Source organism: Ovis canadensis, chromosome 3 (genome assembly GCF_042477335.2).
Source record: "Ovis canadensis isolate MfBH-ARS-UI-01 breed Bighorn chromosome 3, ARS-UI_OviCan_v2, whole genome shotgun sequence".
Taxonomy (NCBI): Eukaryota; Metazoa; Chordata; class Mammalia; order Artiodactyla; family Bovidae; genus Ovis; species Ovis canadensis.
This window is the reverse complement of record NC_091247.1, coordinates 213,228,590-213,300,225: the sequence shown is the minus strand read 5'-3', so window position 1 is coordinate 213,300,225 and position 71,636 is coordinate 213,228,590. Positions and strand designations below refer to the sequence as shown.

The window sequence follows — 71,636 nt, the reverse complement described above, 5'->3', positions numbered from 1 at the left end:
TAGGAGTGGGCGGTGAAGCCCTGAGAAAGCAGACAATGCCTGAGGCCTTTACTCCATATAAGGTCAAGGAGGTCAGAGCTCTCCTCCCTCTTCCTCCACACCCAGGGTTTGGCAGCCCTTTTTGGCTGCTTTTCAGTTTTGCACCTTTTTTGAGACTGTGATAAGAGCTGGTGGCCCCCTTCCCCTCAGAAAAGTGTACCAAAATACAATATTTTTATTCACTTTTAGGGGGCTTATGTATCTGCCTGGTCTGCCTTAGAACTCCCTGTGAATACATACCACCCAAGAGCTTCAATCCTGTTCATAGAGTTCTCAAGGGACGAATGCTGAAGTGGTTTGCCACTTCAACATTCTTGAAAGTCAGTGGATGGCATCACGGACTCGATGGACACTGAGCTTGAGCAAACTCTGGGAGATGGTGAAGGAGAGGGAAGCCCGGCGCGCTGCAGTCCATGGGGTCATAAAGAGTTGAACACAACTGAACTACTGAAAACCAACAACAAAGAGCTTCAATAGCCTTTTTCTTCGTCTGGGACTTAATGGAATTTATTTGAGAAAGTAGGCTTACCAGAGTTAGGGAAGAGTTCTGCTCAAAGAACACAGACCTTTAATTATGAAATATTGTACTGAAAGTGACTTCCGCCCTCATCAATAGGTTGCCATTTGCGTATGGTTCTTTGAAAGGGTGGATGTGAGTCAGCGCGAGCACGTTAGTTATCTGTGTTTAGTGGCTGCCTTCCTGTAAGTGAGCCAGGCAGGGGTATCCTGATGATATAGTGTCAGACTAATAGTCATACAGAAAAGGAAGGATGTTTATAGTTTTAGAGCATTGCTAGAATAACTTAAGGAACTCAAAAAAAGCTCTTTGCTTCCTACAAGTGATAGTCTGGGTTCCCTGTTGGCACTTGTATAGAAATTGACATTTAAAGTACTTGTTTATAATCCAACAATCACATTCCTTGGTATTTATCCAAATGAGTTGAAAAGCTGCATCTATACAAAAACTTGCACACAAGTATTTGTAACAGCTTTGTTCTTAACTGCTAAAACTTGGAAGCCACCAAGATGTCCTTCAGTGTTCAGTTCAGTTCAGTCTCTCAGTCATATCCAACTCTTTGTGATCCCATGGACTGCAGCATGCCAGGCTTCCCTGTCCATTACCAATTCCCAGAGCTTGCTCAAACTCATGTCCTTCGAGTTGGTGATGCCATTCAACTATCTCATTCTCTGTCATCCCCTTCTCCTACCTTCAGTCTTTCCCAGCATCAGGGTCTTTTCCAATGAATCAGTTCTTCACATCAGGTGGCCAAAGTATTGGAGTTTCAGCTTCAGCATCAGTCCTTCCAATGAATATTGAAGACTGATTTCCTTTAGGATTGACTTGTTTAATCTCCTTGCAGTACAAGGGACTCTCAAGAGTCTTCTCCAGCACCACAGTTCAAAAACGTCAATTCTTCGGTGCTCAGCTTTCTTTATGGTCCAATTCTCACATCTATACATGATTACTGGAAAAACCATAGCTTTGACTAGAAGCACCTTTGTTGGCAAAGTAATGTCTCAGCTTTTTAATACGCTGTCTAGGTTGGTCATAGCTTTTCTTTCAAGGAGCAGGTGTCTTAATTTCATGGCTGCAATCACCATTTACAGTGATTTTGGAGCCCAAGAAGATAAAGTCACTTTTTCCATTGTTTCCACATCTATGTGCCATGAAGTGATGGGACCAGATGCCATGATCTTAGTTTTTTGAATGTTGAGTTTTAAGCCAGCTTTTTCACTCTCCTCTTTCACCCTCATCAAGAGGCACTTTCCAGTTCAGTTCAGTCACTTAGTTGTGTCCAACTCTTTTCGACCCCATGAATCGCATCACGCCAGGCCTCCCTGTCCATCACCAACTCCCGAAGTTTACCCAAACTCATGTCCATCGAGTCAGTGATGGCATCCAGCCATCCTATCCTCTGTGGTCCCCTTCTCCTTCTGCCCCCAATCCCTCCCAGCATCAGGGTCATTTCCAGTGAGTCAGCTCTTCTCATGAGGTGGCCAAAGGATTGGAGTTTCAGCTTTAGCATCAGTCCTTCCAATGAACACTCAGGACTGATCTCCTTTAGAATGGACTGGTTGGATCTACTTGCAGTCCAAGGGACTCTCAAGAGTCTTCTCCAACACCATAGTTCAAAATCATCAATTCTTCAGCGCTCAGCTTTCTTCACAGTCCAACTCTCGCATCCATACATGACCGCTGGTAAAACCATAACCTTGACTAGATGGGCCTTTGTTGGCAAAGTAATATCTCTGCTTTTTAATATGCTGTCTAGGTTGGTCATAACTTTCCTTCCAAGGAGTAAGCGTCTTTTAATTTTATGGCTGCAATCACCATCTGCAGTGATTTTGGAGCCCAGAAAAATAAAGTCTGACACTGTTTCCACTGTTTCCCCATCTATTTCCCATGAAGTGATGGGACCAGATGCCATGGTCTTAGTTTTCTGAATGTTGAGCTTTAAGCCAACTTTTTCACTCTTCTCTTTCACATGCATCAAGAGGCTTTTTAGTTCCTCTTCACTTTCTGCCATAAGGGTGGTGTCATCTGCATATCGGAGGTTATTGATATTTCTTCCGGCAATCTTGATTCCAGCTTGTGCTTTTTCCAGCCCAGCATTTCTCGTGATGTACTCTGCATAGAAGTTATATAAGCAGGATGACAATATACAGCCTTGACATACTCCTTTTCCTATTTGGAACCAGTCTGTTGTTCCATGTCCAGTTCTAACTGTTGCTTCCTGACCTGCATATAGGTTTCTCAAGAGGCAGGTCAGGTGGTCTGGTATTCCCATCTCGTTCAGAATTTTCCACAGTTTATTGTAATCCACACAGTCAAAGGCTTTGGCATAGTCAATAAAGCAGAAATAGATGTTTTTCTGGAACTCTCTTGCTTTTTCGATGATCCAGCGGATGTTGGCAATTTGATCTCTGGTTCCTCTGCCTTTTCTAAAACCAGCTTGAATATCTGGAAGTTCACAGTTCATGTATTGCTGAAGCCTGGCTTGGAGAATTTTGAGTATTACTTTACTAGCATGTGAGATGAGTGCATCTGTGCAGTAGTTGGAGCATTCTTTGGCATTGCCTTTCTTTGGCATTGGAATGAAAACTGACCTTTTGCAGTCCTGTGGCCACTGCTGAGTTTTCCAAATTTATTGGCATATTGAGTGCAGCACTTTCACAGCATCATCCTTCAGGATTTAAAAGAGCTCAACTGGAATTCCATCACCTCCACTAGCTTTGTCGTAGTGATGCTTTCTAAGGCTCACTTGACTTCACATTCCAGGATGTCTGGCTCTAGGTGAGTGATCACAGCATCATGATTATCTGGGTCGCAAAGATCTTTTTTGTAGTTCTTCTGTGTATTCTTGCCACCTCTTCTTAATATCTTCTGCTTCTGTTAGGTCCATACCATTTCTATCCTTTATTGTATCCGTCTTTGCATGAAATGTTCCCTTGGTATCTCTAATTTTCTTGAAGAGATCTGTAGTCTTTCCCATTCTGTTGTTTTCCTCTATTTCTTTGCATTCATCGTTCAGGAAGGTTTTCTTACCTCTTCTTGCTATTCTTTGGAACTCTGCATTCAGATGCTTACATCTTTCTTTTTCTCCTTTGCTTGTCACTTCTCTTCTTTTCACAGGTAATTGTAAGGCCTCCTCAGACAGCCATTTTGCTTTTTCAGGAGCTATGGCAACACCAGCGCTAGAGGCTTGAGGAGAAAGACTTGAAGAGAAAAACTTAATGAGGTGTAGTTTTCCTTACAGAAGAATATCCAGTTATTTCATGGCATTTGCACCTCCAAAAGACACAGATGGTCCCAAAATGCAGACAAAGATGGGTACCTGGACACCCTTAAACCATCAGCTTTTGAATGACCTGGTATTTGAAGAAAGAAGACCTCTGCTTGGAAAATGGGTAACTATTTAAAGTATACTTGATTCTAAGTCAGAAAGAGAAAGACGAACACCATATGAATATCACTTATATGTGGAATCTAAACTGTAGCACCGATGAACCTACCCTCAAAACAGAATCAGACTCACAGACGTAGAGATCAGACTTGTGGTTGCCAAGTGGGAGGAGAGGAGGAAGCATGACGGACTGGCTGCAACGGACTGCGCAGAAGTGTGGCCGAGAGAATCTACCGTCAACCAAGGTCAGGGGCCCCAGCCGAGAGGAGCAACCCCACGTCCAAGAGGCACTTTAGTTCTGCCATAAAGGTGGTGCAATCTGCGTATCTGAGGTTATTGATATTTCTCCTGATAGTGTTGATTCAAGCGTATTCTTCATTCAGCCTAACATTTCACATGATATGTGTTGCACATAAGTTAAATAAGGGTGACAATATACAGCCTTGATGGACTCCTCTCCCAGTTTGGAACCAGTCTGTTGTCCCGTGTCCAGTTAGAACTGTTGCTTCTTGACCTGCATATAGATTTCTCAAGAAATTATGGGTACATTTGTCCAAATTTGTAAAATATACAAAAGCAAGAGTGAACCCTAGTGTAAACTATGGACTTAGGGTGACTAAGGTGTGTCAGTGTAGTTTATCTGTTGTAGCAAATGTACACAGTAACACAAGAGGCTAATAAGAGAAAGTTGAGAAAATATATGATCCTTTCTAACCAATTTTTCTATAAACATTACTCTGCTCCCCCCCAAATAAAGCCTATTAAGTTAAAAATTTGTTTTTTATGTCTCTTCACTTAGCACCCCTCCCTCCTCCCCCCCCCCCCCCCCAGCCCATGAGACCATAAAGGCAGGAAGTGTATCTTTTAATTTTTATGTTGCCAAAATCTGGGAAAGGCAAGGAGAGTGTTTTATTGTTAGAGCACTGCTGTTAATGCCATATCTCAGACTTCACATGTTTAAAACAAAGCTCTTAAGTTGACCTCTGCTCTCCCTGTTTCCCTGACTGGAAGAAATGGCAGCTCCAGTTCTCCAGTAATCCTGGCCAAAACCCATTCTTGACTCTTTGTTTTTTTTCCTCATGCCCAACAACTAGGCTGTTAGTTAATCCTGCTGGTTGTACCTTGAAAATATACTTCAAATGCAATGACTCAGTGCCTTCACTATGACCGCCGTCATCCAAACTCTCATCATTTCTCAGCTGGACCAGTAGCCTCCTCGTTGGTCTTTGTTTCCATGCTTGCCTGCCTCTCTCATCTTCTCCATTCCATAGCAAATACATTTTTTAAAAACACTAATCAACTGTTGTTATGGCTTCACCCAGAAACCTAAAATGGCTTTGTAGATTCCTGGCTCTTGTCACTTTGTGATACAATCCAGGATCCTCACCATCGCTCACAGCACCCTTTGTCTTCAGACCCCTGCTTATCTCTCCAGCAGCATTTTTCTGTCCGCCCTGGCCCTGGTTCACACCACTCACTGCTGCAGGTCCGTGTTTAGCACCATGCCAAGCAAACATCCTTCACTTGGTATCTCTGTATTTGAAATTCCTTCCTTTTGGAACACTGTTCTCACAAATGCTCCCAAGGATGAATCCCTCTTGTCATACAGGTTTCTGTTCAAATGTCATCTCTCCTGACGTTTTTCCTCCCCATCCTGTCTTAAATAGCCCTCCTCTTCTTTATTACCTCACCTTGACTATGTACTCTTCTAAGGGCTCCCTTATCATGACCTGACATCATGTGTTAGTTTGTTGTAGTGGTCTGCTAGGGCTGCCTAACAAAATACCACAGTCTATGTCGGCAGCATGCGTGAGGGATCTTGATTCCCCACTTCAGGATTGAACCTCTGCCCCGCCCCCCACTTTGGGAGCATGGAGTCTTAACCACTGCACCACCAGGGAAGTCCCTGGCTTGCTTAAATAACAGAAATCTCTTATCTCACAGTTCTGGAACCTGCAATTCCAAGATTAGGACTGGCTTCTCCTGAGACCTCCCTCCCCACAGGTGGCTGCCTCCTTGCTGTGTCCTCCCAAGGCCTGTGCTCTGTATCACATCCCTGGTGTCTCTTTCTCTTCTTATAAGGAGGTTGGTCATATTGGATTACATCACCTTTTTAATTAATGTTTATTTATTTGATGGCGCTGGGTCTTAATTGAAGAATGAGGGATCTTTAGTTGTGGCTTGCAGGATGTATTTCCCTGATCGGGAATCTAATCCAGGCCCCTCACTTTGGGAGTACTAAGTCTCATCCACTGGACCAGCAGGGAAGTCCCTACATCCCTTCTTATGACTTCACTTAAATAACCTCAATAAAGCCCTATCTCCAAAGACAGACATGTTCTAAGGTCCTGGAGGTTAGGGGTTCAACATATGAATTTTAGGAGGACACAGTTCAGTCTGTACAATGCTACCCTGTGGCCCACCAAAATTCATGTCCTTCTCATATGTAAAATACAGGTACCTCCAACCCAGTAGCCCCCTCAAAGTCTTAACCCATTCCAGCATCAATTCCAAGTATTGGGTTGGCCAAAAAGTTCACATGGCTTTTTCAAGTGAACATCTTGTGAATAAACCCACACAACATTTTTGACCAACCCAATCCAAAGTCCCATCTGAAATCATCCAAGTCAGGTGTGAGTGAGACTCGAGGTGTGATTCAACCTGAAGTGGATTCCTCTTCAGCTGTGAACCTATGAAACCAGACACGGTACGTGCTTCCAAAATACACAAGATAGGCGTGAGGGAGAAATTGGGAAGAAAGACTAGGTGAAGAGTCCCAAACAAGTACAAAACCTGGCGAGGTAAATTCCATTAGATGTTTTTTCTCTTTGTTTCTTATTGTAGTAACAAACACCTAACATAAAAGTCACCATCCCAACCACTTTTAGGTGTACATATGAGTAGTGTGAAGTGTATTCATGTTGTTGGGAAAGATGTCTCCAAACATTCTCATGTTGCAAAACTGAAAGTCCACGCCTGAAACTAACACAACATTGTCAACTGAAAATTGAAAGTGAAAGTTGCTCAGTCGTGTCCGACTCTTTCCAAACCCATGGACTATTCAGTCTGTGGAATTCTCCAGGCCAGAATACTGGAGTGGGTAGCCTTTCCCTTCTCCAGGGGATCTTCCCAACCCAGGGATCAAACCCAAGTCGCTCGCATTGCAGGTGGATTCTTTACCAGCTGAACCACCGGGGAAGCCCAAGAATACTAGAGTGGGTAGCCTATTCCCTTCTCCAGTGGATCTTCCCAACTAGGGAATCAAACCAGGGTCTCCTGCGTTGCTGGTGGATTCTTTACCAGCTGATCTACTGAGGAAGTTCAAGTCCAATAAAATTTAAAAACAAAACCCTGAAACTCTGTACCCATTAAACCACAGGTCCCCTTTCTTCCCCCTCACCAACTATAGGTGACCATGCAACTTTCTGTTTCTGTGAGCTTGGAACTTTAGAAAATTCATTAAAGTGCAGTCATAGAGTATTTGTCTTTTTTGACTGATCTATTTCACTTAGCATAGTGTCCTCAAGGTTCATCCTTGTTTAGGATGTGCCAGCATTTCCTTCTTTTTTAAGACTGTCTACTATTCCATTGTGGGCTTCCCTGGTAGCTCAGACAGTAAAGAATTCACCTGCAATGTGGGAGATCTGGGTTCGATCCCTGCATTGGGAAGATCCCCTGAAGGAGGACGTGGCAACCCACTCCAGTATTCTTGCCTAGGGAATCCCCATGGACAGAGGAGCCTGGCGGGCTGTAGTCCATGGGGTCTCAAAGAGTCGGACATGACTGAGCAGCTAAGCACAGCACAGCACTAATCCACTGTATGCCTACACCACAGTTCATTTATCCATGCATCCATCGATGGACACTTGGGTTGCCTCACCTTTGGCTCCTGTGAATAATACTGCTGTGAACATGGGTATGAATATACTTCTTGGAGCTTTTGCTTTCAGTACTTTCAGTACCTAGAAGTGAGATTACTAGATCGTATGGTAGTTCTGTTTTTAATTTTTTGAGGAATTGCCATACTATTTTCCATAGCAGTTGCAGTGTTTTTTAATTCCCACCAACAGTGCAGAACAGTTCCACATCCTCACCACCACTTGTTATTTATTTTTTTATGTAGCCATCTTAGTGATTGTGAAGAGACACCTCATTATGTTTTCAATTTGCATTTCTCTGATAATTAATAGTGTTTAGCATCTTTTCATACATTTGTTGGCCATTTTAATATCATCTTTGAAGATATGTCTGTTCATGTCCTTTGCCCATATTCTATGTTAGTATTTTGATAGTAATCTATTCTGGATATTAATCCCTTATCAGATACATGATTTGCAAATATTTCCTCCCGTTCCAGAGGTTGCCTTTTCATTCGGTTACTGTGTCCTTTGATAAGCAAGACTTTTTAAGTTTGATGTGGTCCCATTTGTTTATTTTTGGTTTTGTTGTCTGTACTTTTGGTATCATAGCCACGAAATCAATACTCCAGTCAATTTTAAGTCTCAGGAATAAATAATTCTCACTGGCTCAGTGCTCTGACCTCCAGGCCCACCGAGGTGGCCCTGTTGCCCCCTTGGCCCCAGACACAGGCTCGACCCACTGACACTGAAGAGGAGTTAGCCTTGCCTTGACGGCACATGTGCTCTGGGTCTGTGGGGCAGTGGCAGTTCTCTGGTGTCTTTCCCACAGTATCATCACGCATCGGGCTCATTCTTCCCTGCAAGGATAACACGTGTTGCTAGAGCTACTGGTAGAATCTATCAGAATCTGGTAGAATCTTACCTGGTAGAATCTTGGAAGTCTCAAACCCTTCCTTCAGTTTGTGTTAACCTCTTTACCTTTTAGCCTCGTCTGGCAGTGTTTCTGCCGGCTGTCTCTCTGTAACACCATCTCTCTTGCTAGGTTCTGCCGAGATGGATGATGAAACCCAGGAATTTCAGCCCTAGTCTCTTTATCAAATGATGTTCCAGCCATCGCTTTGGTATTCCCTCCAGAGCAAGCTGATGGGGGTGGGGGTGGGGAGTTTGTTTGTTTTTTGCAATTTGGATAGGCTAAGAATTTTTACAAATCTTCAATTTCTGTTTCCCTTTTGCCTAATAATTCCTCCTTCATTGTATCTCCCTCCTCTCACATCACTATAAGCAACAAGGGAAAATCATATCTTTAACAGTTTGCTTAGAAATCCCCTCAGCGGGACTTCCCTGGTGATCTAGTAGTTAAGACTCCCCCTTCCAATGCATGGGATGGGGATTCAATCCCTGGTCAGGTGCTAAGATCCCCCCCAAACCCAAAACATAACACAGAAACAATATTGTAACAAATTCAATAAAGACTTTAAAAACAAAAGAGCAAGCAAAATCTCCTTAGCTAAATAACTTATTTTGTCACAAATTCTACTTTTCAAAAAACAGTAAAACACAATCACACCAAGTTCCTTGATACTTTGTAACAAGGACCAGCTTTCCTCCAATTTCCGATGGCATGTTCCTCATTTCTGTCTGAGACTTCATCAGAATCCCTTTCACCATTCATATTCCTGCCAACAGTTTCTTCCAGGTGATCTAGGCTTTCTCTCGTGTGTATCTCAAAACTCCTCCAGCCTCTACCTACATTTTTAGGTATTTGTTATAGCAGCACCCCACCTCTTGGTACCACAATGTGTATTAGTCAGGATTCTGCAAAGAAACAGAACCAATAAAATGTGTAAATACAGGTTTTTCCCAGTCATCCAGGACTAGAGCCTTCCTATGAAACCTTTCATAAGCGGAAATGGCTTAAAACAAAGAGGTAATTACCTTAGGATGCATCTTGCTAACAGGCGCACAGAATAAATCAAGATAAAGTGGGGATGCTCAGAGACATAGTTCAAAGCTGTGGCAGCTTGATGCTGAAATACTGAGTGTAGGTCCTGGGGAACTGGCTTGGCTGTGGCGCTGTCAAAGCTGGGGCTGTGCGCTGTCTCTTTAACGACTGGTTGCAAAACAAATGCTTGCTTAACACCACTTTCACTTTTCACCTTTTCCCCTAAAAGTGAAAAGCCGCTTCTGACTTCTGTTGGTTAGTGAAAACAGGTACTAATGTAGATCTTTCGTGCAAGTGAAGTGGCGTAAAGTAGACCTTCGAAAAGCAGGGGATAGTTGTATATACAAAAAAAATTACTTTTGAGAGATTTATTCACGTGATTATAGAAGCTGGAAAGTCCAGAATTTGTAGGGTGGGCTGGCAGGCTGGAGACCAAGGAGAAGCCAGTGCTGTGGTTGAAGTACAAAGACCACCAAGCTGAAACCCCAAGAAAGCTGGTGTTGCAGTTGAAGTCAGAGGCTGTCTCCTCGCTGGGGGCAGGGTTGAGATGGGGAGAAAGGGGTCAGTTTTTGGTTCTTTCTTCAAGTCTTCAACTGATTAGACAAGGCCCACCCATTATGGAGGACAAGTTTTACTCAAAATCTGTCACTTAAATGTAAACCTTGTCCAAAAACACCCTCACTGAAACATCCATTATGTTTGGCCAGATATCTTGATATAGTCGGCCAAGCCAGGCCAACACATGAAATTAACCTTTCAAATACCTTCTATATTACATTTGAAGCTCTTATGAGGACTGGGACTTTGTCTTAATGACATGTGTACTGCTTATGCCTGGAACTGCAGCTAGCATACAGTAGGTATTCAATGTACAGTTGATGAAAACTGCATAAATGACTGACTAGATGAATATCTGCTAGGGCTTTAGAGTTTATCAGATTTGTTTTTTTTTTTCCTCTCTTGCATTATCCAATTTAACTATCCCAACAGTCCTTTGATCTGGGTCTCATGGCCTCCAGTTAAATACTGAAACTGGGAAATAGAGAAAGTTAAGTGACCAGTTGAGGTGTCTAACCTCTAGCTCGTGTTTCAGACCTGGACTCAGATTTCACTCTTTTGATTCCTAATCCTCTACTTAATCAGCTACATGCCACTGTAATTATTCTCTTGCCTTACCTATTCGTCCACTTATTATTAGGTAACAAGTGGAAATTGGTAACTTAATAGTGCCAAGTCTCCGCTGGCTATTAAAAGGGCACACGGTGGGTGAGAGGATATTTGCATTCCTGCTCAAGGCCATACAGTATGGAGAGGTGTCAGAGAAGGACCTTCTGCTTCAGTGATGAGTGGTCATTTCAGGGGAGCGCTGAGATGCTCAGCCAGGAGAGAGAGCCTCTTTTGTCTCTAATCCTGGAAGAAGACCAGCTATGAAAACACTAGAGAGGGTCTCTGTAGATATAACACAAACCCGGAGGCTTTTCTCTGTGCTGCTTCTCTTGCAGAATTAATCTGGCATGTCACTCCTCGGCTGGGATGGAGTGGCTTGACATGAGATTCCATCCTGCTACTCAGAACTGCATGCAGTTTTAAGCTTATGAATGGTTTATTTCTGGAATTTTCCATTTAATATCTTTGGTGGGATGCTGGTGGCATTGGGGAGAGTTTGGGGCTGAATTATATGCCGGTGTTGTATAAGGTGGTGTGGTTTGTTTGTTTGTTTGTTTGTTGGTTTGAATTGTAATATAGACACTCACTTTCCCCTCTTAGTGACCTGGTTCTTCCTTTTTCTTAAGCTCTGCCTTTGTCAACCATAATGATGTTTTAACTTCCCAGCTATTGTTTAGAACATATTCTGACATATCATTATTATTATCAATAAGTATAATAAACATGATGCTATGCTATGCTAGAGCCAATTTAATTTCTGCCACTTATTAAAAAGTACTTTATCCATAGAGTTCCTTGGTGGTTCAGTGGTTAGGACTCATGCTTTCACGGCGGAGGGCGTAAATTCAATCCTTCATGGGGAAACTAGGATCCTGTAAGCTTTGTGGTGCAGCCAAAAAAGGGGGAAAAAGGATACTTGATACAAAATAAAAATGACTTGACGTTGGCAACAGACTTAAAAACATGACATTTCTGAAAAGACAGTATTAAATAAAGGCAATTTGTTCAAAGAAACTTGGGGTATGGTATTAAACAGCAAAGTTCACTGTTCTCTTCATAAGACATTCTTGCAAATTAATTATTCAATAGATATTAATAATTGGATTTCATTAAAAAATTGACAAGGAGCAAGTCTTGCTGAATGATTAGGTAAGACTAAAAAGGTGAGCTGTGTTGGTAAAGTTGACAGGAGACAAATTAAAAAGTTTTAGTTGGCATGGTGGTTTACCAGTAAGAATAAAGAGTTTATACCCAATGAGTACATTTGCTTTCATATAGAACTTCCTGCCTCTAAAATGAAATTATTTAATTCCTCCAAAAAACTGTAAATACTGAACTGTGCCAAATACTGAGAGGGTGATGGAAATGGTATTGGAGAAAGAGATGCAGAAATGAAATGAACACAGTTTCTGCTTTCAAGATTGGGGGAAATTGCGTGTATAAGGAATTGGTTTAACAAAAATTAAGATTTTATTCTTTTAGAGCAGTTTTCGGTTTAAAGCAAAATTTAAAGGAAGGCACAGAGATTGTTTTCCATACACTCTCTTCCTCCACAAATGCATAACCTCTCCCACTATAAGCATCTCCCACCAGAACTTGTTACAGTTGATGAGAGTGCATTGCCACATCACAGTCACCCAAGGTCCAGACTTTACATTAGGGTTCATTCTTGGTCTTATATGGACTTGGACATGCTAAGGACTTGGCCTTCTATGGACATCATCACTGCAGTATCATATAGAATATTTTCCCTTCACTTAAAAACCTCTGTGCTCCAACTATTCATCCCTCTTCTCATCATCCACCCCCAGCCACTGACAACCAGTGATCTTTTCACTGTTTTCATGGTTTTGCCTTTTGTAGAAAGTCATGGAGCTGGAATTACACAATATGTAGCCTTTTCAGATCGGCTTCTTTGTTTCACTGTCATGCATTGAAGAATTCTGTCTTTTCCTGGTTTGATAGCTCATTTCTTTTCAGTGCTGAATAGCATTCCATTGTCTGGATATACCGCCGTTTGTTTATACCTTCACTTATTGAAGGATATCTTGGTTGCTTCTGAGGTTTGGCAGTTATGAGTAAAGCTACTCTAAACACTTGTGTGAAGGTTTTTTTGTGGACATAATTTTCAGCTTCTTTGGGCAAACACCAAAGAGTGAGATTGCTGGATTAGATCATAAGAGTATGTTTAATTTTGTAAAAAACTACCAAACTGTCTTCCAAAGTGGCTGTACCACTTTACATTCTTGGCAGCAGTGAATGAACGTTCCTGTTGCACCACATCCTTGCCAGCAATTTGTTTTCAGTGTTTCAGATTTTGACCATTCTAATGGGTGTGTAGTGGTATCGCATTGTTGCTTTAATTTACATTTCCCTTATGCCATATAAATTGGAGCATCTTTTCAAATGCTTATTTGCCATCAATACATCTTCTTTGATGGGGTGTCTGTTCAGGTCTTTGGCCTATTTTTAATCAGATTGTTTGTTTTATTATTGTTGAGGACTTTTTATGATTAAAGAACATTTATTAGGTTCTTATTGTTGAGCTTTAAGAGTTCTTTGTATATTTTGGGCAGTGGTCCTTTATCAGATGTGCTTTTGAAAATACTTTCTCTCAATCTGTGACTTATGTACTCCTTCTCTTGACAGTGTTTTTACAGTCATAAATTTTTAATTTAATAAAGCAGAAATTTTAAATTTAATAAAGCCAAACTTATCAGTTACCACGTTCATGGATTATGCCTTTGGTTTTGTATCTAAAAAGTCATAGAGATAACCAGGGTCATCTGGGTTTTCTCCTCTGTTATCTTCTAACAGTTTTATAGTTTTGTGTTTTATATTTAGACCTATGATCCATTTTGAGTTAATTTTTGTGAAAGGTGTAAGGTCTGGGTCTGCATTAATGTGTATGCGTGTGTATCCTGCTGTTCTAGCACCATTTGTGGAGGAGGCTGTCTCTGCTCCATTTGTTGCCTTTGTTTCTTTGTCAAAAATCACTTGACTGTATATATTTATTTGGGCCTCTTTCTGGGCTCTCTATTCCATTCCACTGATCTGTTTGTCTGTTCTTTTATCAGTACCGCAGTGTCTTGATTTTTGAGCCTTTACATTAAGTGGTTTTTTTTACTTTAAAATTTTATTTATCTATTTTTTGACTGGGGTGGGTCTTCCTTGTCTTGCACAGGCTTTCTCTAGCTGCGGTGAGTGGAGGCTACTCTTCTTTCTGATGCTTGGCCTTCTCATTGCTGTGGTTTCTCTTGCTGTGAAGCACAGGCTCTGCGGTGCTCGGGCTTCAGTAGTTGTGGCACCTGGGCTTAGTTGCTCTGTGGCATGCAGAACCTTCCCAGACCAGAGACTAGACCTATATGGCCTACATTAATAAGTGAGTTCTTAACCACTGGACCACCAGGGAAGTCCCATAGGTATTTTTAAGATATTAGATTGGTGCAAAAGTAATTGCTGTTTTGCATTATTGAACTTGCTGTCTGATACTGGAACACATTTTAAAATAAATGTGGTAATGTTATAAGAGTTGAATCACTGGAAAAGACTCTGATGCTGGGAGGGATTGGGGCAGGAGGAGAAGGGGACGACAGAGGATGAGATGGCTGGATGGCATCACCGACTTGATGGACATGAGTCTGAGTAAACTCCGGGAGTTGGTGATGGACAGGGAGGCCTGGCGTGCCGTGATTCATGGGGTCACAAAGAGTCGGACACGACTGAGCGACTGAACTAAACCGAACTGACCTGAACGTTATAATACATCATTTTAATGCACGTTATGTTTTTTTGCTAATGACTTACTACTTGCTGTTTATATTTATTTTAGACTACAGAAATGATCTTAAACAAAAATCAAATTCAAGTAAATTTTTTTTTTGAATGCAAAATGGGTTGTAAACTAGGAGAGACAATTTGCAACATGAACAACACATTTGGACCAGGAACTACTAATGAATGTCAGCGCAACAGTGGTTCAAAAAGTTTTGAAAGGGAGATGAGAGCATTGAAGATGAGGAGTACAATGGCTGGCCATCAGAAGTTGACAAGAACCAATTCAGAGCAATCTCAAAGCTAATCCTCTTAAACTACATGAGAAGTTGCTGAAGAACCAACGTCGACCATTCTACAGTCATTAACATTTGAAGCAAACTGGAAAGGTGAAAAACCTTGATAAGGGAGTGCCTCATGTCATGAGCCAGAGAAGGCAATGGCACCCCACTCCAGTACTCTTGCCTGGAAAATCCCATGGACAGAGGAGCCTGGTAGGCTGCAGTCCATGCATGGGGTCACTAAGAGTCGGGCATGACTGAGCGACTTCACTTTCGCTTTTGACTTTCATGCATTGGAGAGGGAAATGGCAACCCACTCCAGTATTCTTGCCTGGAGAATCCCAGAGACAGAGGAGCCTAGTGGGCTGCCGTCTATGGGGTTGCACAGAGTCGGACACGATGGAAGCGACTTAGCAGCAGCAGCAGCAGCATGTCACGAGCAGACCCCACCAAAAAAATATTGTCATTTTGAAGTGTTGTCTTCTCTTATTCTACACAGAAACAACAAGCCATTTCTCGAACGGATCGTGACATGGGACGAAAAGTGGATTGTATACAGTAACCAGCAATGACCAGCTCAGTGGCTGGACTGAGAAAAGGCTCCAAAGCCAAACTTGCACCCAAAAAAAAGGACATGGTCACTGTTTGGTGGTCTGCTGCTGGTCTGATCCACTATAGCTTTGGTGAAACCATTACATCTGAGAAGTATGCTCAGCAAACTGATGAGAGGCACCAAAAACTGCAACAGCTGCAGCCAGCATTGGCCAACCAAAGGGTCCGATTCTCCTCCATGACAACTGCCGACCGCATGTCACAGAACCAATGCTTCAAAAGTTAAGCGAGTTGGGCCACGAAGTTTTGCCTCATCCACCACATTCAACTGACCTCTTGCAAACCGACTACACTTCTTCAAGCATCTTGACAACTTTTTGCAGAGAAAACACTTCTGCAGTCAGCAGGAGGCAGAAAAACTTTCCAAGAGTTCGTCAAGGTCCCAAAGCATGGATTTTACACTACAGGATGAAACCAACTTATTTCTCACTGGCAAAAATGTGTTGATTAAAATGGTTCCTATTTTGAATTAATACATGTTTTTGTTCTCAGTGTGTGTGTGTGTGTTTTTTTTTTTTTTGACAGTAACCGTGCCTTGGATAAACCTCATTGAATACGATACTGCCACTATGCAAAGCTTGAGCCCAGTTATAATGATTTTAAATTCATGGTCCAAAACCACAATTACTTTTTCATCAACTAATAAATTATGTCAGCAAATTTGGAAAACTCAGCAATGGCCACAGGACTGGAAAAGGTCAGTTTTCATTCCAATCCCAAAGAAGGACAGTGCCAAAGAATATTCAAATTACCGGACAATTTTGCTCATTTTCACATGCGAACAAATTAATGCTCAAAATCCTTCAAGCTAGACTTTAGCAGTACATGAACCGAGAACTTCAGATGTTCAAGCTGGACTTAGGAAAGGCACAAGAACCAGAGATCAAATTGCCAACATTTTGGATCATAGAAAAAGCTACAGAATTCCAGAAAAACATCTTCTTCTGCATCATTGACTACACTAAAGCCTTTGACTGTGTAGATCATAACAAACTGGAAAATTCTTAAAGAGATGGGAATGCCAGGCCGCCTTAACTGCCTCCTGTGAAACCTGTACACAAGTCAAGAAGCAGCAATTAGATCCGGACAGGAAGCAATGAACTGGTTCCGAATTGGGAAAGGAGTTCACTGTATATTATCACCCTGCTCATTTAACCCATATACAGAGTACGCCATGAGAAATACAGGGCTGTATGAATCACAAGCTGAAATCAGATTGCCAGGAGAAATCAACAACCTCAGGTATGCGGTCGATACCACTCTAATGGCAGAAAGTGAAGAGGAGCTAAAGAGCCTCTTGATGAGGGTGAAAGAGGAGTGAAAAAGCTGGCCTAAAACTTAACATTAGAAAAAACAACGATAATTGCATCTGGTCCCATCACTTCATGGAAAATAAATGGGGAAAAAATGGAAACAGTGGCAGGTTTTATTTTCTTGGCCTCTAAACTCACTACATATGGTGACTGCAGATATGAAATTAAAAGGCGCTTGCTCCTAGAAAGAAAAGCTATGAGAAACCCAGACAGTGTATTAAAAAGCAGAGACATCACTTTGCTGATAAAGGTCCATATAGTAAAAGCTGTGGTTTTTCCAGTAGTCATGTATGGATGTGAGAGCTGGACCATAAAGAAGGCTGAGTGAGTAAAAGTCACTCAGTCGTGTCCAACTGTTTGTGACCCCATGGACTGTAGCCAGCCAAGCTCCTCTGTCCATGGAATTCTCCAAGCAAGAATACTGGAGTGGGTTGCCACTCCCTTTTCCAGGGGATCTTCCCAACCCAGGGATCGAACCCACGTCTCCCACATTGCAGGCAGATTCTTTACCATCTGAGCCACCAGGGAAGTCCAAAGAAGGCTGAGTGCCAAAAAACTGGTGTTTCAAATTGTGATGCTGGAGAAGACTCTTGAGAGTCCCTTGGGCAGCAAGGAGATCAAACCAGTCAAGCCTAAAGGAAATCAACCCTAAATATTCACTGGAAGGACTAATGCTGAAGCTGAAGCTCCAATACTTTGGCTACCTGGTACAAAGGGCTGACTCATTAGGAAAGACCCTGATGCTGGAAAGGTTAACAACAGGAAGAGAAGGGGATGCCAGAGGATGAGGTTGACATGACAGGCAGACAGGGATGACAGGGATGGCATCACCAACTCAATGGATATGAATTTGAGCAAATTCTGGGAGCTAGTAAAGGAAGGGAAGCCTGGCATAATGTAGTCCATGGGGTCACAAAGAGTCAGACTGACTTAGCGACTGAACAACAACAATAGATGATGGCACAAAGAAGCTTACATCCACTTCAATTTTTTTTTTTTTGGAAATGTTTTCAAAGGAGAACAGACACTAGTCATTTTAGTATGACCAAGAGTTAGCCAGTTGGAAATGATATTCAAGATGGAAGAGAGTACAAAAGAATGAGTCTCCAATAGAAACATGATGTAATGAACTTAATTGTATCTCTCCAAAATTCATGTTGGAGTCTTAATTTCCAGCACCTCAGTTATGAATGTATTAGGAGAGGCAGCCTTTAAAGAGGTGATTACATTAAAATGCAGTCCCCAGGGTGGGCCCCAATCCCGTTGTGTTACGGAGTTGAAGCTCAGTCTTCTCTCTTCATGACAAGCCAATTAACCTGAGCGATAAGGAATATAACTTTTATTCAGAGATCCAACTGACTAAGAGGATGGTTTTCTGCTTTATTAACTATCCCAAAGCCTCTGACTGTCTGAATCACAATAAACTGTGAAAAATTCTGAAAGAAATGGGAATACCAGACCACTTGACCTGCCTCTTGAGAAATCTGTATGCAGGTCAGGAAGCAACAGTTAGAACTGGACATGGAACAACAGACTGGTTCTAAATAGGAAAAGGAGTACATCAAGGCTGTATATTGTCACCGTGCTTATTTAACTTATGCAGAGTACATCATGAGAAACACTGGGCTGGAGGAAGCACAAGCTGGAGTCAAGATTGCCAGGAGAAATATCAATAACCTCAGATATGCAGATGACACCACCCTTATGGCAGAAAGTGAAGAGGAACTAGAGCCTCTTGATGAAAGTGAAAGAAGAGAGTGAAAAAGTTGGCTTAAAATTCAACATTCAGAAAACTAAGATCATGGCATCCGGTCCCATCACTTCATGGGAAATAGATGGGGAAACAGTGGAAACAGTGACCGACTTTATTTTTCTGGGCTCCAAGATCACTACAGATGATGACTGCAGACATGAAATTAAAAGACGCTTACTCCTTGGAAGGGAAGCTATGACCAACCTAGACAGCATATTAAAAAGCAGAGACATTACTTTGCCAACAAAAGTCCGTCATCTAGTCAAGGTTATGGTTTTTCCAGTAGTCCTGTAAGGATGTGAGAGTTGGACTATAAAGAAAGCTGAGCACAGAAGAATAGATGCTTTTGAACTGTGGTGTTGGTGAAGACTCTTGTGAGTCTTTCGACTGCAAGGAGACGCAATCAGTCCCTCCTAAAGGAGATCAGTCCTGAGTGTTCATTGGAAAGACTGATGTTGAAGCTGAAACTCCAATACTTTGGTCACCTGATGGCAAGAACTGACATTTGAAAAGACCCTGATGCTGGGAAAGATTGAGGGCAGGAGGAGAAGGGGACGACAAAGGATGAGATGGTTGGATGGCACCACCAACTCAGTCAACATAAGTTTGAGTAAACTCTGGGAGTTGGTGATGGACAGGGAGGCCTGGTGTGTTACAGCCCATGGGGTCGCAAGGAGTCAGACACAACTGTGCAACTGAACTGAACTGAACCATCTTTTTGAATATACAGAAAAGTAGACTATAATAGACTGAAAAGCACTATGAACCAATTCAACATAATTAAGTGAAAGTTGCTTCAGTCATGTCTAACTCTTTGTGACCCTGTAGTCTGTAGTCTGCCAAGCTCCTCTGTCCATGGGATTTCCCAGGCAAGAATACTGGATTGGGTTGCCACGCCCTCCTCCAGGGGAATCTTCCCGACCCAAGGATCCAACCCATGTCTCTTGCATTGACAGGCAAGTTCTTTATGACTAGCACCACCTGGGAAGCCCCAGGGTTCCCTGAGGCAGGCATTTATGTATGACTATAATAACAAAAGTAATAAAAACAGAGAGTAAAGTCAAAGATCTACCATGGAGTTAGAATTGGCTCTTCCCTGCAACAGTTTCACGGATGTTCTTTTTTAAAAAGCATATATTTATTTTTGGCTGTGCCAGGTCTTCATTGCTGCTCGTGGGCTTCCTCTAGCTGTGGAGAGTGGGGGTTACTCTCTGACCTCTCTGAGGGGCATGAGTTTGTCATCGTGGTGGCTTCTCTTGTTGCAGAGCACAGGCTCTCGGTGTGTGGGCTTCAGTAGTTGCAACTTAAGAGCTTTAGGGTTCGTGGGTTTCAAAATTTCAACACATGGGCTCACTAGTTGTGGGTCTCAGGCCCTAGAGCATGCAGGCTTCAGTAGTTTTGGCACATGGGCTTAACTGCTCTGTCATATGTGAAATCTTCCTGGACCAGGAATAGAACCCATGTCCCCTGCATTGAGAGGTGGATTCCTATCCACTGCAGTACCAGGGAAGTCCTGACCGATGGTCTTATAAGAAGAAATTTAGGCCCCCAAATAGTTAGCAATAATGCACGCTTGTGGGGAGAAGGCTGTATGAGGACCCAGCTAGAAGCTGGCATCTCAGGAGAAGCCTCAAGAGAAACCAGAACTGTCAACACCCTGATCTTGAACTTCCAGCCTGCAGAACTGCAACAGAATACATTTCTGTTGTTTGAGCCACCCGTTCTGTGGTGTAACGTTATAGCAGCCTGGTGTGTGTTTTTCCACACCACCAGGAAATTCTCTAGTTCTCAGCTGACACTAACTGGGTATTCTGCCAATTCAACTGAATTCTGATGCTATCTACTTGATCATAACATCAGACCCTGATGCCAAAAGTTTGGCCTCTGTGTACCACTGCCGAGTTGAATCTCGGAAACAGAGTTTTGGGTGAAGTAGAAAAGAGTAAAAATAAATAAATAAATAACTTTTTTAAAGTAGTGGCTTTACTGCTTTGCCAGGCAAAGGGAGGGACACAATAGGCTCGTGCCTCAAAAATGTGTGTCTCAACCCAGGGAGATTTGGTGAGGAGTTTTTAGCAATGGCTCAAGGATGGAGTTGCTGAGAAGGATCAGGGTGTGCACAGGGTCTGCATCCCTTTATTCACTTACTTTTAATTTTTTAAAATCTGTGGCTGTGCTGAATCCTTGTTGCTGTGAGTAGACTTTCTCTAGTGGCAATGCGGGGGCTACTCTTCGTCGCAATGCTCAGGTTTCTCATCGTAACTGCTTCTCTTTTTACAGAGCACAGGGTCTGGCCATGCAGGCTTCAGTAGTTGCAGCTTATCAGCCCTAGAGCACACAGGCTTGTGGCATATGGGCTTTGCTGCCCTAAAGCATGTGGGAATCTTCCCGGACGAGGTATCAAACCCCTGTCCCCTGCATTAGCAAGCAGATTCTTATCCACTGTACCACCAAGGAAGTCCCCTGCATTTCTTTGTGTGGCCTCAGATGATCTCTTGATGATCAGTGGTTCTTGAGGTTATTAAACTGTGGACTTCTCTCTGGAATAAAGAATGTCTCAAGTAGTTAACATCTTCTGTTTGTTGGAATTTTCAGAAGAACTCAGAGATACTGTTTTGTGTATCTCTTGAGGGAACCAGGATCCTATCTCAGGGCTGAACTTTTGCTGCTTGATTGCTCCTCCCTTGTACCTTCATCTCTTCTCTTCCATGTTTGAACCTGCCCTTTGGAACTCAAGGAAGGTCCAGAAATGGGGAACACAGAAAGACTTTCATGGCCAAGAGCCCCACAGGGTTCTGCTCGGTTTCAGTCCCACAGATTCAAGTCTCAGTCTCACAAGACTGCCCCCACTTCAGCTCCAGTTGAAAGTCTGAGTTGTCACTTGTGCTTCTGATGGACTGGCTATAAATCAGAGAGATTCCTATGAACCCCTCCTTGGGTTCAATCAATGGGCCAGAGCAGCTCACAGAACTCAGAGAACATTTACTTACATTTACCAGTTTATTACAAAAGATAAGTACGTAATGAAGAGTGTCACCTACAAATTCGCACTTGACATCTATCTCTACAAGGATCAAATTATGAGTGGCTGTGGGTGCTGACCTTTAACATCCCCTGAAAGGAGTTCAGGGTGGAAATCAGGAAGGAGGCACTCTGTGCTCTGGGAGAAACTGGCAGAACAAGTCTTCAGATAGAAAGATATTTTCAGGAGACTTTATGAGCCCAGTTCTTTCATCTTCTCAAATCTAGAAAAGCACTAAAGTCTTTCATGGTGATGTCTGCTCATTGCGGCTAGCAAAAAAAAAAAAAAGAATATGTGCTTAATTGTATGTACTCCCCCTTCACCAAAATCACATTTATAATGACCTTCTCCCCTTCTTCTCTGGAGCAGCTTCTCAGAGCTATTTGAAATGCTGTCTCCCAGGCTAAAGTCTTCATTTTGCCCCAAATAAAACTTAACTTACAACTCTCTTGCTGTGAGGTGTTTTTTTGTTGTTGTTGTTTGTTTGTTTTAGTTGGAAAAAGGTACATAGGTAGGGCAAGGTCTAGAAAGATGTCTCCATGGAAGTGGGTTGCACCACCTCCTCCAAATATGGATAGGCTCACCTACCTGGGAACTCATCAAATCCCTTGTTCCAGCGTTTTTATAGAGTTTAATCTGTAGCTCTTCCTTTCCCCTTCCTAGAGGTCAGTGTTGTTGTTATTCAGTCACTAAGTCATTTCTGATTCTTTGATGATTACATGGACTTCAGTTCCAGTCTCCTCTGTCCTCCAGGATCTCCTGGAGTTTGCCCAAATTCATGTCCATTGAGTTGGTAATTGCTTTCAAACCATCTCATCCTCTGCCGCCCCCTGCTCCTTTTGCCTTCAGTCTGTCCCAGCATCAGAGTCTTTTCCAGTGAGACAGCTCTTCTCATCAGGTGGCCAAAGTATTGGAGCTTCAGCTTCAGCAACATTCCCTCTAATGTATATTTAGGGTTGATTTCTTTTAGAATTGACTGGTTTAATCTCCTTGCAGCCCAAGAGGTCAGTGAGTAGTGCTAAAAGTGTTAGTCCCATAACCATTGATCTCTCTGGTGACCAGCTCCATCCTTAGGCTATCTGAGAGCCACACATTTGAATCACTTCATGTGCATAAATTTAGGTGTGGCCCAAAGGGCTCCTTATGAATAACAGACATTCCTACCACTCGGGAAATTCCAAGGGTTTTAGGAAATTTTTATGCCAGACATGGAGACGAAGACCAAAAATATTTCTCCTTAAATCACCCAGCCCTAGCAAACAAACACAGATGGTTTATTTAAATACTTGTTAGGTATAGTTGAGACATAAAGGTATATGTGGAAGAATAGTAGAAATAAGACTGAGTGACTGTAAGGAGAGGGAATATATGTGATTTTGAAAAGCAAAGACTCTGGAGCCTGACTGTCTAGGTTCAAATCTGGTCAATAACATGTGCCAACTATGTATGTCAGCCTAGGCAAGTTATTTTCTCATTTATGAATTATTTGTGCCCCATCAGAGTCATTAGTAGATAATCAATATTAACTGATATGGTAATTGTTTTCCAAAAGAGTCCTAAATGCAGTACTTGGATGCAATCTCAAAAGCAACAGAATGATCTCTGTTCATTTCCAAGGCAAACCATTCAATATCACAGTAATCCAAGTCTATGCCCCGACCAGTTATGCTGAAGAAGCTGAAGTTGAACGGTTCTATGAAGACCTACAAGACCTTCTAGAACTAACAACCAAAAAAGATGTCCTTTTCATCGTAGGGGACTGGAATGCAAAAGTAGAACGTAAAGAGATACCTGGAATAACAGGCAAGTTTGGTCTTGGAGTACAGAAAGAAGCAGGGCAAAGGCTAACAGTTTTTCCAAGTGAACGCACTGGTCATAGTAAACACCCTCTTCCAACAACACAAGAGATGACTCTACATGTGGACATCACCAGATGGTCAATACTGAAATCAGATTGATTATATTCTTTGCAGCCAAAGATGGAGATGCTGTATACAGTCAGCAAAAATAAGACTGGGGGCTGACTGTGGCTCAGATCATGAACTCCTTATTGCCAAATTCAGACTTAAATTGAAGAAAGTAGGGAAAACCACTAGACCATACAGGTATGACCTAAATCAAATCCCTTATGATTACACAGTGGAAGTGACAAATAAATTCAAGGGATTAGATCTGATAGACAGAGTGCCTGAAGAACCATGGACAGAGGTTCGTGACATTGTACAGAAGGCAGTGATCAAGACCATCCCCAAGAAAAAGAAATGCAAAAAGGCAAAATAGTTGTCTGAAGAGGGCTTAAAATAGCTGAGAAGAGAAGAGAAGCTAAAGGTAAAGGAGAAAAGGGAAGATATATCCATCTGAATGCAGAGTTCCAAAGAATAGCAAGGGGAGATAAGAAAGCTTTCCTCAGTGATCAGTGCGAAGAAGTAGAGGAAAACACTAGAATGGGAAAGACTGGACATCTCTTCAAGAAAATTGGAGATACCAAGGGAATATTTCATGCAAAGATGGACACAATAAAGGACAGAAATGGTAGGGACCTAACAGAAGCAGAAGATATTAAGAAGAGATGGCAAGAATACACAGAACTATACAAAAAAGATCATAACCCAGATAAACGATGGTGTAATCACTCACCTAGAGCCAGACATCCTGGAATGTGAAGTCAAGTGGGCCTTAGGAAGCATCACTACAAACAAAGCTAGTGGAGGTGATGGAATTCCAGTTGAGCTCTTTCAAATCCTGGAAGATGATGCTGTGAAAATGTGGCACTCAATATGCCAGCAAATTTGGAAAATTCAGCAGTAGCCACAGGACTGGAAATGGTCAGTTTTCATTCCAATCCCTAAGAAAGGCAATGCCAAAGAATGCTCAAACTACCACACAATTGCACTCATCTCACAAGCTAGTAATACTCAAAATTCTCCAAGCCAGGCTTCAACAGTACATGCATGAATCGTGAACTTCCAGATGATCAAGCTGGATTTAGAAAAGGCAGAGAAACCAGAGATCAAATTGCCAAAATCCATTAGATTATTGAAAAAGCAAGAGAGTTCCAGAAAAACATCTATTTCTGCTCTACTGACTATGCCAACCCCTTTGACTGTGTGAATCACTGCAAACTGTGGAAAATTGTACAAGAGATGGGAATACCAGGCGACCTGATCTGCCTCTTGAGAAATCTGTGTGCAGATCAGGAAGCAACAGTTACTACTGGACGTGGAACAACGTGGACTGGTTCTAAATGGAAAAAGGAGTACGTCAAGGCTGTATATTTTCAACCTGCTTATTTAACTTGTATGCAGAGTACATCATGAGAAACGCTGGGCTGGAAGAAGCATAAGCTGGAATCAAGATTGCCGGGAGAAATACCAATAACCTCAGATATGTGAATGAAACCACCCTTATGGCAGAAAGTGGAGAAGAACTAAAGAGCCTCTTGATGAAAGCGAAAGAGGAGAGTGAAAAAGTTGGCTTAAAATTCAACATTCAGAAAACGAAGATCATGGCATCTGGTCCCATTCTTTGGCATTGCCTTTCTTAGGGATTGGAATGAAAACTGACCATTTCCAGTCCTGTGGCTACTGCTGAATTTTCCAAATTTGCTGGCATATTGAGTGCCACATTTTCACAGCATCATCTTCCAGGATTTGAAAGAGCTCAACTGGAATTCCATCACCTCCACTAGCTTCATGGAAAATAGATGGGAAAATAGTGGAAACAGTGACAATTAATTTTGGGGGGCTCCAAAATACTGCAGATGGTGACTCCAGCCATGAAATTAAAAGACGCTTACTGCTTGGAAGAAAAACTGTGACCAACCTAGATGGCATATTAAAAAGCAAAGACATTTCTTTGCCAACAAATGTCTAGTCAAGGCTATGGTTTTTCCAGTAATCATGTATGGATATGAGAGTTGGACTATAAAGAAAGCTGAGCACAGAATTGATGCTTTTGAACTGTGGTGTTAGAGAAGACTCTTGAGAGTCCCTTGGACTGCAAGGAGATCCAACCAGCCCATCCTAAAGGAAATCAGTTGGGAATGTTCATTGGAAGGACTGATGTTGAAGCTGAAACTCCAATACTTTGGCATCCTGATGCAAAGAGCTAACTCATTTGAAAAGACCCTGATGCTGGAAAAGACTGATGAAGGCAGGAGGAGAAGGGGACAACAGAGGATGAGATGGTTGGATGGCATCACTGACTCACTGAACATGAGTTTGAGTAAACTCCGAGAGTTGGTAATGGATAGGGAGGCCTGGTGTGCAGGAGTCCATGGGAGGGAAGAGGAGGGAAGGTGAAAGGGAGGGAGATGGGAAACCTGTTTGCGGTGGCTAAACTCAAACTGATCTGTCGCAAAGAGTCAGACACAACTGAGCGACTGAACCGAACTGAACTGAGGGCATATTAAGTTAAATAAAGTATAATATTAAAAGTGGCCACTAATTTTTTTCATTTTTTTATATGTGGCTACTGGAAAATTTTTAATTTCATACGTGACTCACATTATATTCCTAATAGTCAGCGCTGATCTAGATTATTCAATAACTTGTTGAAGTGACTTGATTAGGAGATGATGTGATTATATTTTGGTTTGTGTGCATGCTAGTCTCTTTGTGTGAAGCTAAGTCACTTCAGTCGTGCCAGATATTTTTGATTTAAGGTAATTCATCTAGCACTGGTGTGTGAGAGATTAACTTTTAAAGATGTTGGAGGAGCAGAAGAAAATCATAAGGATCTGGGAGATGGGATTAGGTCCTTCAGGATCAATTAGAATGATGAATGGTTGAAACCCTGTTTAGACAGGAAAATCAACATTTCTCAAATTTTTTCTTTCTTCACCCTGAGAGTTTTATTTTCTACTCTGAAAATAAGTAGTGTTTTCAGATTCACAATCAACTCCATTTACACCTAGCCTAATAAAAGAAGATTAATAAATAACATCCAGTGCAAAAGTTGTTCTTGAGGAGGAATATTACAAATACTAGCAAAGAGTAGAATTAACTTTGGATATCTTCAAAGCAGTCACTAGCTTTTTTGTTGGGCCTTGAAATACCATTTACATTGTTCTCTTGAAGAGGTAGTTTTCCCTGTCTTTATCTTGACAAGGTAAACGTGTTTACAGCCCTTTGTTTCCAGGCTTTAGGATTTGGGATCTATTTGTTTTCCTGCTTAGTTATCGCATTTCCAAACATCTTCTGACAAAGGAACCCAAAACTGGGGTTGAGATTCTCGGTGGCAAATACCTGCATCTGGATCTAAGAGATTTCAGGTCATGATCCCCATTCTTCTAAGCTGACCTCCCTTAAACTATTAAGCAGGGATTTCATGCCAATTCCTCCCCAACAGATTCCATTTTGAAATTTATCCACCCCATTGCCTCCTCCTGTTTTCAGTAAAGATGGAAAAACACCACACAGGAATTAAATGACACAGGAGACCCACTGTAGGACAGTTTGCTGGTCTCCCTGGCTTGCTTCCTAGAGGCTGGTTGTCTGAGCTGTGGCTCCTGACTGCATGGAGCTTGGAAGCTAGTGCTGCCTGCTTCCAAAGTGCTCCCAAGACCCCAGCCGCCGCAACCAATCCCCCCAACACTTTACTAGCAAACAGTCGTCTTGAGCAACTGTTATCTGTGGCCCAGGATGAGGATTGCTTAACTGAGAGGTCCCTGTCACCTTGGGGACAAGCCAGGTTCCTGATCAGGTTTCGGAGAAACCCACCTGCTCTAGGAGCATTGTCTCAATATGCTCAGCCTACTCTTAAATTCTTGAGATCCCGTTGAATTTCAGTGTTTACCGTTTAAAAATACCATTTAAAAAAAAAGAGTTTGCTCTATCCCTCTCAGCCACTTAGCCACTTTCTTAAAGGCAGTCTGAGTTGAGCCACCGCAAGCAGGTTTCAGATCTCCCTCCCTTTCACCCTCCCTCCTCTTCTGGCAAGAAGGAAAAACCTACAGGTTTCAGACATCTAAAACTTGACCCTGGGAATTGTTTCACTACTCTGATTTTATACAAATCATTTGAGACAGATATAATTCTAGGCCTTCACAATGATTTCATCTGTCCTTTCAATAAATACAGGGAAAATAATTCTCCTGGAATCACGTTGGAGCCTGCTCTGAGTGGATGAAGGGGTCCGAAAGACCTATTTTTTCTTTCGCTGGTTCCATTTGCTCTTGCAAAAGAGTAAAAAAAAACCCATTCTAAAGCAAATGAAAAGAAGAAATAAAGACAAAGTGATTTACAGCTAAGAATGACATGGTGAGGAAATTCCCTGGTGGTGCCGTGGTTAGGACTCTGCGCTTTCACTGCTGAAGGTAGGGGTTCAATCGCTGGACAAGGAACTAGGATCCCACAAGCTGTGCGGACAAAAAAAAAGAATGATATTCTGACACAAATAATAAATAAAAATCAAAGATTAAAAAAGAATGAAGAAAAAGACACGCATCTCTGTGTGAACCTTGGGTCCAGCCTCCAGCCTCCTGGTGCCGATGAGCACGTACAAGACTGGCAGGACTGAGGAGGGACCGAGCATCTGAACTGCTCATTTTAGTACATTTAAAATTGAAGCAGCTGAAAATATTTTCCCATCAAACACAGCTTTGTTGTTTTAATTAGAACGACTTATTACTGTAGCTGTAGAAAACAGAGTCTATGATGGAGATGTGTCGTAAACGAAATGTATACACTGGATTTCAAAGACTTACTAGGAAAAAAAAGTAAACTATTTAATATATATTAATATATATACTTACATTATTTGTTCAAATAGTATTATTTTGGCTATCAGGTCAAATAAAATAATTATGAAAATCAATTCTTCTAATGTTTTTCTTTTAAAAATTTTAATGTGGTCACTTAGAAAACTTATATAAATGGCTTAGATTGAATTTCTGCTGGCAGCGCTGCCATACAGGATATTCTTTGTCCTTAGGCTGCTAAACTCAGTTGCTGTGGTAACTAAAGGGGCCTCCTGGCTCAGGGTTTCCTGGAATACAGGGGGGTGACGCGGGGGAGGGGAGGCAGGACTCATGGGAAGGTTTTTTTGGAAGTCACGTTTCACTCATCGCCAGTTTTCTCCGCTAACAGCCAGACTGAATAATGCCTTCATTTAGTGGTGATAATTTTGTAACGTATATAAATATCAAACCAGGTGTGACTGAGTTCTCTTCTCTGTCCACCTGAAACTATCACAACATTGTTAATCGGCTATACTCCAATATAGAAGAAAAAGTTTAAAAAGATAAAAACAAAAAACTTTTATCCCCCCAAAATAATAAAAAATACCGAATCAGTATGTTGTACACCTAAAACTAATATAAAAATGTCAGTCAATTATACTTCAGTTGGTTTTTTTTTTTAATCCTCATTTAAGGACAGACCACATGAGGTGGTTTGTTTCAGGCCCCGTAGTGCCAGTTTGGATTCCAGGTGCCCAACCAAAACCCCAAAGGAAGATACACTATCAGCAGTGACTCCTCCAGCCAAATTCTACCTCTTCACCTGTTTCTGCCCCTCTTCCCCCGGCTGGGGTTGCTAGGCTACAGATTAATAGGCATTGGGAACTTGACTATTGATAATTTCCCACCATAAAGGCCTGACATAATTGCTCACCCAACTCTTTAACTACAACTAAACTGTCCCCCTTCCTTTACTCTCACATGGGAGTCACTTCACTGGCCTTTTATTTTCCTTCATCTTCCTCTGCTCTCATTTTCCTTCTATCTTTTTCCTCCTCATCTTGCTCACTTCTCTTGTATGGCTTGGAAATCAGATGTGTATCTCATGCTTTTCTCTCACAGCCTAGAAGGAATAGGATGTTGGCAGTTCTCTCCAGCTGTGTAAGAAGCAGTTGCCCTGGTCCCTCTTGAATGTTTGAAGTGGAAGAAGGGGAGCACCGTCGATTCCTGAGGGCCTGGATTTTTTGATCTTCTCTAATGATGAATCCCCAACTTCTTTCTGATACACAGTTTGTGCTCTGCAAATAAAATACCTGTTTAATGGAACCTTACAGCTGTTCTCTCTCTAGATGCTGTCAACATGGGACTAGGGGCAAAACACTGCAGAGTGGGTGGGATTCAGCTGGGTGGGAAGCTGGTGAACAACATTTTCAGGAGTGTGGATTGTGTCCCAGGCCAGCTGATTCTCTGCTTCCTGGAACCCAGGAAGAATTGGTTTGGCTCCTGGATATTCAGGTTTTCTCCCAGGAGAGACTATGCTAAGTCAGAGGGCAAGTGGAGCCAAAAGCTCTTCCAATTCTTCCTTCTTTGGCTTTCCTTCTCCAGACTGTCCTTCCCTCCCCTCCAAGATTGTAGACACAGCCTGCAATCAAAGAGCAGCTGATAAAGTCATAGGATTATGAATGTTTTCTGTTCACATCCAGCGACCTTTGCCGAATATGGATAGCCTTTATTCTCACCTTTTTACGGATTGATTCAATTCTGAGCCCTTGCGAGAGCAAAAAATAAAGTGTATCTGCCCTCCCTCCAGGGTTTTTCTGGTAGCATTTTGTCTGTGAAACGTGCTCTTAAAACGGGGAAGGAGGAGAAGCTTTAAAAAAAAAAAATGAAGTAGGGTGGGGGCAGGATGTGGTTTTTCAAAGCAGGCTTGAAGGGTGGGTTGGGGGGTGTTGCCTAGGGAGGGGGCAGTGTTTGAGGTCTACACTTACGAGGAGCTCCAAAGATTGGAGGCGGGTAGGGTGGGGCTGGGGGCTTGTCTCCCGGGCTCCGCCCTCTCCGAAGCTTATATAGGCGCATGAGATATAGGCTCCGCTACTGAGGACCTGGAGGAAAACTTGCCGCCGATAGAGGACATTTTGGAGGTTTTGCTGCCTGGAAGAGGGGTCTCTGGAGTCCCACTCCTAGATCTTTATCGAAGATTTGAAAAGAATTAAATTAGGGCCATGGGGACCACGAAGGTAAGAGCGATACGGTTACCGGTTATTTTTGCCGGCTTGGGTTGCACTTGGAAAGGCAAGCTATACCGGCGTTGGCTGAGCTCTGTTCCGCGGAGTCACCTAGCAATCTGGAAGCCTTTCCCATTGCTCTCCCAGCCTGCAGTGCCGCACTTCCACAATTCTTTTCGGATGTCATGTCCTATGAAGGATTTATCCCAGTTCCATTCACCTTCTTGGTGTGGGAAAAGTCACCTGGAGAAGTTGTTTGTATTACACACATGGGTGTGTGTGTTTGTGTTTTCTTTAATACAATTACATGCTTTTGAGGATGTGAAGTTGAGCGTTCAGGGGATCGGGGGCGTATGGTGGTGTTGATGCTTTAGACCTTGAAAAGACCTGAGGTTTGTTTTCGGGGTGCCGGGTCGGTGTCCAGCCATCATCTGTTCTATGACTTGTGGGATTCCCTGAATTACCTAACGAGAGAGAATTCCATGATTGTAACAGCACAGTATATTTATTATTGAGTGTTGTGGATGCGGTATTTGCTGGGAGAAGGGCATTTTCACTAAGGTAATTTATCTGAAAATAAAAGATGGGAGAAGGGATGAAAAAGTAGGAAGGCCCTCAGGAGTTAAATGATGAGAGAAAATAAGAGGTTTCTACTAAAAGGAGTGAATGAAATAGAAAGCGCTGCCCCCGCTGGCCTCGGGGGTACTTAGATGCCGGTGGAGGCAAGGTCAATTTGGGGGAACTGTTAACTCGAGGCCTGCCACTGCCTGACTTGATAGGGAAGGAGTTTAAGATGAGAAAGGGTTGGCGGGGGCGGGGAGCTCTCAGGCATAAAAACTGAGCTCTCTTGGGGTGGAAATTAAGATCACACCTACTAGAATTATCCCCGACAAGGTGAGTGATGACTGGGTTGGTTTCAGCACAGCCCCCTCACAAAATGTCTCCATTTTGGATTGGGAGTCAGCTTGTTCTCGCCCCCTGGTGGGTGGGTGGGGGATAGCAGTACCTCTTTAAGGGAACGGGAAGAATTTCAGATGGGACCAAGGAAGGGTACGGTGGTACGGCGGGCGGATCCTGCAGATTCTGTGACCCAGAGTTGCGAGCAGCCTGGTGATGACGACACATCAGTACCACTCGTGCTTTTGTGGAATTTGGGGTACGGGTGAGCCTACACAGGCTCTAGCTGGTCGCAGAATAATCTGTTCTAAGAACAATCCTAAGGCTTTGCTGTCTGCCCTCAGTTTTTTCTATCCCTGAGCACAATTCTGTGCTTGCCTGGGGATTTATTTACCTGGGGCTGCTGTTTGAATACTTACAAATGGACTAACCCAGTTCTCCTAACTTGTCCCTTCTAAAATTTTCTTTCCAGAATTTCCCCAGGTTTACTCTTCATGATCATCTATATCACCAGATAAGCTCTTCAGTTCTTTTGTGTTCCTTATTCACTACCTAAACGGTTAAGTTGTTGTTTTCATACTACCAACCAGCTGAGTTCTAGTACATTAATCTCTTGTTTTTTAATTTTCTTTTTTTAAATTTTATCTTCATGGTATTTCTCTTTTTTAAATTATGAATGTATAATAACACATTTACAGGAGACTTGGAAAATACAGAACGAAGTTACACATATATTAAAATTTTTTTCAGTAGATATATCAAGATTTTTAGTTGGAATTTTCAATATCAAACTCAAAAATTAATAGAATGAATATACAGAAAAGTAAAAGAATGTGGTAGACCTGAAAAGCACTATGAACCAGTTCAACCTAATGAAGATTTACACAATTTTCAGATAACAGCAGAATACAAATTCAAGTTCCCAGAGACTGTAAACTGGGAGGCACTGGAACGTATCCAGGGCATAAAACAAGGTGCAAAAATCTCATAGTGCGTTCTCCTTAATAAGAGCCAGTCATGGATCAAGAATTTTAAGGAATGTTCTTCTCTACCCTCCCCCCAGGTCACCACACCTCTGATCTTCGCCATCTCGGTTGCTACCATAGGCTCTTTCCAGTTTGGCTACAACACTGGAGTCATCAATGCTCCTGAGGCGGTGAGTGCCAGGCAACAAGAGTTTTGAGTTTGGAATGGGGAAAGTATTCCTTTAGGTAGGGTTTCCAGAATTATCATGCTTAGACAGACTTGGTAGCTCACTTGGCTAAGACTGAGATGGGGCATGATATTGGTGGGGATCTAATTGAATCATTGATCAAAGCAAGAGGCTCAGGGCAGGGGCTCCCTGCACCCTGGACTGGGCCCATTCATCCTCTCACCCTCTGGTGACACACTTCCCTTATTGTCCCCTAAAGGTTAGTTACAAAGTCGGGGTGCAGGGGTGCGGTGTGAAATCATCCCTGAACAGAAGTACATCAGTACTACTACCTACTGGCATTTTCAGGACAACTAAGTTATTCAGATTTAGTAACATGAACTCCAGTGTTACCTGTCTTTTCCATTGCCATCTATTTATTCCCTCGACTCTCTACCTAGAAAGTAACTGGAACACAGTTCTCTTAGGGAGGGGAAGATCCTGAGTGTTTGTATCTTTTCTCATCCAACTATAATGGTCTTTTCTCCCACCACCCATTTTAATTGGCAGATCATAAAAGACTTTCTCAATTACACTTTGGAAGAACGGTCAGAAACACCCCCGTCCAGCGTGCTCCTCACATCCCTGTGGTCCTTGTCTGTGGCCATCTTCTCTGTGGGTGGTATGATTGGTTCCTTCTCCGTCGGACTCTTTGTCAACCGATTTGGCAGGTATTGACCAGAAACTGTGCAAGGAAGGGGGCTATACCTTTTGCATTGAAGACAAGCATTAAGGCTTAAAGCAGGGAGGTAATGGTGCATTTGAATAGAAAGCCTGTAACATTCCCATCAAGGGAAAACCAATCCCGAAGACTCGTCTCCATCTTCCTCCCCCACCCCCCAGCCACATTAAGGCGTAATGATGAATCTGGGGTGGAGTGGGACAGTTTTAATTTCTAGCAAAATTTCTAGCTGATGGATGCTGTAGTTTGTGGATAACTTTGAGAACAAATGGCCTTGAAGTGCTTCCTAAAATCCTACCTGATAGCTAAGACGTAGAGGAGAAAATCTGCGACAAGTTCTCTAGGTGAGTCTTATGTAGGCCGAGGCGTAGGAACCATTAGTCCTGATTATCCCGATCAGATATGTCCTGATACTAGAAAGTGGAAAAGTTTGACCAAAAGATGTATGAGCCTGGAGAATGGTAGAGTGACCAGGAAAGAAGGGGAGAGGTGGACTCTGTTTTGCAAATTTCCCTTATCTTTGTTTAATCTTCCAGGCGCAACTCAATGCTTATTGTCAACCTGTTGGCCATAGCTGGCGGCTGCCTTATGGGATTCTGCAAAATAGCAGAGTCAGTTGAAATGCTGATTTTGGGCCGACTGATTATCGGCCTCTTCTGCGGACTCTGCACAGGATTCGTGCCCATGTACATTGGAGAGATCTCCCCTACTGCCCTGCGGGGTGCCTTTGGTACTCTCAACCAGCTGGGCATCGTTATCGGAATTCTGGTGGCCCAGGTACTCTAGAACTTATTGAGTGTTCATTCATGGCTCGTTAAATGAATTTACACAGATAAAGTCACCAAAAATAATGTGTGGCACAGGGAACTATATTCAATATTCTATGATAAACACAATGGAAAAGAATATTTTAAAAAGGTCTTGTGTGTATATATATAACTGAATCACTTTGCTGTACATTGGTACTTAAATCAACCATGCTTCAATTTTTACAAACAAAATATGTCTGGCACTTATTCAACTGCATATGTTTCAGATATTAATATTACTAGCGCTCGTAGATGGCTAAGGAAACAAGTAGGGTAGAAAAAGAAAAAGCTATCTTTCCCTGTGATAGAAGGCCAGATGATTTTCTGAATTTTTTTTTTTTTTTATCAATTTGTGGCTTTCCCAATGGCTCAGTGGATAAAGAATCTACCTGCAGTGCAGGAGACACAGGAGACTCTGGTTTGATCCCTGGATTGGGACGTTTCCCTGGAGGAGGAAATGACAACCCACTCCAGTATTCTTGCCTGGAGAATCCCATGGACAGAGGAGCCTGGGGGGCTACAGTCCAAAGTGTCGCAATGAGTCAGACATGACTGAGCAACTAAGCATGTGGCCTCTAAAGTATGGAATTTATAGTACTGTCTTTGGTTTCTAGATCTTTGGTCTAAAAGTCATCTTGGGGACTGAAGATCTGTGGCCTCTGCTGCTGGGCTTCACCATCTTACCAGCCATCATCCAGTGCGCTGCCCTTCCATTTTGCCCTGAAAGTCCTAGATTCTTGCTCATTAACAGAAAGGAGGAGGAGAAGGCAAAGGAGAGTGAGTATCCTTCATGCTTTGTAGGAGCCTCGAGACTGTAGTTTGTTTTAAGATGAGGGTTTTGGATCTGGTTCTTGTCAGCTCCTTTCCCTGCCCTTCAGAACCTGAGCGGAGAATTGTCTGATTTCTCTGAAGTCATATGGGGTGAGGGGTGAGAAGGCAAGTTCAGGCCAGACACAGGGCTCCTCAGAGTGGCATTTTCCCAGCTGTCTCATGGGGGCAAGGCATTAGCCAGCACCCTATCTGTGACCTCTCCTCTTCCGCAGTCCTTCAGAGACTCTGGGGCACCGAGGACGTGGCTCAGGACATCCAGGAGATGAAGGACGAGAGTATGCGGATGTCGCAGGAGAAGCAAGTCACAGTGCTGGAGCTCTTCCGTGCCCCCAACTACCGGCAGCCCATCATCATCTCCATCATGCTCCAGCTCTCCCAGCAGCTCTCTGGGATCAACGCGGTGAGTGTCCATTCGGGGCAGATGTGTCCAGCCCATTTCACTGGAATCACCTGACCAGCTTCCCTGGTGACTCCGTGGTAAAGAATCACCTGCCAATTCAGGAAAATGAGGGTTGGATCCCTAGGTCAGGAAGATCCCCTGGAGGAGGAAGTGGCAACCCGCTCCACTTTTCTTGCCTTGAAAATCCCATGGACAGAGGAGGGCTACAATCCATGGCGTCACAAAGATTCAGACAGGACTTAGTGACTAAACAACAACACACCTGACCAGAGGGGAGCCGCACTGGCCGCTGCTCACCTTCTGATATACCCAGGGCCTCCCACAATGTTTGCCTGGTAGTGGTTTCTCAGAAAAGGCACATTATCCAGGTTTAGACTTGCCTTTGGATTTATCTTCTAAAGTTATATCTATAATACACGTTTGTGTGGCAAAATGAGAGAGTGAAAAATTTCTCACCCTTAGTCTTAGAACTTGTCATGAACATTTGTCCTCTTCCAGATTTTTTTTTAACATTATGGAGTATCGTAATTTATCTAATTTTTATTCATCCTCTGTTTTGGACTGCTTATTTTCTTTTTGACTGTGCCTCTCAGCTTGCAGGATCTTACTTCTCCAACTGGGAATCAAACCTGTGCCCCCTGCATTGGAAGTGAGGAGTTACCAGGCCACCACAGTGAAACTGCTAAGTCCTAGTCACTGGATCACCAGGGAATTCCCAACCATTCATTTTTAAATATCCAGGTCTCTTTAACTCTGATCTGTCTTGGCTGATGTCATCAATGATAACATAGGCCATGTAATCCAAGCAGATCTGAGAATTGACACACCTTGGGGGTTTTTTCCCAGGACTTTACAAACTGAAATCCGTGTAAAGCCCTAGGGAGCAATTAGGAGGTGTGAGGGTACCCAGACAGAGCTGGCCTTACCATTGTGTATATTTTTTACAACTTAGAATAGTGACTGTGATTGTTTAAAGTGAGGGGCCAAATGGAAGCTAGCATCGGGCAGGTAGCCATGGTATTCTGTGCAAAAGTCTGCTTCCTTCTTTTGAGTCCTGGGTGTGAGCAGAGAAGGTATTCCTACACCTCTGTCCTTTTGCAGATAAAATATTTGGATATATTTGGATATGGAGAATACTCCAGACCTCTAAGTACCAATTCATGAGCTGAGGGTTTGCCATCATAATATGATCAGTGTGATCAAACCATTTTATGACAAAGCAGTTTTGCAAAAAATACATGATAACTTAAAACAGTAAGTTGGTCCTTAGCCTCTCTCCCTAACGCACCACAAGAAAACTTGTTTGTGCTTCCCCTGAGGGATTAGAGGCTGTTATATTAGAACCTGGGAGGGAAGATTTGGTCCTTAGCCTCTCTCCCTAACGCACCACAAGAAAACTTGTTTGTGCTTCCCCTGAGGGATTAGAGGCTGTTATATTAGAACCTGGGAGGGAAGATAGTCTGAAAAGTCCTCTTGGGTGGTTCCGATGGATCTCAGTCTCAAATTTCCTCATTTGAAAAACCACTGTAATAAAATGTACACTCAGAACTTTCCAGAACAGTGAAACTGGGACTAGAGGGAGGTGTCCAGGTATAAAATGGGTCCTGAGAAGGCCACCGTCTTCAATTCTACACCCCAGGCACTTGCTTGCTTCCCTCAAGTCTGATCCCTGCAGAACAGGATCAGAGAAAGACCACCCTGGGAAAGTTAAATGATGGATGAGTGCTCTGCAGGCAGGACCCTTCCCCCTTCCCACCTCCACTTCAGTAAATGGTGGGTGAAAGTCACTTTTCCAACCTACCTTTGAACAGACTATGTTTTCTAATCTCCCTTAAAGGTAAGAGCCTGGACAGTGTTTACCCAGCAAAGTAAAGCTGGCTTTCGGTAGGATGATGTAGGGGTGAGCTTAACCTGGCTCCAAGGTTCCAGGCAGCATGACTTTATTATAAGAAGTTTGCTTGAGGTGTGTATGTCTGAGTTAGGTTTTTGATGTGTGTGCTTTTATATAAGGAGAATTGGCATAATTGTTCATCTCTAGTTTTAACTGTTCAAATGTCTTTCCTTACAAGCTTTATGTTATTAAATATTCTTGGAATTTTTTTAAAAAACAAAATTTAAATTAGATCACCCTTGCTTTTCTCCCAGAGCAGCAGTTTTTAATGAGGATGACACTACTTATATCAGTTTCCAAGAGCACAGCCTGAATCTTATTTTGGAAAATATACATGGTTTCTATCTTAGGCTGTAGGGCTTTGAAGACTTGTTTCTGCACAGTCACTCCCAATGTGGAAGTGTATGTTGATCAAAACTCTGATGAAGAACTTTTCCCTGACAGTCCAGTGGTTAAGACTCAGCACTTCCTATGCAGGGGGCACGAGTTCAGTCCCTGGTTAGGAACTAAGATCTCACATGCCGCATGGTACAGCCAAAAACTAAAGATAAATAACAATAAGAACAAAAGAAACAGAATGTACCACACTAACTTTTTTTTTAAGTCTGCTGAATAGGGGCTGCCATGGAGGCAGATATTCTGGGTGAAATCATAAACTCCTAAACCAAGCCTAAGAGCCTGAGCAACCTAGATCCTGTTGCCTTGTTATCTTCAGGTCTGAGTCCAGTGTTTCCACATCTCTTAAGTTATGGTAGTTGTGGCAGCCCTACATTAGCACAGTGTTGACCAAATAATAAGAATAGTATAAACTGTAGCTTATTTAATAGTGTGCATTCAATTAAAATAATCACTGGTGTTATTTACTAAAACACTTGTAAAGATCCAGTGCCTGGAATTCCAGCCCACGTTCTAAAAACAAGCAGGCTGAGGTTTCTCTTCTGTTTCTTCACTATCAAGTTGATCCATCAACGCCTGTCATTGTTGGTGGGGGTGGGAGTTGGGGTGAGAGTCTATCGGTAAAGCAGAATTGAAAAACTTAACAGGACTTAAGCCGCTCTCTCTTAAGTTACTAAAAGCAGACTTCAGGAAGAGACTAAATGGAGCAGTAAGAATGAGCATAGTTCAGAGGGAAAAAATGGAACTAAGTAGCTGCAGTTGAAGACGACTAAGAAGAAAATAAGTTACAAAAGAGCATTTGTTTGCAGAAAAGATACTGTGATTGAACAACAGCAACAAAAAATTGCTGGAAAGTACTCCTGAACTTCGGTGACTTTTGAGTTGATTTTTTGAGGGTTCAGTGCAACTGCTACGCACAGCTGTATTTCACAGCAGCACCTTTTGTTCCGTTAGGTGTTCTACTACTCGACAGGAATCTTCAAAGATGCGGGTGTCCAGGAGCCGGTCTACGCCACTATCGGTGCAGGTGTGGTCAACACCATCTTCACTGTGGTGTCTGTAAGTCAGATGTTTTGATCATTTTCAAGCAGGGTGGAGAATTCTTGGTACACATATTCAAGTATAGGTGGCATGTCCTTCCATCTCCCTGCTGCCTTTTAGTTAAACCTTTTTTTGTTGTAATTCCCTGTGGGGGAAAAGAGGCATTGAATGATGGGTGAATGAAAAGATGGGCAAAGGGAAGCACAGAGGGGACCATGGAGGATGCTCTTAACTCAGAGCTAGAAGAGAGGCAGTGTGACTATCGCACGTACCCTGCTGCTGATCAGGCAGCTTCCAGTAGCTCATACAGTGTCTTCATGAAAAAGAAAGTGACATTGTTTCATGGGTTCTTTTTCTAAATCATTTTTTTAGGTGTTCTTGGTGGAAAGGGCTGGGAGGAGGACTCTACACCTGATTGGCCTTGGAGGGATGGCTTTTTGTTCCATCCTCATGACAATTTCTTTGTTACTAAAGGTGAGTACTCTTTGTAAAGGAAAGAGAGAAGTTGGGAAAGGTGAGGGGGTGGGTCGTCGAGGTTTGGCAATTACACAAGTGAATTTTGAGAGAAGCAATAGGTGCAGAGGTTTAAGAAAAGTGGATTTTCAGAGATAGATAATTAAATTGCTGTCATCCCTATAGTTATATGACATATAGCTTATAAAATACATGGTCTCATTTCATTCTCAAAGAGATGTTAAGGTCATTAGTCTGGTTTCATGACTGATGAAATGGTCTCAGAATGTGCAGAATGACACGTGTGATCATACTGCTAAGATTCTAAGACCTAAGGCTGCTAGGACTTCCTTGACAGTCCAGTGGTTAAGAATCCGCCCTCCAGCACAGGGAGTGAGGGTTCAATCCCTGGTCAGGAAACTAAGATCCCACATTCTGCATGGCACAGCCAAAACAAAAACAAGGACAACAAAGCCCAAGGTTTCTAGGTCCAGTAACTCCTTTACATCATGGGATAGAAGGAACTTTTCATCAGTCCTCATCTGTGGGAAGCTGACGCCTACCTGGGCATGCTGTCTTTAATACTAACTTTCCTCTGTTCCTTTCTCATAGGATAATTACAGCTGGATGAGCTTTATCTGTATTGGGGCCATCCTGGTCTTTGTGGCCTTCTTTGAAATTGGCCCAGGCCCCATTCCCTGGTTTATTGTGGCTGAACTCTTTGGCCAGGGACCCCGCCCAGCAGCCATGGCAGTGGCCGGTTGTTCCAACTGGACCTCCAACTTTTTGGTTGGACTGCTCTTCCCCTCAGCCACGGTAAGTAACTTAAAACTCATCCAACCCTTGTTGAAACCAATTAATACATAGTTCTGCTTAGGAACAGAATAGCAATGATAGGCCTTAGGATTCCAAATCAATATTTAAAATCCATCATTTGATGTAGCATTAATGGCCAGATCCAAAAGGCTCACTGAGGATAGGATGTTAATGATGAGGTAGGTCCTATTGTAAAATGGCCTAGAGTTGATTTGTTAAATAAAGGAACTAGCAGTGGACATCTAGGATGCATTTCCAATTTTTGTGAGTCTTTCAGAAACCCAGATTTAAAAAAAAAAATAATCAAAAGGACTTTTCTGCTGGTCCTTTGGTTAAGAATTCGCCTGCCAAAGCAGAAGACAAGGGTTCGATCCCTGGTTTGGGAAGACTTCACCTGCCACATGCTTCACAATAAGAGAAGCCCACACACGGAAACTAAAGAGTAGCCCTCGCTCACGGCAACTAGAGAAAGCCCAACCACAGCAGCAAAGACCTGGTGCAGCCAGAAATAAATAAAAAATAGTGATGTCAATCAAAAGTCCTAAAAACTCAATAGGTATTTGGAAATGGCTAACGTTAATGACTAGGAAAAGGAATGACACAAAATTGCAGAGAAATCTAGGAAGTTATCAATGAAATCATGAGCAAGTCTCTGAAGAGACTGCACTGTTTTGATGAAGTCTAGGGGGGGTTATGCCTTCAAGGCTATTGGAAATATGATTGTGAGGGAACTGACTGACTCTTCTGTTCTGTATCTCTTCACCAGTTCTACTTAGGTGCCTACGTTTTCATCGTCTTCACTGTCTTCCTCGTTATCTTCTGGGTCTTCACCTTCTTCAAAGTTCCTGAGACCCGTGGCAGGACTTTTGAGGAAATTACACGAGCCTTTGAAGGGCAGGTGCAGACAGGAACCCGCGGTGAGAAAGGCCCCATCATGGAGATGAACAGCATCCAGCCCACGAAGGACACCAATGCCTAAGATGTGCCTCCTACCCACCTCCCTCCCGTCACGAAAAGCAACCTCCCCCTGAGCAAGCGGGGAGACCTCATCAGGTTGTAACCCAGGACTGTTTCTGAATGCTGCTACTCCATTCCTTTCTCATCCACATACTCGATGGGCGCTCAGAGGATCCCAAAGCTGGGGTTAGTCGTTGTGTTCAATGGCTTTTAAAATTTTCATTTCTTGGACATTCTCTTCAGTTCAGGAGAGACCAAGTAAACCTACCTTCATTTCAGGAGGGATTGGCCACTTGGTATGTGACAACTTGGCCAGCTCTCGCTCCCTTAGGTTCTAAAATTGCCTCAAGGCATTTTTGGGAATGGGCTAGAAGGTGCCATTCCTCCAGCCTCAGACTCACCAGGAAGCAGGTACACTTAAGAGTGGAGGGCAGAGAGGGATTCCATAAGAGCTCCTTCTTCACTTCCGTACGGCTCTGCTGAGCAAATTAACTTGAGTTTTATTTATTTTATCTTCTGGTTTTATTGCATAAATATTTATTTTTTTAAATATAAAGTAATTTTACCAAATAATGAAAACATAAGGAAATTGAGGTTAGAGGGAGGTGCTTCAAGAGAGGTTATAGGGTGGAAGATTTGATACCGAAGAGGTTAAGGTGCAATAAGGGAAGGATTTAGGGAGAAAGGTCATGCATGATTGAGGGATGCATGATGTGGTGTGTGAGGTTTGCACGTTGCCTCTTAAAACAATTCCTATCCTTCAGATTAAAACTCTCAACTTTCTCAGAAAAGTCATGTGCCTGTATAAAGAAGCTATTGGTTTCCTTTGGAACTTTTTTCTTCGTTTAAGATTATATGTAGTATTACTTGAAATCTAGGATTATTGCTAAGGTGGGCATTTTAGTTAATAGGGGTTTATGGGTTCTAATTTTGGATGGAGTCCAGAGAAGGGACGGTTATTTCTACAAATCCTCTCTCCCCTCACTGGACCAAGCAGCTTCTTTCTCTGTAGTAAACTCACTTTTATTAAAAAAAAAATTCCTATCACCCATCTGGTGGGAGAGCCTCCCAAGTGAGCAACCAAAAATCTTGGTTCTTGGTAGAGGTTCATTATTTCTTCAGTTTGTTGTTTAGAGGATTTTAGATGTTGACTTTTATTTTGCTTTAAGCCATAGGTTTAAAAGAAGTTAGAGATGTTTATAGCTAACTTGGAATTTGTAACCTCAGCGCTGGAAGACAATTTTTTTTTTCCTGAACGATTATTATCCAGTTGACGTGTGTTATTACATGAGAGTCATCTCATGCTTGTTTATGTCTGTTTACCGTGTCAAGTTACCCTTGTTACCACGTTACCATAGTGTTATGTCAGGTGTCCTCTGAGGGACTTGAACCTTCCTGTAGACCACACGTGACAGTCTGTGTGGATGTGCGGTAAGGCCCACACATGAGCGTAAATGTGTGTGCACCGTCACGAAGCAGTTGCTGGTTATCTTGTTAGGTTCCTAAGGCCCCTATTGGGTATAAAGTGTTCAGACTTGTGTATATGTAAACAACACTGCCTCTGCTGGGTGGAATCTGCATCAGTGGTTTTCTTTGAAACTTCAGAGTTCCATCTCATCTGGCTGCCTTTCCTTGTTGGAGAGGACAGAGAGAACTCCCTAAATGTTGAGACTGAGAGTGGAGGACTCACTCTCCACTCAGACAGCAGGAGAAGACAGGAAAGAGTGTGAGACCAGGACATGATGCCTCCTGGGTGCGCTAGAAGGGCGTCATGGGGGAGAGGGAGGCATTCTGAAGGGGACAATAGATCTGGGGTGGCCAGAGGGTTTGCTGAGATGGAGGGATTGCATTTGCCGCAGCCCACGGCCACCTCCAGGATCATCCAGTATTTTTAGAAGTGGAGACTGGGCTCTTCATCCCTCCTTCATATGTTACTTGATCTCCCTTTCCCTCTTTGGTGCTTACATATTTCAAGCCCTTCAGTCAAACCCTTGCCTATGACAGTATTTTGGTTCTAAGTTCTCACCATTCCCTCTGGTTGCTGAGGCTTTGGGTACAAAACTCGCAGAGCCTTGGGACAGGGCTTTGCCGTGACGGGAGACTGTCCTCCAACTGCACCTCTGCTCCAGCTCAGACCAGTGGGTTGGCAGTGATGCAGCATGGAATTTTTCCCAGTTCTCAGTGACCAGGTTGTGAATAATTTCCAAATGGATTTTTTCTATTATTGTTACTACGGTTCTTTGTTTTGAAATAAAATTCTGAATGTACATAATATAACATCACAGGCTTGGTTTTTTGTGTGTGTGGGGTTGGGGGGGGACCTTCCTCTGTAACAAGTCAGCTTTAAACACCGTGTGGCTGCTCAGTACTTGTTATAACCTAAATAAGTTTCTTATACAAGAGTTTTGTACAAATGAAAATAGCCATATTCATTTATTATGCGCAGATGAAATGGAAAAGCCTTAGTGCATTGCCTTGCATACTTAATAAATTATGTTGCTTGCTTTCACCAGTGAGAATTCTTCTGATTTTTCTCTTATGCTCTTTTCTATTTCCTTTCTCCTCCAGTCTTTGATCTCTGAAATTCATCCTACATTAATGTCAGGGTATTCATATATATATATATATATATATGTGTGTATTATGTTTTCCCAATGGCTCAGCAGTAAAGAACCCACCTGCAGTGCAGGAGATGTGAGAGATGCAGTTTCAGTTCCTGGGAGGGAAGATACTCCCTGGAGTAGGAAACAGCAACCCCTATTTTGCCTGGAGAATCCCATGGACAGAGGATCCTGGTAGACGTCCATGGAATTGCAGAGTTGGACACAATTGAGCAAGCACATTGTATATATATCACATATATACATTTATATCACATCTATATATATGTATACACATCGAACATATACATGTTTATGTCACTGTATAATAGCTTCCAATCAATTACTACTCTGGCTTAACACAACCCCTCCAGGGGCAGGGTCCCTGCTAACTCTCCATTTGATTCACTGTTGTTTTTTTTTAAATTTTTTATTTTACATTCAGCTACAGCTAATTTTGTGAAGATAAGTGAAGGACAGGAAAGCATGGCATGCTACAGTCCAGGGGATCACAAAGAGTTGGACATGAGAGGGACTAAACAACAAAAATAGCTAATTTACATGTTTTTAATTTCAGGTGTACAGCAAAGTGATTCAGTTACATATGTATCCATTCTTTTTCATTCTTTTCCCATATAGGCTACTACTGAATATTGAGTAGAGTTGCCTGTGTTATACAGTAGATCCTTAGTATTTTATATATGGTAGTGCATGTATGTTAACCCCAAACTAATTTATCCCTCCCTCCCCATGTTGTTAACCCTTTGGTTAACCATAGATTTGTTTTTGAAGTCTGTAAGTCTGTTTCAGTTCTGTAAATATGCTCATTTGTATCTTTTTTTTTTTTGAGGTCACATATAGAAGTGCCATATTTGTCTTCCTCTGTCTGACTTCACTCAGTATGATCATCTCTAGGTTCATCCTGATTCAACCAACACTTAATTTACATAAGAAAACACCTCATACCCATGATGGGCACTCAACATTTTGATGCTTTCCTTCATGTAGTTATGAAACTCCCTTGCCCAGTTTCCATTCATTTACTACAGATATCTGAAAGGCTACTCTCTTATTTCTACGAGGCCCAAGCAGGAGCTCCATAAAGACTTCCTCGCTCCCGACATAACCTTGCACTGTGGTTCTCTGTGTGTTAGGGGTGGAATGAAAGGATGGAATACCTGGCCATCAGCGAGTGCATCATATTCTCCAAAATTGGTTGCTTTAGCTCCTTTTTTCCACCTTTGCTTCCTTATAATTCATTCTCCACATGACTAGAGTGTTCTTTTAAAATCAGATCATGTTGGGACTTCACTGGTGGTCCAGTGGTTAGGCATTCACACTTCCACTGGAGGTGTGGGCACAGGTTCAATCCCAGCTTGGGGAACGAAGATCCCATATGCTGCGTGGTATGGCCAAAAGATAATTTAAAAAATCAGAACATGTCAATTCCTTGTTCAAAGCCACTTAAAGCAGTCATGCTTAAAATAGTATCCAGGCTCTTCAGGGGACGGTATCTAGAGGATTTCAGAATGGACCAGGGTTCGACCTACATAGTTGGCTGTCTACAACACAACCTCTAACAAAACTAGGCTGTCTGGGACTCCTGGTGATAGAATTACAAGAAGGTTGGGGAAGCATCAAAGCCTACAGATGGTAGGGGGCTCATGCTGTGAGATCTGAAGATCTAATGAGGTGGTCTGAAATGAAAAAGCATGTCAGCAGGACTTATGGTGGGTCCATGGGAGCCAAATATGTCCTTGACAGGATCAAGCAGGATTTCCTTGAGCAGAAAATCATGAAAGTGTTGAAGGCAAAAGCGAAAGCACAACACTTAAGTCAGAAAGCCAAATTTAAAAAGATTTCTAGGAACTTTCCTGGTGGTCCGGTGGTTAAGACTTGGAGCTTCCAACGTTCTTGGATTCAATCCCTGGTTGAGGAACTAAGATCCTCACATACCATGCACCCAAAAAATAAAAACGGAGGTTTTTGGTTTTTTTTGTGGTGGTGGCAATGTGGAATTTCCTGGTGTCTAGTGGTTAGGATTCCTTCGGTGCTTTCACTGCAGAGGTCTGGGTTAGATCCCTGGTTGGGGAACAGATCCCACAAGCTAAGGGGTGCAGCCAAAATAAATAAGTGAAATGGAAACGTTTGAGCAGTAAAAAAAAGAAGAAAAAAATAGTATCCAGACTCCTTTGCTATGGCCTATAAACCGGGTGACCATACATCCCAGTTTATTCCTATTACCCTGGTGCAACTTTTCTCTTTTCATTCATTCTTATAACTGTCCTGACACTTTAAGTTCTGCTTCCCTTGCCTAAAAAGTTTACTTCTTCAGCTTCATTTCTTGTACTCTCTTTGGTCACTGAAGTCTAGTCTCACTGGTTTTCTAGCTCTCCTATACATCAAGTTCATGATCACTTAGGTTCTTATCACTTCTCTTGTGCTTGAAATATTCTGCCTCAGAATTTTGCAATGCTGAGTCTATTTGTGCATGAGGATTTAGTGACGCTCTACAGAGAATAAGCTCCAAAAAACAAGTACCATGTCTTGTTACGCCTAGCACACTGCCTGACATAGAATTTTTATTAAGTGTATGAATCTGACTTCTATCAAGATTAAAAGTTTTACAACTAAAAACATAAAGAAGGGCTTCCTGGCAGCTCAGTGGTAAAGAATCCAATTGCCAGTACAGGAGATGAGATCAGGGTTCGAGCCCTTATCCAGGAAGATCCCACATGCCTTGGAGCAACAAAGCCCAAGTGCCACAACTACCGAGCCTGTGCTCTGCAACAAGGGAAGCCACCTCAATGGGAAGCCTGTGCACTGCAACTAGAGAATAGCCCCCACTCGCTGCAACCAGACAAACGCCTGTGCAGCAATGAAGACCCAACACAGCCATAAATAAATTGGTTAATTTAAAAACATAAAGAACACTGAAACCACACATTGACCTAAACAGGGAAAGTTGAATTAAAAAAAAAAAAAAAAGTTATGACAACAAATGAAAAAAGGATGTAAGAGAACTCAGTATGGTATCCCAGGGCTGAAGGAGTGTATCCAAGGAAGTTCAAATTTGGGAGGCCACCTCCCAAAGCTGAGGTTCAGAGCTCACTGGAAAAGGCGCAGTCACAATCTACCTGCTAGCAGAGGACTGCGCAGGCCAGCGCTGGTGTGCATTCCCCAGGCAAGTAGGAGACAAACTCTCCAGAGCTGAAGGCTAGATACCTGAGTGTTCAGAGGACCTGAGGCCAACAACAGGTGAGAGGACTGGGGCCTGGTGAAGACTGATTGCTTAGGGCCGGGGGTGCGGGTGGGGTGGAGTGGGGGTTACTGTAAGATGGCTGAGGGAGCTTGCATCCTGCCTGCATGGTTGGGACTGGGACACCATCAGATGGTCTCTCATCTACCCTGTATCTGTGGTGGTTCAGCGGGTAAAGAACCTGCCTGCCCCCTGCAGGCAGAGAAGGCAGTGGCACCCTACTCCAATACTCTTGCCTGGAAAACCCCATGGATGGAGGAGCCTGGAAGGCTGCAGTCCATGGGGTCGCTGAGGGTCGGACACGACTCAGCGACTTCACTTTCACGCGTTGGAGAAGGAAATGGCAACCCACTCCAGTGTTCTTGCCTGGAGAATCCCAGGGACGGGGGAGCCTGGTGGGCTGCCGTCTATGGGGTTGCACAGAGTCGGACACGACTGAAGTGATTTAGCAGCTTAGCAGCAGCCCCCTGCAGGAAATCCAGGAGACCTGGGTTCAATCACTGGGTCAGGACGATCCCCCGGAGGAGGATATGACAAGCCACTCTAGTATTCTTGCCTGGGAAATTCCATGGACAGAGGAGCCTGGCGGGCTACAGTCAATGGGGTCGCGAAAAATCAGACACGACTCAAGTGACAGCATAGCCACTGACACGGGCAGAAGCCCTCTTCCCTATACAGTATCCGCCTAGCACCATCTGAAAAAACTTCATTGGCTCAACACGCCACGGTTTATAGAGAATTCCGAGCATTACAAGACAGGTCCTGAAGGATGAATTTGGAGCTGAGGCAGTAGATTGATAACTGGCAGGATTCACGTTAGATGGCGGGCTGAAGCGGTACCTTGATGGACAGAATCGCCTCCTTCCACAGCTCCCAAAGCCACCAGATTCCAGATGCAATTCAGGTTGAAACATGCCTTTGTGGGGGACTCGGGGGTGGGGGTGGGGGACTCGGAGGTGAGGGTGGGGGACTCGGGGGTGGGGGTGGGGGACCCAAATGTGTTTACTGCAGAAGTCTGGCCAAGGTTCAACTGGGTGGTCCCTTCTGAGGCTGGGCCAGAATGGTCTTCCCTAGAGCCGGGCAAGTGAGACAGAGGAGAGATATCGAGGGAGCCTCCCAGAGCCCCGGGGCCTCTGAGCCGCCGGATGACGTTCGGGGCGGGGCTGCAGGTGAGGCCTCGGTCCACTCGCTCTGGCTCTACGCTCTGGGTCTTTACCGCGCCGTCCTTTTGGATACCGATTCCCAAAGGGCGGCACCAACGACACTAGTAGCATCAGTGTCCATGATCCCAGGCCACGGTGGCGGCGAAACCGCTGATACTGCGGGTCCCGCCCTGGGTCTCTCTTCCTCCGGCAGTGGCCGCCCTGCTCCCTCAGCTCCCTCCGCTCCAACCCAAGGAGCTGCCCGACGCCTGCGTCCGTCGCCTCCCCAGCGCCGCAGTCACCGGAGGCCGCGCTGCGCTGCACCAAAGCGCGGAGCCTGCAGGAGGCGGGGCTTTTGGCGGCGCCGTGGGGGGGGTTGCGACCTCCCGCGAGCCTTCACTGCGCAGGCGCAGGCGGCTCGGAAACTTGTTGGATTCCGTTCGCTTCAGTTCCAGCCTTTTCTGGCTAAAGTCCTGGCCATGCTCGGAAACTAGCAGACCTTCAAATGCCCGTACTTCCCGCCATTCTTATCCTGAAGAGAATTTAGCTACCTTTTCTGGATTGTTCAGGGTTTTGTGGTTTAATTGATAGACTGAGTCACCGAAATTGGATCGCTTTTAGAGATTAAATTCAGATCTCACCTTTAAAAAAAATGGAATTAATTGTTAAAAGGAATTGCACCCTGTCGGTTAAGTGCTTAAGAACTGGACTAAAGTTAAATACCCAACAAGGTGTAAGGGTGCCAGGTTTTTTCTTTTTTAAGCACCAAAACGTTTTATTGTGAAAAGTTTAATCTTTATCAACCTGAAGTGAGAAAGGGGTCCTATGTTTTATTTATTTATTTATTTTTTAATTTAAAAATCTTTAATTCTTACATGCGTTCCCAAACATGAACCCCCCTCAGTCCTATGTTTTAAATCTTCATTTTTATTATGAGATTGAGCCAAGAAGTGGAAGCGACACGAATGTCCAGCAGTGAGTGAATGGATAAACACAATGTAGAGTATGCACCCAAGGGAATATTATACAGGCTGGAAAAGGGCGGAAATCCTGCATATCCTTATGCATGGACGAACCTGGAGGCCACGATATTAAGTGAAATAAGCCAGTCACAAAGAGACAAGTACTGTGTAAGTCTATTTGTATGAAGTATCTAAAGCAGTCAAATTCACAGAAACAAAGTAGAGTATTGGTTACCAGGAACAGGGTAGGGGGAAATTAGAGTTGTTTAATGGGTATACAGCTTCATATTGAAAATGAAAGTCGCTGAGTCATGTCCGACTCTGTGGGACCCCATGGACTGTGTCCATGGAATTCTCCAGGCCAGAATACTGGAGTGGGTTAAGTATCCCTTCTCCAGGGGATCTTCCCAACCCAGGAATCCAACCGGGGTCTGTTTGGTTCGGTGAGGGCAAGGGCCATCTTGCAGACTTCTTTTTTGGGTAGGGGTGGGGCTTGAGGGTTGCAAACTTTTTGTATTCTTTCATGGCTTTCAGAGCTTTCTTGCCTGTTTGGGTTTTCTTTTAATGTGGTAGTCATTCTTCTATGTCTTACTTTTACTCATTTCCCAATGTGCCTTGGACATTACCCCATATTAGTAACTAAAGAAGAATCTTCCTTCTTTTTAGGTTCTCCATCATAGTATGGATACCACAATGGATCCAACCATCCCCCTCATGGATTGGCATTTAAATGTTTCTCATTTTATGCCATTTCAACAAAAAGTACAGCAGTAAAGAACTCTGTAAGTGCATCATGTCACACACATGCCAGTACATATGCTAAATATGGAGTTGATTGATGGGTCAAAGGGTATGGATATTTACAATTTTGGGAAACTGGGCTAAATTGCTTTCCATAGAGGTTGTTCTGTGGGTTTGTTTGTTTGTTTGTTTTAAATAAGTGCACTAGTCCCATTAGTGAACACTCCTCCCTCATGTCCTAATCCGCTCCCAAAGGACCCAACAAACTAATGTCATCACATTGGTCATTAGGATTTCAACATACGAGTTGGAAGGACACAAACATTTAGACCACAACAGTTAAGATAGTCTATAAAAGTTTTAAATTTTTAAGTCCAGTCCATTCATCTTTTTGTTATTTGGTGCTCTGCTCTGCAGGAGCTTGCCAATTATTTAGGCCTTTTCCTTTAAAGAGACAGGAAAAACAGCCTATTGCAGCCTGTGCTTATTCTGAAGAAGAACTTGGGATAGAAGTGAGTCCTTGAAAATAAGACTGCAGTGTGCCCTCTAGGTGTTAAAGGTGAGCTGCTGGAATCTTCCTGGGATCGAGGAGGATTTCCTGTGGGTTGCACTCCACAGTTCATTAACTTGCCATTCACAGGATGCTCATGATAATAAGAAGCATCTAATGACTTTTTTTTTTTTTTCCCCACACTGCCTGGCATTCAGGATCTTAATTCCCAGTCAGGAATGGAACCCATGTTCCCTGGAATGGAGGTGGAGACTTTTTAAAAATTCATCTTTGGCTGCACTAGGTCATCGTTGCTGAGCACAAGCTTTCTCTATTTGTGGCAGGTGGGGCTCCTCTTTACTTGTGGTGCATGGGTTTCTCACTGCAGTGGCTTCTCTTGTTTTGGAGCACAGGTTTTAGACTTGCAGACTCAGTTGTGGCTAACACGCTTAGTTGCTCTACGACATGTGGAATCTTCCCAGACCAGGGATGGAACCCAGGCCCCCTGCCTTGGAGGTGGATTCTCAACCACTGGTCCATGAAAGAAGTCCCTCTAATTACTCTTAAAGTACATTTTCTTCCTAAAATACTACGTATTTGCTTAGCGGCATAGTTTCCATTCTACCTGATCAAAGCTCATGTTGGAAAACTTGCCAAAATAAACCAAGAAAAAAACTCACAATTTTTTTTTTGTGTATACTAATTTCAAATTAGGCAGAAAGGAAAATACATAGTTTACAATGAACTAGGTAGGCGTCGACTCCCATCCTGACCCTTGGGCTAATTATATTAATACAAAGTAGATCCATTCTAGATCCAAAAAGAGAAGACTAAAGTTTTCTGGGGGCCAAATAAGCAACAGTAACACAGAAGCTACATAAAGATAGGTAAGCAGACAGACTGGGTCAGTGTATGATCCCTGCCTGAAAACGGATCAATTATGGAGTTTCCCTGGTACCTGGTGGATGTAGGGTGCCGTGCTGTTTGACCATATGCACACCTGGTCAAACCCTGGAGCCACACCTCCACTGATCTCAGCATCTGTGTGACTCCAGAGTCATCGAAGAATGCATCAATTTTCTTCTTACAAAAGTCACAGAAACTAAGTATAAATAAAGCACTGTCACCTATGAGAACTGCAATATAGGAGGTGGGCTTCCCTGGTGACTTAGCCGGTAAAGAATCCGCTTGCAGGGCAGGAGACCTGAGTTTGATCCCTGGGTTGGGACAACCCCTTGGAGAAGGGAATGGTTACCCACTCCAGTATTCTGGCCTGGAGAATTCCATGGATGGAGGAGCCTGGCAGGCTACAGTCCATGGGATTGAAAAGAGTTGGACACGACTGAGTGACTAAGAACAACACAGTATAGGATGTAAATTAAATGCTTATCAGAAATGACCTAGGTACCAGCACTCAAAACTTTTAGATTAAAATTATAGGACTTCCCTGGTGGTCCAGTGGTTGAGAATCTGCCTGATAATGCATAGGACACAGGTTTGACCTCCGTTTCAGGAAGATTCCACATGCCACGGGGTACATAAGTTCATCTGCTGCAACTACTGAAGCCTGAGCGCCCTAGAACCCCTGCTCCGCTACAAGAGAAACCACCGCAGTGAGAAGCCCATTCACCAACCAGAGAGCAGCCCCCACTCCCTGCAACTAGAAAAAGCCTGTGCGGCAACAAAGACCCAATGCAGCCATAAATTAAAAAAAGAAGCAGTTTAAAAAAAAATAGAAAATAAAATTATAGGTGCACCTTTACATACATGAATACACTGAAGACATACTCCAAGGTTTGCTTAATGGCAGATAGAAAAAAAAGGGGCTTCATGACATGAGTGTGGAACGTTAGACGTTTAGGGACTTCCCTGAGACGTCCAGTGGTTAAGACTCCATGCTCCCAATGCAAGGTGTACAGGTTAGAACCCTGGTTTGGGAACTAAGATCCCATATACCTCACAGTTTGGTTAAAAAAAAAATGTCAAGTTTAACTACCACATCTCAGTTAACAGATTGAGCAGCTATTCAAAAAAGCCAGCAAGTATATAGACAATTTGAATAATATCACCAGCCACTTTCACTCAGGCTGCATTTATACCTTGATACACCCAATGACTGAAGAATTACATTATTTTCAAGTGCACATGGAGTAGTCAACAAGATAAACAATATACTGGGCTGTAAAACAGGTCTTGAGACATTTCAAAGCACAGCTCTTACAGAATATATTCTCTGAGCACAATAGAATTGAATTAGAAATCAGTAATGACATTATGATTGAAACAGCACAAAGTGCTTAGAACAGACTTATAAGTAAGTAATCTGTTGGTCAAAAAATAAGTCATGGGGCTTCCCTGGTGGGCTGTTGGCTAATACTTCGCCTTCCAATGCAAGAAGCGTAGCTTCGATCCCCGGTGAAGGAGCTAAGGTTCCACATGCCTTGCGGTCAAAAAAACATAAAACAGAAACAATATTTTAATAAATTCAACAAACACTTTAAATAATGGTTCACATCAAAATAAAGAAAAAAATCACAAAGAAAATTGGAAAGTATTTCCAAATGGGTGATTAAAGAATGCAATATATAAAAAATGTTAAATGCAGCTAAATCAGTGCTTTGAGAGAAATTTATTGAAGGGTTAATAGGGTAGCAGAGATGTGCCTGCAAACGGGTCTCTCTGCTCAGGCTGAGCGTCCTTGCATATGAGGCGTTCTGCCAAAGAGTCTGGATACAGCCTTGAGTTTAATGGTCCCTTGCAAACGAGGGAGCATTCCCTTCTTGAGATAAGAGGGAGATGAGGGCTTTGTGCAGACTCTGCAGTAGACGGAGATTTCACTCCCCTTTGCTGTACGATAACATGCATGCACCTGCACTGTACTGAAAGGCTTATTCTTACAGTCTGGAATTCTGCCTAAGGAGGGCTTTATAATAATAAACGGCAATTAGTTTGCCCAGTTCTGTTCCTCTGGCCAGAGTGGTGTCCTGTCTGTCTCTTGTGTGTCTTGTATGTTCTGTGTCATTTCACTGGTAGTAACCAACAATTTATAGCTCTAAATAATACTTAAATAGAAAGTTTCTTTTTTAAGACTTAAATCAATTATACTTTTTTTCTCCTTTTTTGTTGTTGAGTGGTGAAGTCATGTCTGACTCTTTGTGACCCCATGAACTGCAACATGCCAGGCTCCTCTGTCCTCTGTTACCTCTGGGAATTTGATAAAATTTATGTCCATTGAGTCAGTGATACTATCTAGCCATCTCATCCTCTGTCACCCCTTATCCTTTTGCCTTCAATCTTTCCCAGCATTAGGATCTTTTCCAATGTGTCAGGTCTTCACACCAGGTGGCCAGTTGGAGCTTCAGCTTCTTCCAATGAAAATTCAGGGTTGATTTCCTTTAGGATTGACTGGTTTGATCACCTTGCAGTGCAAAGGACTCTCAAGAGTCTTCTCCAGCAACACAATTCAAAAGCATCAATTCTTCAAGCTCTGCCCTCTTTATGGTCCAACTCTCACATCCATACATGACCACTGGAAAAACCACAGCTTTGACTACACGGACGTTGGTCGGCAAAGTGATGTCTCTGCTTTTAATACTCTGTCTAGGCTTGTCATAGCTTTTCTTCCAAGGAGCAAGCGTCTTTTAATTTCATGGCTGCAGTCATCATCTGCAGTGATTTTGGAGCCTAAGACAATAAAATCTATCACTGCTTCCACTTTCCCCCCTTCTCTTTGCCTTGAAGTGATGGAACCAGATGCCAGAATCTTAATTTTTTGAATGTCTGAGTTTCAAGCCAGCTTTTTCACTCTCCTGTTTCACCCTCATCAAGAGGCTCTTTAGTTCCTCTTCTCTTTCTTCCATTAGAATGGTATCGTCTGCATATCTGAGGTTGTTGATATTTCTACTGGGCCACCTGGGAAGCCCTGCTTTTTCCTTACAAAACTCAGAGACAAACAAACCCCAAGTTAGTAGAAGTAAGAAAATAACAGAAATCATCGGAATAGAAAACAGACTAGAGAAACAAATTCAGTCAAAATCAGTTCTTTGAAGAGTAATAAACTTGATAAATCAATAAGAAGACTGACCAATATTGGAAATTTTAAAATGGGCTATCCTACTGACATCAGAAGGGAAATATAGAGTTAGTATGAATACCTTTATACCAAAACTCAATCATTTGATGAAATGGAAAAAAAAAGTTCTTGAAAGGCACAAATTACCAAAACAGGTGTAAGGTGACAGAAAATCTGATTAACCTTTCATGGGTCAAATAAATTAGTTAGCAAAATTACTCCACAAAAATCTCCAGGTCCAGAAGATTCCCATGATGAATTCTGTCAGATATTTAAGGAAGAAATAATACTAATCTCATACAAGCTCTTTCAGAAAGTAGAAGAAGGGCCACCCAAGGCATACGGTTCACGGTGGAGAGTTCTGACAAAATGCAGTCCACTGCATTTTGAGAAGGGAACGGCAAACTACTTCAGTATTCTTGCCTCGAGCACCCTATGAACACTATAGGAAGGGGAAAAAAAAAAAAAGCCTGGTCTTACCTAATACTAATTGTGTCTTCCAAGACCCTGTTTCCATAAAAGATTCTAAACTAAGGTTCTCAGTGAATGTGCACTTCAGAGGAGAGAGTATTCAACCTTGTGCAGAGGGAAGGCATAATTCCCCACTCCTTAAGTGAGACTGTGAAGGAGGAAACAGACAAAACAGGCTCCATCTTGAAAGCAGGACTCCATCTTGGGCCAGACTGTGGACTTTGAGCTACTGGAAAACCAGACCCCTGGATGGAAGAGCCCCAGGGCTCGTACCTAGACTCTCTGTCGCCTAAAAGAATACCCTAATTGTCTGTGTAACCAAATAGAACCATAAATTCTAGTATGCTTATTCAGGTATGAGCACAGGCCTACTGATAATTGTCCACTGTTAATTAACTAGGCCTAAGGCATATGAATCACGGGTTATCTTTGATTGTATCTTTCTTTTCCTTTGTTCAGACTAGTTTCAGGGAATTTGGGGAGGTGGGTTTGGGCACTGTACACTTAGGGTATATAAGATTTTCAGAAAAACTGGTCGGGGTCCTTGGCTAAGAGGAGACTCTGCCTTGGGCCCCGTGTAATAAACTGCACTCCACTCTCTGCATTGTGCTTGTGAGTGAGTTTGTTTCCCGGATGGGTGGCTACAACAGCTGTAGACATTGACCTCCTTCCCCAAAGTACAGTATGAAAAAGGCGGGAAAAGAACAACATCAGAGTGGAGAAACCTGATACACTGAATGGAGTTCCCTCCGTGGACATTTGGAAATAGAAGGTTTGCTTCTGTTTTCTCCAGTACTTCTTATTGGACCCCCGCCCCAGTCTTGCTGATGATACGCTGAAACAATATGAAGGAGACTGATAATGCTTTCAGTTAAAACTCTGAACAGCAGATCTCTTTTCTGCTTGTCCTCAGCAATTCATACGTCCCTTAAAATACCTCATCACACTCAGCCAAGAATGCGAGCTTCCTTCACTGCTCACCACTATGAGTCACTTGGCAAACAAGTGTCCTTTACTCTGATAAGCTTTCTCATTTTTTCTTAATTAAAACAAAAAAAGAAGAGTTTTTTTTTGGTCACACAGCACATAGAATCTTAGTTCCCAGACCAAGGATCGAACTCACAGCCCTTGCATGGCAAGTACAAAGTCTTAACCACTGGACCACCAGAGGACGCTCTCCCTTTTCCCCACCCTCTCATGGTCTCCAGTTAGTTCCTTTTGGGACCTCCCCCCAGTTCATCAGACATATCTATGTACATCTTTACCATCATACATTGATCACACACAATTGAGGGACATGTCTAGAAAAATATTTCCTTGTCCTGGAAGATTTGATTATAAGAAAGAAACTTCCCAAGGTTCTAAAACAGGCAGCTGGTGAGTCCAGAACAGGTAGTGGACCCCTGGGGGGAGATGTGACCCTCCAAGTGAGCTTAACGCTGCATCTGGTGGCTTTGCCCAAAGCGGCCTTGTCTGATCTGTGGTTCAGAACCCAGAGTTCCAGGATTCTAGCCTCTCTAAAGGTAATAAGACAAATACATGATCTATTTTCATGTTTCAAAAAAGTTATTTTTACTGGTAATTATTTATTCCCGTACATGCTACTCCTGTTCTTTCCAAATGGAGATATTTATTATTTTTATCTGATAATATATGCTCTAAAAAAATTCCAGTAATAGCATATGAAAATTCCTTCAAATTTTTCCTTCCTTAAATATTGCTTTTTGGTATATATCTTTCCACATTATATTTATGTCTGTCCATTGGAAAATCATGTAGCAAAGAAATATCTGGGGCTTTGGAGTCAGGTAATTAAGGGTTTGAATCTAGATTTTGACCATCCCTGCTGGGTACCATCTTTGATATGTTGCTTAGACTCTTGGCTTCTTTTTTTATACAAAAAATTGATTTTTAATGATCTCTTCCTCGTATGAATATTTGGGGAGTGTGGAAAAACCTGATTACCCGCTAGTTCCTCAGTAGTAGCAGCTAATATGGAAACCTGTTAATTGGTTTGAAAAATATTAAAGAGATAGACTTAACTAGTGATTATTTGTGCAGCAAAATGGATGGACCTAGAGATTATCATACTCAGAGAAGTAAGTCAGAAAGATAGATACCATTATGATAGCACTTATATGTGAACTCTAAAAAAATGATACAAAGTAACTTATTTACAAAACAGTAGATAAGGATGGAACCGCATCCCGTTGGAGGGGAACGTCAGGGGGAGGGATAAATTAGGAATTTGGGATTAACCTATGTGCATGCGTGCATGCATGCTAAATCGCTTCAGTTGTGTCCGACTCTCAACCCCATGGACTGTAGCCTGCCAGGCTTCTCTGTCCATGGGGATTCTCCAGGCAAGAATACTGGACCATTCCTGTATTCACGTCCTCCTCCAGGGGATCTTCCTGACCCAAGGATCGAACCCGTGTCTCATGTCTCCTGCATTGGCAGACGGATCTTTACCACTAGTGCCACCTGGGAAGCCCGGGATTAACATATGCACACTGCTATATAGAAAACTGGTGGCTTCCCTGGTGGCTCAGAGGTTAAAGCATCTGCCTGGAATGTGGGAGACCAGGGTTTGATCCCTGGGTCGGGAAGATCCCCTGGAGAAGGAAGATGGCAACCCACTCCAGTACTCTTGCCTGGAGAACCCCATGGAGGGAGAAGCCTGGTAGGCTACAGTCCATGGGGTCCCAAAGAGCTGGACACGGCTGAGCGACTTCACTTTCACTTTCATATAGGAAATAGATAACCAGCAAAGACCTGCTGTATAGCACAGTGAACTCTACTCAATATTTTGTAATAACCTATAAGGGAAAAGAATCTGAAAACAAATACATATATCATTGAGTCACTTTGCTGTACACCTGAAATTAACACAACATTGTAAATCAAGTATACTTCAATTTTAAAAAATTAATTTAAAAAACCCTCCCAAAAGAGTAGCTGTTTGGATATGGTAGGTGAAAGAAAATATCCTAGGATAATGATCAGGCTTCTAGCTATGATAATAGGGTGGATTATAGTGCTATGAGCCAGCATAAGTGTGAAATACATTTATAAGTATTTTCTTCCAAGTTGAAACCTGATTTTTTCACAATTCTTTTGGAAGTTGCAAACAGCATAAGGAAAGGCACAGCACAGAGCCAGCCATGGAGTTACGAATAATAGTCATTTTTCTCTTATCCTGACAAAGACTGATACAGCAGATATTTACACAAGGGCTTTTTCTCTATAGAGGGTAGTCTCAATAGATAAAGGGAACCTTTTTTATTGACTTAATGAGATAGAAATTGATCAGGGAATCCGTGGGAATGAGTGCATTCGTGTTTAATGGTTTATCAGACAACGCTGAAGGAATCCACAAAGCCTTACACAATTTGGGGAATGTTAAGTATGACTGTAGGGTCAGGTGGCTGAGGATGGATAAGAGACCTGAAAAATGAGAACTAGGATCTGGGGGAAGCTAGGAATGAAGGCAGGAATTGCAGAAGGACAGGAATTGGGTGACTCATCAAGTATAAAGTACATTTACTGTATTGTCTGAGAATGTTCACTTTGACAGTGGAAAGCAAATGTAATTTATGTAACCCTTTGCGACTCTGTGGACTGTAGCCAGCCAGGTTCCTCTGTCCGTGGTATTCCAGGCAAGAATACTGGACTGGGTTGCCATTTCCTACATCAGGGGATCTTTTCGACCTTCAGATGTAGCACGTTAACTATAGCTAAGTAAGTATGACTGATTTGGCTAGGCAGAGTACATGTACACAGAACACAGAATGGGACCAGAGGAGCAAGAGGCATCAATACTCTTATTTAGTCCAACACTAAGTATCCTTATGTACCAGAGGCATTCAACATCCATAGCTTTTATCTATGTATTTATTTTCTGGAGCCGAGAAAGGTTTATTGCAAAGCCATGCAAGGAGACAGGTTCCTCAGGCCCTAAAGAGTCAGAAGCTCCCCAGAGGGTTTCGGAGAAGCACTTTTAAAAGCCAGGTGAGGGAGGGGGATCACAGGATTTGTGATCAGCTTGTGCACAGTTCTCTGGTTAGATTGTGCCACCATCCATAGCTTTTAAATTGGTGGTCCATTGGTAACACCGATTCCAATGCCACTTGTATTCTACCCAAGTGGTGAAAATAAATTCCACAGTTGCTCATCACGCTAAGAAGAGCTATACTTATGGCCAGGAGTACCTGCCCTCAATGTCCCCATGGAGAAAGCCTGGGTGACTGTGTCCAGGTACATTTTTTCTGCAAAGATGTGGCCCTAATTCAGTCTGACCACGTCCTTAGTCCCTGTCACATCTTGAACCCAAGACACGGATTGTATGAACATTGCCAACCTTTCTATAATTCCCCCTTGAGACCCTAAGTGCATGAGGCTGTCCCACTTTAATTCATTCTATAGGCTTCTAGTTTCTTGATTTCACCTGTGAGATTTTTCTGTTCAATACCTCGCTTGATCATTATACTTTGGAGGTAGAGCTACTTTGCATTCATTTCCCAAGCTTTTAACCTTTTTAAATTCTCAAGGACACTTTCTCCCAGGCCACATCAAACACCCAGAAGCTGGGAACCCCTTAAAGAAGAGCTCGCCACCAGCTGCTGCTGCTTTCTGATTTCATCTTAGCCTCACACCAAGGCATCTATTCAAATGCCTACATTTTGGTCTCCTCAGTCGGACTCACTTCCTGTGCCAGAAGCTTTTGTCGGCCCCAACTGCTTCTTTATTTAACAAATTCCCTTTATCTACCACTTGAGGTGAGCTCCTTGGGCCCCAGGGGGCCAACAGTGTTTACTAAGGGCCCTCCCTCTTTCCTGCCCCGTCTGGCGGTTGTCTGCCATTACCTTTGGGTCTCAAATCTTGGCTTCCCCACCGCCTCCCCGCCACCCTAGACACCAAGTTTTCTGAATAGTAGGATTATTTGTAACAGGCTGAAATTTGTCCTTTACCCTGAGAACTGGGTGCTTGAAATTCAGTAAGCAAGGCCTACTCCTCCCACTCTTGGGCTTTGAATCCAGGCTGAGGAATTCAGAAGACCTAGGCAAATTCAACCCATGTGCTTCTTCAGGCACAAACGAAATGGAGAGGCAAGCTGAAAATCAAGACGAAGCGAAAATATAATGCAGTAAAATGACATTGGAAGTGACATCCACCTCCTTTAGGGAGGAGGATGGAGAGAGCAAGATTTTCTAAAAAGAAGGGATGTAGAAAGATGGGAGAGGCTGGCAGGTGACTTAATCATCTCCTTTTCTGCCTGTCTCCTTCTGTTATACTAGTTTATATTCTTGGTAATCCTATGACCCAAAGCAAACACTTAAGTCTTTAAATTGCTGTTGGTAATAGCAACATGATTTGTAATGGCAATTAACAGAAGCAAATTAATGTATTTGTAATATGCACTGCAGTATTTGGTATGTGTCAGTACAGCATTTAAATTCATTGATGTGTAGATTTTATAGTTAGAAAAAGTGAGCTGCAGAAAACACATATGATTTATTCGGATAGGAAAAATGAGTTATGTTTATGTCACGTGTATGCATGAAAATGTCAGGAAAGATGTCAGAGTTAAAGTTAAGTAACAATCTTTCTTTTCTAAGGAAATGACAGTCACACTGAGATATTAGGAAACACCAAAAAACAAAATCTTTCCCTGGCTCGACTAACCTGAATTTCACTCTTCATTAACAGAAATATTTTGAGAGAATATTTGAGGAAGAAACCACCTCTATGTTAACTATGTTTAATAAGGAAAATAAGGACTCTGTTCTTGAATGTAGTTGTCAATTTTTACTATTTATCTAAATTATCTCAAATCTCTCAATTTTGACATGCAAAGAGGTTGAAAAATGTCAAGTGGATAAAAGCCTTTCAAAAGAGGATGGTATAATCCTCTTACAATGGAATAAGTCTATTAAAAGCAACATATACAAACCACCCATATTACATATACTAATACACCCGTAGGAAATGTTATCTTGTTAATATTGTTTACTAGACTCACTTCATTATGTATTTTCTATTGCTTGGTTTTTAATGATTCTTTTAGTCTTGTAGTCAAAAGCTCCAGTCTTTAAATAGATGAATGGCATTTCTGTAAAATGGCTGACTTTCAAAAGCAAGTAGTGATCATCAAAATTCCATCCTTCTGCTTTCCCCCTTTTCTCCAATCTTGCTTGCTTCTATCTTTTTATAGGTGCTCCTTTTAATAGGTGCTCCTATCTTTTCTGGCACTAATTAATCTTCCTAAATTAGCTGTTCCTTACTAACATATTCCCAATGTCTTATAGCTACACTTAATCCAAAGCACAAAATTGTAAAAAAAACTAACAATGGTTCATCTCAGTATAGGAAAACTAAATTTGGTGTTTCCTGAGTTCTACCACTTTACTTTTAAATTGGAATATAACTGATTTACAGTGTTGCGCTTCTGCTGTACAACATAAATAAGCTATGTGTATACATGCATCCTCTCCCTCTTGAGCCTCCTCCCACCCCCAATAACACTTTACAGTAACTATTTTCCCAAGTTTTCCAGGTTCTGGTTCATCATTTAGTGCTTTTCTCAAATTTGTCAGTTCATCTTGTGCACTTGTTTAGAGCCAAGAATTTTGTAAATGTTAAAGTGACTGATGATACAATCAATCAATGCTTTCTATTTCCATTATCTGCTCGGTTAAATATGCTGCCTGGCAGAGAATCCACATATCTGCCCGTCAAAAAGAATGTTGCGTTCAGTTTTGGTACTGGCAGAAATTTTCACTGACTTCCTCTTTTAGTTAAATGTCTAAACTCATTGGGTTGGACAGTATGATAGATCAACATTGGAAAACTAGGGGAACCACAAGGAAAATAAGAAAACCACTCTGGTTATTCCCACCAATGCTCTGTGGTAACCTAAATGGGAAGGAAATGCAAAAAAAAAAAAGTGGGGATATATATATATATATATATATATATATATACACACATACACATATATATAGCTGATTCACCTTGCTAGTATAGGAACAACATTGTAAACCAGCTGTACTCCAATAAAAATTAATTTTAAAGAATCATTCTTAAGTTCACATAAAAAATAAGAATAAAAATAAGCTGAACTTTAACAGTTGTTTCTGGCAGAAGAGCAGTCACAGAACCTGTCATGTGTTACAGGAGACTTTCAGGTCTACCTTTTCCCCTTAGCTCCAGATCTTCCAGATGTGGCATTCTTCCTTAACTGCAAACCACAGATTTTATTGTTTCAATACTACATACACAGAAGGAAAGTAAGTTTGTTCAGGTTTAATTAATCCATCACCTAATATTGTGTTATCTGGTTACTTTTCCTTTACTCACTTCTAGTCTCCTGGATGCCTAGAGAAGATTAGTTTATTCCCTTCCTTATGAAATATTCCCATGTTGACCTCCCTGGTGGTCCAGTGGCTAAGACTGCAAGTTCCCAAGGCAGAGGGCCTTGGATTCAATCTCTGGTCTGGGAAATAGATCCCACATGCCGCAACTAAAGACCCAGCACAGCCAAAAAAAAAAGTTTTCCATGTTTAGTCAGATTTTTAACTCTTTGAATCACTGTGTGAAATCGGGGAGAGACAACTAAATGTAAAATGGCTATTTTTTATTTGTACTTAAACAACAAACCAGCTAAACTGGTACTACTTATGATGTGGCAAAATACAAAACATCGTTCTCCAAAAATAAGAGTGATGAACAAATTAGGGGTTGTAGTAAAATAGCGAAAAAGGGTGGAGGAAATTAGTAAAGCACTCTTCATCTTAAGGACTGAGATTCTTAACAAGTAAAGCCTCCCTATCCCAGAAAATATGAATAATCCCCATCATACGTCTTTATACTTTTGTTCCCTGTGCTTAAAGTTAGATTCTAGATCCTAAAAGTATCCGAAATATTATATATTATATCCAAAGTACTATAATTGAGTTATCTATAGCCAGACACATTTGTCATGTTGTACAATGCTTCTGAAACCTCTTATTGGACTCATTACCTGTCCCTCAAACTGACACAGAAGGTAGAGTGAAAAGCAGCTTACTAAGGGGAAGCGGTACAGAATTCTAAAACGAGAAAAATTCTAGAGAATACACAGTCTCTGCTCACATTAAGATTGCATACAATAGCTGTCACAAATAGCTGTTACAAATCTTCAGGCTGTATGTTGAGAGGGTAGTTTGGGAATAAATCAGTGATTTGCTGCTGGGAACTGAAATACTTGACAGTTTGCTGTATTATGTTATAATTTTCCCCAGCAGTTCCCAGGGTGGCCTCCAGATCACAGACGGGGGAATTCTGCTGGAGCTGGATCCCTGGCTGCAGGAATTCCTCCATGTAGTTGTTGAACTGATTGTTCCAAGGCTGGTTATTCCAGGCTTGGGGGCACCAGGCCTGACTGTTCCAGGAGTGGTTGCTCCAAGACTGACTGTTCCAGCTCTGATTGCTCCACGTGGAGTTATTCCAGGTCTGGTTACCCCACATGGGCAGGTTTCCAGGAGAGTTCACCAAACACCCCTGATGGTAGGAATAGAAGCCCGGGTATTCTGCCGTTGCTGGGCCCTTTTGAAAAAAGAAGAATGGATTAACTGAAAAAGTACTTGGAAGTTCAGAATTGTCCGTGGTTGGGATTGCATGCTGCAGCAATAGACAGAACTAAAAACTTTTTGTTAGGAAAAAGCAGAAAATTTTAAGTTTTCTGTTATTACCTGAGGCACACCATTGCTATTCCTCGGCCAGTTGTTTTTCTGCCATTTCTTACATTTCATTCTCTGATTCTGGAACCAGGTCTTCACCTGAAGGAAAAGATAACCGTTAAAAGTTTAAGATATTAGTAGGGACCTCTGATCTTCCAATGCAGGGGGCATGGGTTCAGTCCCTGGTCAGGGAGCTAAGATCCCATGTGCTGCATGGCCATCCCTCCCCCCCCCCCCACCCGCCAAATCCACAAATAAATTTAAAAATAAAATATTAGTAATGCAGGATGTATTGATAGTAGGAACCAAAGAATATTAAGGTTTGTTTTTTTTTCCTGATAGCTACAACTATCTCAAACTTGAAACAAAAATTCTGATTACCAGACTCTTTCCTTAAATCCTGAATCTGAGTGAATTTCAAGCCTTTCAAGTCAGTTGGCTTTTTAAATAAACTTAACTGGTTAAATACACTTCGAGTATGGCTAGGAGGCTAAGGCTATGAACTAGGAAGTTCACATTTAAATGTCTGCCCATACTGTTCACTGAGGTGAGGTGAGGTGAAGTCACTCAGTCGTGTCCTACTCTTTGTGACCCCATAGATTGTAGCCTACCAGGCTCCTCCGTCCATGGGATTTTCCAAGCAAGAGTACTGGAGTGGGTTGCCATTTCCTTCTCCAGAGGATCTTCCCAACCCAGGGATCGAACCCGGGTTTCCCACATTGTAGGCAGACGCTTTACCATCTGAGTTTTAGTCACAGTTAAAAGTAACTTATTTGCAATAATAAGCTCCCCCTCCATATTAGCACATTTACATTTAATATGATAATAGTATGTTAATTCAAGAATGATGAAACATACTTCACGAGGACAACTATACAAAAAGCTAAGATCATTTGATAGAAGACTTTCCAAGTATGGTACCTGAGATAGAAAACCATTTGCCTGAATAAACTAGCCAAAAATATATGAAAAATGATTAACTTCATCAGTAATCAGATGTATACAGATAAAACATGCAACTTTGATTTTAATGAGAACCAGTGGTTAGCTAGGACTCTTCTAACTCAAGATGATAGAAGTGTGTTTTTCCTTTGTTTAAGGGAAAATTGGAAACGTTTTCACAATTTTGGCTTAACACGGGAAATGGTTTAATAAATTATGACACATTTGCGATAGATATTTAGTGAAAGAAAGATGGTCACAAAACACATTACAAAAAGATTCCATTTTCATTATTAAAAATTAACTTATTTGCAGAGGTGCATAAACATTCTTCTTTTTTCCCCCCCAAAAATTTATTTGGCTGTGTGGGATCTTAGTTGTGACATGTGGGATCTAGTTCCCTAACTGAGAATCGAACCCAGGCCCCCTTCAGTGGCAGTGGTGAATCTGAGCCGCTGGATCACCAGGGAAATCCCTTATGTTTTATTTCTTATTGCACAGACAACAAAACAACTGTACCTGCTTGTAGCTGAGGTTCAAGATGTTGGAAAGTTCTTGCATTTGCTGGAGACTGAGGTATTTCTGCCTCTGAAATCTGTCATTGAGCACACACAACTGGGTCTGTGAGAACACAGTTCTGATCTTTTGTTTCTTGACGGGGACCTTCTCTTCCTTCTCTGTGCTCTCCTCTGCAGATGGGGACAATGGTTTCACTCTGGGGCTTGTGGAAGAATCAGGACTGTCCTGAATAAGCAGATCCATGGAGGAAGGAAGAGGAGAGACTGTTGGGAATAAAACAACACTTTTCTCTATAACTTCAAATATTAAAAATGCATTGTTTTCAAAGCACTATTGAAAGTCCTCAGAGCAAGATAGTAGGTAATAACTTTATTCTTAAGTGATCCTGAACACTCTGCCAAGTTTTGCACAAAAAACATTTTACGTGTAATAGACATGGTTAATATCATGTGTTGCTGGGAAGCAGTTTTTGTTCAGTGGCTAAGTCCTGTCCAGACTCTGCGACCCCATGGACTGCAGCTCACCAGTTTCCCCTGTCCTGGGTGGGAAGCAACAGGGGACTCAAACCTCTTTGATAAAACAGATGATCCAGATTCTTGGGGACTCTATAGAATTAACAGTTTACTACCCAGTTTTAATACCAGGACTGTCAGAAAATGTGAATTCCAATAAACTCCTTTTGCAACCCAGACCTTGGTTAGCTCTGTGGTCTCATTTCCAGGATTATCCCTTCCTTAAGGAGTCTTTTTTTTTTTTGGTTTGGTTTGGCAATTGGACCAAGCTTATCATAGTTTTTTTTTTTTTTTTAATGAAATATGCTTGCTGTGTAATATGTAAATCGCAGGTGTACATATAGTTATTTACAATTTTTAAAGGTTATACTCCATGTATAATTATAAAATATTTGCTATCTTTCCCATGTTGTATATCTTATGGAGTTTTTCCATTGATTAGTATGATGCAACAGACAAAAATTTAGAAATAACAAGTTAACAGACAAAAATTGTCTAGCACAGGGCTTGACATATATTATTGACTTTGTAACTGAGAATTTATTTCCTGTACTAGAGATTTATTTGTACAGAGGTATTCCCAGTGCTCAACTCGAATTTTACCCTTGTCATGGAATAAATGGACAGGCCTTAAACAGCAACAACTACCAAAAAAAAAAAAAAAATCACAATTTTACAAGTAGGAAGGTCTTCAACTCATGACTAGAGGTGAGGAGTGTCTAAAAATCATCTAGGATTTCCCTGGTGGTCCAGTGGTTAAGACTCTCTGCACTTCCAATGCAGGGTGCACGAGCTTCCGTCCCTGGTTGAACAAAGATCCCACACAACGAGGGGCTTGGTCTAACAAAATTTTTTAAAAATCCTTTCACAAAGGTGCAGTTAGCTTGCTAGGAGGACATGCCCATGCCCACTTGCTTGTATTAAGTGCTGTATAATTTCAGCATGTGAAATTCTAAAAGGATACTAACACAAAATTTAGGAAAATGGGGTTAACATTAAAATCCAACACTCAAATATCGCAGTTGGGACATCTTGTCTCAAATACAGCAGTTATTTTAATTATTCCCTTCTCCACAACCGAGTTCTACAGTTGTAATCATAAATAGTTCTTTGGCTGTCTTACACCATAAATGTTAAAAATCGCATTCCTGGGTGAATGGCTAGTGTTACCTTTTTATTTTTAATAATGACTGCCAAATTGATTTCCCAAAAAGGTAGTGCCGTCTTTACAGTATCCTGAGCATCTCTTACATTCAGTTACCAGTTAGAAGCTTAAGTCCTAGAGCATAGATTTTGAAGCCAAACTGGATTTCAGATCTGAACTCTTACCCACTTAGGCAGCCTATTAAACCTTCTGGAATCATCCACCATAAAGTGAGGTGAACACTTACTTCCCCTAGATTTAGGAGACCTGAGCATACCAGGTGTTTACAAACTACCCAGTAATAGCCATACATCCAGAGGTTAGGAGAAGACACAACGGCTACTTGTATAGTAGAAAAGTGAAATATTTCCAAAAGGTGCATTTCGGATCATTAACGATGCCATCTCTAGCACACCTTGAATAGACAGACCGAAAAGGTGATGTTCCTACTTCTGGCTTAGCAGTAACATTTACTGTTACAGGGTGCTCCGCATGACGCTAAGATTCTACACATCGGTGTATCACATCGCATTTGCTTGTGCACGTAAACTCTCAAATACACTGTATACATCTGAACTGTTCCTCCCCGGTCCCTCGTCTCTCGGTCCACAGATCCTGATCCTGACCGGGGAAAGCGCATGACCCCATCAGATTATAGTTGGAAAAGAGGTGTCGAGAGGATTAACAGATAATGACACCTGCTTATATTGATGGGCTCAAGAGGGAGACAAATGACCTTTAGTCCCTTCTTTCTCTTTCCCTGAAGGAACTTAGCCCCTCAAAGATTCAGTATTTTCTTACCAGTGTCCGTGTCGAGGGTGTCAGCAGATGACATTTGCAAGGACGCGTAACTTTCTTCAGGCATGGGTGAAGATTCCCCAGAGTTGGATGCTTCGGGGCCAAGCAGGCTTTGGGGACAAGCTGGGTCCACACTCATGTTGTTGAGTTGAAGGAGAAGGAAAAAAGCCTAAGAGCTAGATGCTAGGAAAAGTCCAGGCTGAAGAATCTAGATAGAAGAACTTAGAGAAAGGTGAAGATCCCCAGGTGTGAAAGTATTAAAAAAAAGACAGGATGAAAGGAGTCAGCTGTAAAATAAGAGCCAACCAGTCCAATCTAGGAAAATGAAAATAAATAGAGGCTCTACATTTATAAGTAAGGCTCAACCATACTTGGCCCCGCCCCTCCTGGCAACGCCACGCCCACACAGCCCTTGCGAATTCCCAGTTAATCCCGTCTGCCAGTCTCACCAAGGCCATTGTAATGCAAAAGAGAGTTGCAGAGTAACCCAGACCCGGTGGGGAACTGGGAAACTGGGACCTCGGAAATGGGAAACACAATGGACCCAGCAATGAGACACTCCCAGCTTCACCTTGTTTCCACCTTTTAGAAGTCAAAGACGCACCTCCTGGGGCCACCTCAGGTGACTGAAACTCTCACTGGGACAGTTAATTCCCTTGACTTGAGCCCCCCTTAGGGTCTCGAAATCAGGCTAGTTTATGGCAAAAACTGCAACTAACTCTATTTTCCTCTTTGGTTCACTCTAAGGTCACAGTAAAACACATATGGAATGTTAAGGCATCAGCTGATGTTAAAAAATCGCACTTGTTTTCAGCCCCCACCTAACTTCTGTCTTGGTTTTTGGCTTTCAGAAAAACCACCAAGTCTTTTCAGCAGGGCAAAAGCCAGAGGAAAGGACCTGCAGACCTAGGATCCTGGGAGCCTAGTTAGTCATCATACGTAAACCATTACTGTGGAAGTTTTTAAAAGCACGTAAACACATACCCACTTTACTAAGTCCCAGTTTCCTCATCAACAAATAAGGGCAGAAGTACCTTATCTGTACCTTCTTTGTGTTATTGTAAGAATCAAGGAAAGTAAAATGCTCATAACCTTTGACATGTCGTGATGTACACCCATGGCTGTTAACAGAAATTCTTTCAGGACCCTATGCCTATGACCTCTAAGTCTGCCAATACTTGATGAGATTTTTGTTCTAATCCACTGTACATGAAATCTAACATTGCATGGTAGAATGAAAGCACCACCTTCTTTACTTGGTTCATTACTAGATGCAAAATAATAAAATTTATTGACCTGTGAAAAGTGAAAGTGTTCCTCACTCAGTCCTGTCCCACTCTCTGCGACCCCAGGGACTGTAGCCCGTCAGGCTCCTCTGTTGATGGGATTTCCCAGGCAAGAATACTGGAGTGGATTGCCATTCCCTTCTCCAGGGGATCTTTCCAACCCAGGGATGGAACCTGGGTCTCCTGTGTCTCCTGCATTGGAAACGAGAAAAAGAACATTCTCTAGGTAATTGGTATTCTTGGAATAGACTTGCCAGAGCAAATGTGATAGATTTATTTTAGAACCAACATTTGCCCTCCTGACTAGTTCTCCTTTCTAAGCAGTCATCTTTATCTTGCCTTTTTTTGCTTCTTCTGGCTCTTTCTTTGAATAGCTTTTTCTTCTCCAGCATGGAAATCCTGTCTGGTCTTTAAACAGCACACCATCCTCTTTCTTCTTCTTCTTTTGGTTTATTTCCCAAAGGAACAGTTTTTAGAGTTGAATCCCAGCACTAACATATTTATGGACAAAAGATAACCATCTGCGCCTTCAATTTTCCTCCTCATTCCCAAATTCAACATTCAAGAATCTTAAGATTTCTTCATTTCCAATCTCCCAATTCTAAAAGTAAACCCTTGGCAAATTGCAATTATATGTTTTTCTAAAATACAACTCTTGACTAATCCTTCCATCCACTCTGCCACTCAAGTCTCCACCTGCTGGCTTAGCTCCCATGCCAGCTGAGTTTGACTCACAATACAAAGATGCCGACTTGCAAGAGTAGGATTATTGCCTGGTCCAAACAAGGGGATGAAATTCTGTGTAATCTTTGTCTTCTTGGACCACCATCCTGGAGGGGAAAAAAGTCTAGAAGAGAAGCTTCAAGGAGAGGGTGGGTGGAATACGTTGTGTTTCAGGCATAGAGCCTCTGTCTCATTAGAAATAGAAGATGATTTCTTAAAAAAAAAAAAAAAAAAAAGGAATGTCAGGGACTTCCCTAGCAGTCCAGTGTGTAAGACTGTGTGGTTCCACTGCAGGGGGCATGGGTTCCATCCCCGGTCGGTCGGTCGGGGGAACTGAGATCCCAAATACTCTGCAGCATGGCCAAAGGGTGGGAGGAGAATGTGAGGTGATGGATGTTAACGAAACTTATTGTGGTGATCATTTTGCATCACATCAGTCAGTTCAGTCACTCAGTCATGTCCAACTCTTTGCAACCCCATGAGCTGCAGCACGCCAGGCCTCCCTGTCCAACACCAACTCCTGGAGCCCACTCAAGCTCATGTGCATTGAGTCAGTGATGTATTGGCAACACATACGTATATCAAACTATTACATTGTACACCTTGAACTAATATGATATTGTATTAATATATCAATTGCATTTCAACAAAAAGAGGAAAATAACTTTAAATGGGGAAAAACTAGGCTTCCAGGCTCTCAATTAGCACTGTTTGGTAGTTGAGGGCAATCAAGGCCACCAGGTAAGTTGGTTTGCCTGCAGCTCTCTAAACTGCTGGTACGGGAAGTTTTGTTCTTTGTTGGTGGGGGTCTTTGCATGAAAGCCTGAGATTAATTCACCCCATCCCCCTACCTGTGTCCCATTGTGTCTATTGTGTCTAAAGGAAGAGCCTCCGGAGAGAAAGACCAAAGGGCAGGGGGTTGGTAGCTGGAAGGTAGGCTTACTACATTCCTTGGCCTGGAAAGCAATTTGAATGAGGCTGAGAATGCCTCCGAAGCTGTCAGAGACTGTGGGTTTGTTGGGGTGGGCTGTGTGGGTGGAGGAGGGGTATGTGATAATGTGCTGGAGTCCAGAGCCCCAAATGCAAAAATGAGTCAGTGAAATCATGATTTAAATTTGATGGTTCTAAGAGCAACATCTGGGAAAAAGAAGGAAAAAAAAAAAAACTACTAGAAAGGAGAAATATTTTACGGCTATGATTTATTCCTTATTTATAGACAAGAAGTGCACTTTGTGGGACTTCCTGATGGTCCAGTGGCTAAGACTTCACACTCCCAATGCAGGAGGTCTGAGTTCAATCCCTGGTCAGAGAACTAATCCCAAATGCTGCAACTAAGACCTGGCACAGCCCATAAGATAAATTTTTAAAAAAAGAAAGAAAGAAAGAAATATACTTTGGGCTACACAGTCTTTTAGGAGAGCTGGCCCTGTTAACTTTTCACTGGGTTTTGTTGATTTGTCAAGGATAAGGGAATGGCAACCCACTCCGATATTCTTGCCTGGGAAATCCCATGGACAAAGGAGCCTGGTGGGCTACAGTCCATGGGGTCACAAAAGAGTCGAATACGACTGAGAGACTAACACTAACAATCATCACAAGTATTCTTTTTAATATATTTATTTTAGTTATTTGGCTGCTGTGGGTTTTAGTTACAGCATGTGGGATCTAGTTCCCTGATCAGAGATTGAACTCCCAGCCTCCTGCACTGGGAGTGTGGAGTCTTAGCCACTGGACCACCAAAGAAGTTCCATCACAAGTGTTAATACAGACTTTACCTCCCCTCAAATCTCAGGCATGGCATATACATCAAATGTGGAATTATTAAATGTAATGTTGATTTATTAGTCGTGGAACTATTGAATTTATTATTGATATATCATTGCTTTTAGGCTTCACCCCTTTGTCCACTTGAGTTTCCTTGGGTATGCCCAAAATGGTACCCATTCACTTTTTTTTTTTTTTTTAAATTCTCATGTAAGTTTTTGCTACCATTCCTTTCCTCTTCACATTGTTTCACTCTGCCTAATAAACCCATTCTATCAGTAACAGTTTCTTGTCAGTGTACATACGTGTGTATACATTTAGCGATTTAACAGTTGATTGGCCAGGAAATATTTATTTTATTTATTTTATATTTATTTTATTTATTTATTTTGTTGCTGTTTCAGCTCATAGTAAAAGGGGTACCTACCATGAGCCTGAGCAGAAATGAATAAGTAAATATCATCTCTACTTTTGAGGAGCTAACCATTTCATAGAGTAGATTAAATGTGTGATAAATATTGAAAACAAACCAAGCAAACAGCACCAGGATATAC

The 71,636-nt window shown here is 42.3% G+C and overlaps 2 protein-coding genes and 1 long non-coding RNA gene across 4 annotated transcripts; 1 reads left to right on the top strand and 2 right to left on the bottom strand.

The window, feature by feature from the left end:
• The first annotated feature begins 30,250 nt into the window (after positions 1-30,250).
• SLC2A3 (solute carrier family 2 member 3) lies at positions 30,251-43,214 on the top strand. The gene is made up of 10 exons (XM_069585800.1): positions 30,251-30,584; positions 32,533-32,625; positions 33,172-33,332; positions 33,880-34,120; positions 34,767-34,929; positions 35,196-35,383; positions 38,625-38,729; positions 39,084-39,185; positions 39,777-39,980; positions 40,747-43,214. The coding sequence occupies exons 1-10, from the start codon at positions 30,570-30,572 to the stop codon at positions 40,957-40,959; spliced, it is 1,485 nt and encodes a 494-aa protein (XP_069441901.1). The 5' UTR covers positions 30,251-30,569; the 3' UTR covers positions 40,960-43,214.
• On the bottom strand, positions 35,196-40,572 carry LOC138437840 (uncharacterized). Its single transcript, XR_011256184.1, has 2 exons — positions 36,827-40,572; positions 35,196-36,727 (listed from the first exon to the last, which is right to left on the bottom strand). It is a non-coding gene; the product is annotated as an uncharacterized lncRNA (long non-coding RNA).
• A 19,629-nt stretch (positions 43,215-62,843) lies between the features above and the next one.
• Positions 62,844-67,448, bottom strand: NANOG (Nanog homeobox). 2 transcript variants are annotated; one of them, XM_069586511.1, is made up of 4 exons: positions 67,313-67,448; positions 64,856-65,118; positions 63,407-63,493; positions 62,844-63,260 (listed from the first exon to the last, which is right to left on the bottom strand). In XM_069586511.1, exons 1-4 carry the CDS (start codon positions 67,446-67,448, stop codon positions 62,844-62,846), a joined length of 903 nt encoding a protein of 300 aa, XP_069442612.1. The 2 variants fall into 2 exon arrangements, with proteins under 2 accessions (XP_069442612.1, XP_069442613.1); XM_069586512.1 differs by having other exon boundaries at positions 62,844-63,215.
• Between the last annotated feature and the right edge of the window lie 4,188 nt (positions 67,449-71,636).

Excerpts from the sequence above, each read along its gene's own strand:
- SLC2A3 (XM_069585800.1), top strand. Across the intron at positions 34,930-35,195 it reads GGAGGAGAAGGCAAAGGAGA|TCCTTCAGAGACTCTGGGGC; the intron begins GTGAGTATCCTT and ends CCTCTTCCGCAG. Across the intron at positions 38,730-39,083 it reads CCATCTTCACTGTGGTGTCT|GTGTTCTTGGTGGAAAGGGC; the intron begins GTAAGTCAGATG and ends TCATTTTTTTAG.
- NANOG (XM_069586511.1), bottom strand. The coding sequence starts at position 67,448 with ATGAGTGTGGACCCAGCTTGTCCCCAAAGCCTGCTTGGCCCCGAAGCA. Across the intron at positions 63,494-64,855 it reads TGAACCTCAGCTACAAGCAG|GTGAAGACCTGGTTCCAGAA; the intron begins GTACAGTTGTTT and ends CTTTTCCTTCAG. Across the intron at positions 63,261-63,406 it reads ATAGCAATGGTGTGCCTCAG|GGCCCAGCAACGGCAGAATA; the intron begins GTAATAACAGAA and ends TTTTTTCAAAAG.